Raw genomic sequence first — 72,089 nt, forward strand, 5'->3', positions numbered from 1 at the left:
GTTGATGAGATTTTTCTAACCATACTTCCAAGACCTTTGGAATACTAGGACAATTGATAAGGAAGTGGTCACCCTTACAAAGCTTGCAAGGGTATTTGGGTTTACGATGCATGTCGGAGTTTTCCTCAACACAACTAACACTTACAGTCGTGGTTGGTTGGTTGACTTCTTTCTTATCTTGCTTCTTCTTCTTCTTCTTCTTCCCTTTCTTCTTCTTCTTAGCCACCTCGTTACTAGCATCAAGGCTTTTACCAAGCGAAGAGGAAGAAATGGAGGAAGAAAAATTAGGCGAAGAAGGTAAAGGGTCAACAAAAGTTTGGTGATGTTGAGATGGTGAACTCTGTTGAGGTGGAACATTCGGTTGAGGTGGAACAATTGGAGTATTTGGGGCCAACGAAGTTGAAAATAACCATATCGGTAAACCTATTGTAAATCCAGGTAATGAAAAAGTAGCCATATAAGGAGGACCAACATTTCCAAAGAAAGGAAAAGTACTAGGATCCTCGTTAAGAGGGGTTCCTTGGTCGGTAAATTCCAGAACAGTTGCCATTATATTCAACTTTAGTGAATTTAAAACTAAAATTAACAATTCATAATTCACACCTAACAATTAAAATTCACAATTCACACCTATGGTCTCTAAAAGTAAAAACAAACAAATTAACACGCGCTATCAAATCTAGGAGTCAAACCACACACAAACAGTAGCTTTCCGTACTGAAAACACTAGTTGGTGATGAAATCCAACATCGCAAAATTCAATACAGAAATGGCAGTTGGAACAGTTACCCCGACAACCTGCTTAATGAATAGACCGGCACAAGTTTCTCCACTAAACCATCTCGAGTGAAGAGAACCCCCCAGAAAATCCAAGTGAGTCTAGCCGACGTCTGCTCCAGGTACAGTGGGATCTTCCCACCACTGTCACCTTAGGAAGAATCCTATAGAATATGGTCACTAAGGTTACCAATGGAAACAAATATACCTGGGGGAATAGTCTACGATCCGATACGCATGCAAGGGCAGAGTAACAAGCTCAATCCCCTTGAAGGTTCCTTGAAATAATCCAAGGTTTACCAACAAGTGACCCCAGGCTCCTCGACAATGGTTAATCCGAGGTTTACCGTTTTTAATACATGAATATCTGCTATCATTCCCAATGAGGAAGGATTGATTACCCCACTGGTTCAGATATGATCTCGTGCTTCTCCTTTAAGAGGAGCTTTCCAGAGCATAGATGTAACAATTGGAATTTCTCCCTACCGCAAGATCGACTACTTGTTTGTTTTACTATCTTGGAGAGTTAACTAAAACCTATTCCAAGACACTAGCCTAAGCTAGATTGGTGGAAAGAGCCCTAAAAATGTAAAAATTACTAGATGAATTTTAATTAAGCACTGTGTTATTTAGGCTGTTATTACTCAAAGGGGTAAATGTATATGGAACCAATGGTTTTATGACCCGACTCAAAACTGAATGCAATCGAATATGATAATGTAATCCTTTCAATTCGATGAATCCTAACTAAAGTAAGGAGAGAGTTTCCATTCACTTCCAACAATGCAAAAAATTGATCACTAAGAGAAAATATAACAAATTCTCTAATGCACTAATTTCATCAAGAAAAACTAATGCAAGTCAATTCCAAAACAATTTTTATTTTTATTTTTATTTTTGTATGTTAAAAACAAGAATAAAAATATGTAAATTCAAATCAAAGAAAGCTGATCTAAATCTACGATTGATTTTCCAGAATGTAAACTATGCAATTGTAATCTATGCACAATTCACTTGAAAAGTATGCAAATGTAATCTATGCACATTTTTCATTCATATTCTGAAAATGAGAATTCTAATTATACAAATGTGATCTATGCAAGAGAATTCTCAAACACAAGATGATTCTAATGTAATCTAAGAACCAATCAAGTGCAAGTCTCGTAGATAGAAGATAGAGGCAAACTGATGGTTTGCTGTCCCTATTCTTGTGAATGTGCTTGAGGTAGGCCCTATGATTGGGCATCTTGCTGTCTTCTTTGTAATTCTGTGCTAGCTACCCTGTTTTTTATCTTCTTACTGATACTCGTTGAACTGCTCTGATACTCTCTACCTGTTTGATCTCTGTCTATCCTCTTTTACCATCATTCACTATAGTAAATAATGAAAATTTACTTTTTTACCAAGGATAAATTACAAAATGTCTAGCATTTCATTCCACCATTTTTCTTGTGGTATTCTAGTCCTTTGAAGTTTCCTAATGATTTCATCAGTCTCGGTGTACTTGAAAAAGGTAGGCTGAACTAGAAACAAATGCTTTAACTCATGTTCAACATAGAAAAGGTTCTCTATATTGTTGTCACACGGAATAAGTCGATCTTGCGGACAAGATAGACCTTCCTAGAATGTAAAGAAGACCTAATGACAAGCAAACCAACCAGACACTATCTTTCTCTAAATATGCTTTAATAAAAAAAGGCAAACAAGTGTTTTTAGGGCCTACCTTAGGTCCAACGCAAGTTTGTGGATGCCCTCGCTCCTTCGATCCAAATAAGCTCCTTTGTCGCGAATCTGCAAACACAAACAAGCAAACAAATTAAATAGCACCTGAAAAGCCAATATCATAAAACATATTTAACATGAAAGTCAAGGAGTTCATGAAACAAATAACATGAGATACTTGTTGAGAAAAACGAGTTTGATTTTATTAATTCAAAAGAAGAATAACTTTACAACCTGTGCCTTGACGCTGTACAAGCTCCTCCCAGGGTCCAGCAAGAAGTCTCCTCTACTTTGACAAGTTTCACTCACTCCCCAATGAAGCCAAAAAGGTATGTGATCTCTCCTCTTAACCTCAACTAGGAAGTATTAATTTCACCGGCATTTACCCTCAAAAATGTTCAGCTTCTAACCTCCTTAGCAACCAGCCCAATGCCTGAATTTATAGTGCAATGAAGGGAGGTTACTAGGTCCTCCTTCAAAGGGATAAAGCCCTCCTTCAAAGGGATAGCTCCTCTCATCAAGGGATTAGCTCCTTCTCTTTTGGGATGCATGAACCACCTAAGAGCGGCAAATCCACGTCAAAATTCCTTCTAGAATCATCTAGAATTAACCCAAAGTGAGTTTTTTAGAATAAACTTGCGCCTTTTTGACTTTCACAGGGGTCCGCACCCACACCTTTAGGGACAGAGCGGGCAGGTCCACAGTTTTTGTAAATAGAAGGTGCGGGCCCGCAGGTAACAGTGACAGAAAGTGCGGAACCAGAGTTTCATTGATTTTTAATGTCTTTCTCTTATTTTCAAAGCTTGACTTGAAGAGCTGAGGTCTGAGACTTGCTTAGGAGGATAGTACAAGTGATGATAGACCCATACTGACTGAAAATAATCATGGTGACGATATTTTTGTGTAACAATTGTCATAGAGAACTTTGCCCGTAGGCAGTGCCTTTGGTGCTAATGTGCTGGTTGATGAACTTGCTTGGTTATCTGCATATTGATCCAATTTTTCAACATAATCTATGTGCCTCATTAATTTATCATTTATAATTAAAGGACAAGGGAGTCCTTTGCTTTGCAAAATATCAAATTTCTGCATGAAAACATTAATTTCCTCCTGCATGTTTTGGCATCTTCTTTCCAAATTCTGCATCAGAGACCTTTTAGTCAATACCTTTTTTACTTCTAGAATAGTCCATGTTCTGTCTTCAATGCCAATTTCTTCAAGCTGGTACTTATTTTTTCTATTCAAAAAATTTATAAGCCTGGTGGCTTCCTTAGGCATCCTTCCTAATTCTTCCTTTGTCCTTTGAATTTCTTCTAGTGCTACTTTTACTAAATCAATCTGTTCAAATATTATTTGTATTGATAGCCAAACATCATTTATTAACTGAGTGATGTTGGTCCAAAGAATTTTCCTAATATCTGCTAAGGGTTTATCAAATGTGAGGTCTTTTTCTAATGGTTTCACCTTTTGTTGTAACACTTTGTTCTCCCTCACCTTTTCTGCAAAATTTACCTTTGAAAGATCATATTTTTGTTCTAAGGTAACAAATTGTTCTTTTACCTTTTGTAACTCTGAAACTTGAAGCTTCAACTCCTCCATTGATTTTATCAATTCTTCTATGCTTAGACCTGAAGTACTTGCTTGTGTTGTTCCTGTTGTTGTTGTTCCTGATATTGCTTCTGTTGTGACCACTGGAACGTTTGGTGCTAGAGCTATTCCAAGTGTTGAGGGTACTGCAGTGGAAACTACTGGAATCACATTGGGAGGCTGAGAGGTCGACTCTCCCTGCTTGTTCTTCAATGATGTTTCTAGTTCTTGTTCAGTCTCCTTGAGTTATTCATTAAGCTTGAGGACTAAGTCCATAAGCTCTTCTTTAGACCTTTGTTGCATGATCTCAGCAGTTTGTGGATGCCTTGAAGGAGGTAACTTTAGTTTCTTTCTCAAGGCAGCTATGTCTTCATCTTTCTTTTTAATTAAGGCTTCTGCAACCTTCACATCCTTTGGTTCATGACCCAATCCAATGATCAATTCTTCTAAAGGTTTAATTCTATTGTCTTGAGCCTGTGAGGAGGCTTTCTCTAGCTGTAATTGGGTAGTTGTATTATTCAAAGAATTTTCTAGTCTTTGGGCCACCATGGCCTTACCAGTCAATGTAGAATAGACCATCTCCCCTGTCTATTTGTGTAACTCAATCTAGTCCAAGGGATGAATGCCCTTGGCCATGGCCTCAAAATTGGTCTTGAGGTAATCTGTAGTTGATTGAGGCTATTGCACTTTGGGTTTGAAAAAACTCATTAGCATTTTACCTTCTTTGATGTCATAGGCTGACATCAACCTATTCTGATTAGTGGGAGCCATTTTCAAATACTAATTGTAGACTTGGATCCTCAATGGCTCATTTCTCGCTTTTATTTCTTTAAACTTCTTTTTGATATCTAGATTGTCTTTTCATGGGAGCCTGGAAGATGATACTTCTGCACTTTGTTGTCTCTCCAACTCCTATCTCTGTGAGTTATAAGGTGTCCCACCTACTGGGAAAGTTTGATGACTATCTACACCTTTTCTTTGACTATCAGTAGTCTCTTCAAAAAATTCCTCTTCTGATAGAGGATTTAGCCTATGCCTTTTAGCACCAGGTTGTTCTGAGGGTCCACTGGCAGGGGTAGCTACTTCCCTGTCTCTCTTTTTTTTCTTTTCCTCATTCAGAGGAGTCTGCAAGATTGGGGGTTCTCCCACATTGACTTGAGTTGGAGGAGTGTGTATATGGGCCTACTCCTTAGAAGTTTCGGGCTGTTTAGACATTATTGATTGTTCTGTATCCTGAGTGCTTATCTCTGTTTCTTTACCTTTGGAAGTCCTTGTAAGTGGTGTATCGGTCTGTTGTGAGTGCCTTTCAGAGGTCCCAGCTACTGAGGCACTTATCCCTGATGCTGACTTCTGAGAAGTCTCAAAATGTACCTTTTTTGGGGGATGAGCAATGAAACGCAGGTACTGGGTGTGGCTGGAGGATTCTGGGTGGCGTCGGCTGCAAGGTTTGGAGAAAGTTAGCGACTAAAAGCTTGAACTAGTTGACCTCGACGTTCTTTTGCATGGACGCACAAGTTTTCCGAATAAAACAACGAAAGTGATTTGTTTTTGTTTTACTTGCAAAGTCAAAGATTGGCGGGGTTTTGTATTTTATACGGGTGATGTCAATGGCAAAAGACATGATGTTTTGTCGTTTGTGGGAAGGTGGTAAGTGGTTTCATATCGCACCACTTATGGGGAAAGGCGGTATATAGCGTTGGGCTAGCAATTCCATAGATCGGTTGACTCGTGGCGGAGGCACTGTGCAAAAGCCGCTTTGTGATCGCGCGCTAATGCACAGTCACAAAGGGTCACGCGATACGTATAATGGCCGTCAGATCTTGAGGACCTGATCGGACGGCTGTCAGGGGATATCAAGTGACAGGGTTATAATGGAGGCGGGCCCGATACATTTAAGGGTTAATTAATTATATCGAGGTTGACGAGATTGGACGGGGAGGCTGTTAATTAACCGTGAGGGTTAATTAAGGGTTAATTAATCCTTATTAATGCGGGGGGGTGATTAAGGGTTGTTAATTAGTTACTGATTAACTAATTAATCTTGTTTATGGATGTATTACATCTATAATTAACCAAGGGGCGGGATATATAGAAATTCGGTGTTTTATATAGTTACAATAATACGGGAGAGGATAAACTTTACAAGGATTTATCAATTCATATAAGTTAATAGTTAATATGTCATAATGAATGAAAAGCACTAAGTATAAAAACATTTGATGTGTGTATTTAAACTTAGGCCTAAAGTGAAAAAGGGTTTTTATGAGAAATTTTGTAATTTTCCTAAGTAAAATAGAATTTTACTTAGGAAAAGACTTATGAAGGCGAATGAATGATTTATGAATGGTTTTAAGTACTTAGGCTTCTTAAATTATTGGGCCAAGGGTCCGGTCCCTCCAGAAATTAGAGAAATGCTCTGAGCCCCTCTAATTTAGCAAATACCTTAGTACTTAGGGGAAATTAGTGAAAATTTAGGGAAAATGAGAAGGGGAGTTAATTATTCTGACTTTGCTTTGCTTGATATGTTTTCAATATAATACATGCCTTGGCCTTGTGATGAAAGTAAAATATTAACACATTTAGAGTCATCATTCATCACATATAATTTTGCAACCATCATCTACCTACCCTACCTACTTTAACCTAGCATTTTTACTTCTTTATTTGGGTGCACTTAGACTGGCAAACCCTTATCAAACTTTTCTTTTATTTTACATGGCAATGCCTATCTAAGTCTACACTTATTACATCCAAGGGCTCAGATTAAATTTTTGAGCTCCTTTTTTCACTCTACTTATCTACTTATTTGCCAAGATTACATTGTTTGGTCAGATCTTTATTCTCTATATCTAAAACATGAAATTGAAATATGAACTAGCCAAGCTTAAACTATTTGACTATTCATGAATTGTGGCATAGGTGACAAACTGCACACAATTGTTTATTATACAAAAGTAAAAAGCAGTGGCATTTAGACTTGCACACTTTCCTTGGTATTTTCTTTTCGTTGGGGTTCACTTTCTTTGATTTTTTGACCATATTTTATTCTTTTTACCCTTTGATTTTTCTTCTAGGGTATACCCTCTTTACATTTTTTAAATTTTTTGATTTTTTTGAAAATATGGAAAACCTTTGCAACAAGGAAAGGTATGAACATATTACATAGCTCATCAAGTCAATCATGATATATGACACCTATTGGTATAGGGGCATAACAAGTAGCATCCACTTCCTCACCTGAAGTGGCATCCTCCTTCCTCTAGTTGGTTGCTAGAGGTGTTTCATTGGGTTTGCAACTCTCCATGTATAATCTTTGTAGTATCTCATTTACATACTTTCCTTGAGAAACAAATAGTTCCCATCACCTTTCCATACTTCCAACCTGAGGAAGTAGTGCATGCGACCCATGTCCTTCATTTCAAATTCCCTTGCAAGGTCCTCCTTGCAAGACCTTGCAAGGTCCTCCTTCCAAGACCTTGCAAGATTTGATTAGTTTCTCATCACCAGTTAAAATCAAATCATCAACATATAAGTCAATAATAAGAAATTTACCTTATACCAAGATATGATTAGAGGTTTGCATCTACTTCACTTTTGGTGAAGCCTAAACCAGTGAGATAACCATCGATCCTCGTGTACCAAGCACAGGGTTCTTGTTTGAGATCGTACAATGCTCAGTTGATTCGGCACACAGGCGATTCTTGATCAAATGTCTCAAAACCTTCTAGTTGCTCGTTGTATACCTCCTCCTTAATAACTCCATTGAGAAATGTTGTTTTTACATCCATGTGGTGGATCTTCCAACCCATCTACACAGCCAGAGCAAGAATTGATCTAATGGATGAGTACCTTGCTACAAGAGTAAAGGTCTCCTCATAGTTAGTTCCCTCAACTTGATAGTACCCCTTGGCCACAAATCTGGCCTTATACTTCTCTATGCTTCCATTTGCTACCTACTTTACCTTGAAGATCCATCTCAAACCCACAACTAATTTATATGTTGGTCTTGGGGCCACTTCCCAAACATTATTCTTTACAATGGATATGTATTGCTCCACCATTGCATCAACTCATACATGTTTCTCTACTTCTTCCTCGAAAGAGGATGGCTTAGTCTCTACAAGATCAGTCATTAGTGCCATGTAGCCAATGTATCGTTTAGGTGACCTTCTCTTCCTACGTTAATTTGAAGGAGTTCCCATATTCTCCCTCACATCCTACACAAGTCTATCAACTTCCCTGGTCCTTTTCCTACCTTCTCTAGATAGTTCTTCTTGAGTGGATGTCTCCACTATTTGCTCCTCTACTTGTGGCTACTCCACAACTTCCTGATGCTCCTCGTTTAGAGATAAAAGATCCTCTTCTGGTGGGATATGAAGCTCCCTTTCAAGAGAGAACCACATCTGTTATAGCACCATTGACCACTCTTGGTAGATCTGATGCTCTCTTTATGGCCTAGGGTAACCCTTCCTTCCTGACTTGGTCCAAAATCTAAAAAACAGTGTTTTATTCCCTAGACACTACTTTTCCCTGTGATAAAGCGTGTACACGCAATTCAACAAATACTCAACCCGCGTACATATGTTAAAACACTTTAAAAAATTTAAATTTCCTTAATTTTGGTGGAGTTCACGGGTTTTACCTGTTACACACCTTCTATTGCCCGTGGCCCAACTGTTTCCCAACTGAAAAAACTAATTTGGATAGGTATAAATAAACCTCCATGGAAGGCCTTAAGGGAGAAGATATGAGATATTGATACTATAGTGAGATTATCCCTGATCGAGTCTAACAAATCCCTAAGCCTCCTGCACTCCCCAAAGCTTCAGGAAACCCTTGTTTCCTTGTTATAGATATCTTCATCTTGCTAGAGATATCCTTGTAATGGTGATGGAGGAAGATTACTGAAGGCTGGGAAAGGACAGATCTAGAGGACGGTTTCGCTTGGAGATGGAGAAGGACTCGGGTCATATTTCTCCACTTTACTTATAGCTAACTTCAATAAAAGGAATGTTGTTATGTTTCTGATATTAAATGTGTTTATGCGTCAAGTTATGTTGTAATTCGTTTATGAATCTTATATTGATGTATAATTGGTCATTCATTTATATGATTTAAGGTTAATATCATGAACATGATTTATGTTTCTACTGTTGTATATGTTCCTTTTGAATAATTTTTAGGTTTTAAGAACATCAAGAGAAGCTGAGGGTTTGCACCTTGCGGGATCTACCCAAACGTAGGACATTCGAGTAAGGACACTCTTGCATAGTTCAGTAGAAGAAACATTTAGATTGATTGCCTGAGAATTTCTTGTTGTGGTTTTCCCTTTGCTCTATTGGGGTTCTCAACCCAAAGCACTAGGGTGGTCTCACTCGCAACAACATCACTTTCTCCTCATCAAACTTTACATCCCTTCACACAACTGTCATTTTGAGGGATGGAAAGTACACACAATAGTTGTGGGGAGTTTTTCTATAATCCAAAAATACCCTCAATTATGTTGTTAGCTCAAGCTTCTTCCTTGATTTTTTAGAGAATGGCAGTAAAGAGAGGCTCCAAAAATCCTGAAGAGTGACACATCCGAATTCCCCTCAGAGAAAGCCTCGTCTAGTGTAATCATACCAAGAATTTGATGAGGACTTCGATTTTGCAAATAATGTTATGTTGCATGCTTCAACCCACAAATTCAGAGGTAGGCCTTGTCCGTGCAACATCACCCTTGATGCTCCCACAGTGCTACGTTATTTCTCTTAGCCACCCCATTCTGCTATGGATTTTAGGGTGATATCAACTCTTTTCGAATGCTTTTGTTGGGTCCCTATAATACTAGTGATTACCCCATTACTATTGTAGTTGTATCCCCTATTAATATTGTTGTGCCCCTATTGTCCCCATATTGTTATTACTGTGCCCCATAGAATCCCTCTATTGTTATTTTTGTGGCTTTATATTATTATTGTTAGGTCGGTTGGGTTATATTGTGACTCCTTAGACTCCTATATATAGAAAGGAGGTTTTGTCATTTGAATCATCCAAGAATTGTTCATTTGTGTAATGTAAAGGAGGTTGCCCCCTCAAAGAGGCTGAATTCTAAGGCGTTGATCTCTCTTTTCTATCTTTTTGTGAGCTGGTTTCATAACATTTGGTATCAGAGCTTTGGATTCTAGGGTTTTGCTACTCCAAACAGGTCATCGTGGCATTTTCGCTATAACTTTTTTTCTGCGACGTTTCAGAAGCTGAAAAAAACCCATTTGAGAAGAAATCACGCTGATTCTCAGATCTAAATTTTAGAGCTTTTCATGCTATATTTGTAGAGATATGATCTGAGGAAGTTGGTCTTTTTGCAGACTCCTGAAATTACATTCCAAACAGGTGACCTGGGGAAAATCATCATAACTTTCTCTCTGAGCATCAGATTGAAATTTCATAAGAAGGTACAGAAAGAGGACGGACTGTAGTTTCTTTTCTATATTTTTCAGAGCCAAAGGTCGAAACACTAACTCATGGCACGTCGTACAAGTTTTCTCTACTGAACTACTCTATAATTAGGTCATCTTGGGAGATTGTGCATAACTCTTCCTTAGAGAATCCAATTTGGATCAAACTAGTGGCATTGGAAAGAGGACATAGAGGGCTCCTACAGATCACAATTTTAGAACTGGATGATCCAAAATTGCAGAGATACATCAGATTCAATATCAAGATTTTACAAAGTGAAAAAAATGTGTGTGGTTTTTTTTAAATTTTTGCATAAGCTTGGTTTGAAAAATTAGTTTGAATCGGTAATTGATGCCCCGAGGAAAGAAAATGCAAACACCTAGTAAGCAACCTAAAAGCTCTAGCATGAATCATGAAGAAGAGGAAGAAATGCAACATGATATATCAAAATTACGAGACCAAGTGCAACAAGTGTCACTTGCACAAAAAGAAACAGAATCTAAGATGGATGGTTTAAGGAAAGATGTAGAAGCTAAGATGGATGGTTTAAAGAAAGGTGTAGAAGCTAAGATGGATTTTTTAAAGAAAGGCGTAGAAGCTAAGATGGATGGCATGGAAGCTAAGATGAATGGCATGGATGCTAAAATTGATGGCATGGATGATAAGATGGAAGAATTGAAGATAAATATGAATAAGTTGCTACAAGAAATGGTCACTAATGGTGAAAGGGTAGTAAAGGAAACTCATGATGAGAACAAAAAAAATGTTAATCATGATTCCATAGACTCTAATGTTGGATCGAAGACCCACCATTTTCCAAAAATCGATATGAGGAAGTTTGATGGCAAGGATCCCGCAACATGGATATTACAGATGGAGCAATTTTTCAATCTCAATAATGTTCAAAACACACAAAAGGTACATATTGCAACTTTATATTTGGAACCAAATCAGTTTGTATGGTATCAATGGCTTTGCTCTCGTAAACAAATTATCACTTGGGCAATTTTTAAGGAAGAATTGACAACACATTATGAGAATACAAAAAGCAACACTTTTTTTAGCCAATTGATAAGTCTCAAACAAAAGGGTTCAATAATGGAGCACATTGAGGAGTTCCAAAAATTGAACATAAGGGTAAAAAATATTGCAGAGGAGCATAGGATTGATGTGTTCATAAGGAATTTAAAGGATAATATCCAACATGATGTTCGCCTTTGGGAACCTGATTCATTAGAGAAGGCATTCAGGTTAGCAAGAAAAATGGAAAGCAAAATAATGGCAACCAGGAAGCATACCACTCACAACTATAAAGATGGAAGTGTTATTGCCCCTAGTCTACCACAACCTATAAGGTTGACACCACAACAATTGGAAGAAAAAAGAGCAAAAGGGCTTTGTTACAGTTGTGATAGCAAATACACTAAAGGTCATAAGTGTGCTGAGAAGAAATTATTCTACATATATTGTGAAGAGGAAAAAGAAAATGAGCAAGAAAGGTCAAAAGAAGAGGATATACTCCAGGAACCAAGCCTAGATAAAGAAAAAATGAATCCGACCATATCTTGTAATTCAATGGCGGGAATTGCCACTCCTCAAACCATCAATATAGAAGGGCAAATCAAGAAGAAAAAGGTAATAGTGTTTATTGATTCAAGAAGTACCCACAATTTTTTTCATTGTAAGGTAGCAAAAGAATTGAATTGTTTCTTATATCCAGCACTAGCGTGTCAAGTGATGGTTGCAAATGGAGGAACAATAAATTGCTCTGGAAAGTGCCATAATATCAATCTATCCATGGGAGAATATGTATTGACTAGCCCAATGCTTTCCATTCCAATGGGAGGTGCTGATGTTGTACTAGGAGTCCAATGGCTACAATCCTTGGGTACAATAGCTTTCAATTTTCAAGAACTTTTCATGAAATTTTCTATGGAAGGAAAGGAATTTGAATTAAGGCGTATTGCAGGGAAACCGGGAAAGATAATTAGCTCTAACGGTATGAAAAAGCTCCTAAAAAAGGAACAAAGAGGTGTAATCGCACAATTATGTTCGCTAGATGTTTCCATGTTGGAATCATCTATTTCTCCAGATCTCCAAAAAGTCTTGGACAATCATTCCAAGGTATTTGAGACTCCCAAAGGTCTCCCACCTATTCGTGATCATGATCATGATATTCATCTGATTCCAGGAAGTGTTCCTCCAAACATCAGGCCATACAGATATCCCTATGCCCAAAAGAGTGAAATTGAACGTATGGTTGCAGAAATGTTAGAGGCTAGTATAATTCAACCTAGTCAAAGTTCTTTCTCTGCTCCAGTAGTATTGGTGCCCAAGAAGGATGGATCATGGCGCATGTGTCCGAACTATAGGGAGCTCAACAAGCTCACTATTAAAGATAAGTTTCCCATTCTTGTCAATGATGAATTACTGGATGAATTGCATGGATCAATTTACTTCACCAAGTTGGATCTTCGTTCAGGATATCATCAAATCATAATGAAGACTGAAGACATTCCAAAAAAAAACATTTAGAACTCATGAGGGTCATTATGAATTTTTGGTCATGCCTTTTGGCCTTACCAATGCACCTTCAACATTTCAAGGTTTGATAAATTCCATTTTCAAACCATTCCTTAAAAATTTGTGTTAGTATTTTTTGATGATATATTAATCTACAACAAGTCTTGGAAGGATCATGTTGAACATGTTGACAGGGTGCTACAACTATTGGAGGAGAAACAATTATATGCAAAAAGATCCAAATGTTTCTTTGGAGTACAAGAGGTGGAATATCTGGGTCATATTGTATCTCATGAAGGAGTTAAGGTAGACCCTAGCAAAATTAAAGCCATTAAGGAATGGAAAATCCCCACATCCATAAAGCATCTACGAGGATTTCTTGGGTTGACAGTGTATTATCGCAAGTTTGTTAAGAATTATGGGAGAATAGCAGCACCTATAACAACATTATTGAAGAAAGATGCATTTTCATGGACTCCAGAAGCAACAAAGGCCTTCGATCATCTTAAAGAGGCAATGTGCCAAGCACCAATCTTAGCTACACCAGACTTCACAAAAACCTTTATTGTGGAATGTGATGCTTCAGGAAATGGAATTGGTGTTGTTTTAATGCAAGATGAAGGACCCATTGCTTTTTAAAGTCGTCCAATCAAGGGAAAGTTTTTACACAAAGATATTTATGAGAAGGAAATGTTGGCAATACTCCATGCACTTAAGAAATGGCGACCCTACCTAATGGGAAGACACTTCAAGGTAAAAACGGATCATGATAGCCTTAAATACTTCTTAGAACAAAGATTATCCTTTGAAGAGTCACAAAAGTGGGTCACAAAGATGTTGGGTTATGACTTTGAAATCATCTACAAAAAAGGGAAGCAAAATGTGGTGGCAGATGCACTCTCAATAAAGGATGAGGATGTGGAAGCATTGTTGTGCGCCATTTCTATTATCCAACCAGATTGGATAAACGAAGTAAGGGAGGAATGGAAGAATGATGAAGAAGTGTGGGCACTTATTCGAAAGTTACAACAAGACTCCAGTACGTATGATACATTTAGCTGGCAAAATGATTCGTTATGGTACAAAGATCTCTTATAAGAATTCCCAGCTAAAACAAAAGATTCTTATGGAATTGCACACTTCTCCCTTAGGAGGGCACTCAAGATTTTTAAAAACTTACCACAGGGTTAAGAAGGAATTTTTTTGGGAGGGCCTTAAATCAGATGTTCAAAAGTTTGTGGCGGAATGTTTGGTTTTCCAACAAAATAAAGTTGAAACAATTAAGACACCGGGTCTATTACAACCTTTATCCATTCCAAGCCTTTGTTGGGAGGAGGTTTCAAAGGATTTTATCATAGGTTTACCCAAGTCTGAGGGAAAGAGTGTCATCATGGTGGTAGTTGATAGACTTACCAAGTATGCACACTTTTGTGCATTATCACATCCATTTAAAGCCAGTACAGTTTCTACTGCATTTATGGAAACAATTCAAAAGCTACATGGAAACCCAAAGATTATTGTAAGTGACAGAGATCCCATTTTCACTGGAAATTTTTAGACAGAATTATTTTCTTGTCTTGGTGCTCAATTAGCTCATAGCTCATCTTATCATCCTCAATCTGATGGGAAAACTGAGATAGTAAACAAATGTTTGGAAGGATATCTTCGTTGCTTTGTATCTGATAAATGGACACAATGGGTCAAATGGTTGCCTCTGGCTAAGTGGTGGTATAACACTTCCTTCCATACAACAACAAAATTGACCCCATTTATGGCACTTTATGGATATCAGCCACCATCCATCATATCATATTTAAGAGAAAATTCTAAGGTTCAAGCAGTGGAACATCACATCGAACATCAACAACAAGTCCTCCAACTCTTAAAGGATAACCTCGTGTTGGCACAGAATAGAATGAAACAACAGGCAGATCAACATCATAGCGAAAGAAGTTTTGATGTAGGTGATTGGGTATTCCTACGGCTACAACCATATAAGCAAATGTCCCTCAAGCAAGCTAAGAAGGATAATAAATTATCACCAAAGTATTATGGTTCGTACAAGGTGTTGCAAAATATTGGTACTATGGCATACAAATTGGAGCTTCCTGCAGCTTCTCGATTGCACCCAGTTTTCCATGTTTTATGTTTAAAGAAGGTTATAGGCAACAAGCTCCCAATTCAAACAATATTTCCAGAACTTGACAAGGAAGGAAAAATTATATTGGAACCAGAAGCAGTCACAGAAACAAGAACTTGACAGTTACGAAATCGATCAATTTTGGAGTATCTTATCAAGTGGAAGAACTTATCCGCTGAAGATTCCACATGGGAGGATGAGAATTTTATACAGAAGCATCCAAAACTACTCAAGCATTGAGGACAACACTTTTTTGAAGGAGAGGGGCATGTTGGGTCCCTATAATACTAGTGATTATCCCATTACTATTGTAGTTGTATCCTTTATTAATATTGTTGTGCCCCTATTGTCCCCATATTGTTATTACTGTGCCCCATATAATCCCTCTATTGTTATTTTTGTGGCTTTATATTATTATTGTTAGGTCGGCTGGGTTATATTGTGACTCCTTAGACTCCTATATATAGAAAGGAGGTTTTGTCATTTGAATCATCCAATAATTGTTCATTTGTGTAATGTAAAGGAGTTTGCCCTCTCAAAGAGGTTGAATTCTAAGGCGTTGATCTCTCTTTTCTATCTTTTTGTGAGCTGGTTTCATAACAACTTTCTTTCGTACATAAAATTTTGAAGTCATTCGAAACATACTCACCTCCATTATCGCTCTTAAGAGCCTTCACCTTCTTGTCGATTTCTTTCTCAACTAGTGCTTTGAATTCTACGAACTTGGAGAATGCCTCATATTTCTTCCATATGAAGAATATCCACCACTTCTATGAGAAATCATCAATAAAATTGACAAAATATTTGTGTCTTGTAGTGGAGGTTGTCAAGATAGGTCCATAGACATCATAGTGGATACTTTCCAAGACTGTATGTGCTTTGTCGTCACGATCATGGAATGTGGATTTTGCGTAGTTCCCCAAGGTGCATCCTTTGCATACATCTTGCTACTAAAGTGCTCCTTTGGGGTGGGCAGTGGTTTTTTGCTGCATAATCTTCAAGGCACCATGATGCAAATGGCAAAGTGTTATGTGCCAAAGTTTACTATCATCTCAGCCCTGCACTTTCTTCATATTAGTGCTTGATTCAGCACAATCTTCCACATCTAGCTTATATAGGTTCTTCACACAAGCCCTGATCTGCTTCACTTGTCCCGTAGCTATGTGTCTTAGGAATGGTTTTCCTTTGCTGAAGATCACATCATAGCCATGGTCTTCCAAAATTGCAATAGGGATGATATTTTTCTTTAGGCCCAGAACAAACATGACATCCTTGAGCCTAAGAGGGGATCTTGACACCCTCTAAAAGGTGACTGTACCAACCCTGGTTGCATTGTACCTTTTTTCATCCCCTAGATCAATGTGCATTTGGAGATCTTTCTCCTCTAGGTCATTGAAAAACTTTATACACCCTATCATGGGGAACAATGCACCTGAGTCCAAGTACCACACACTCCCCATCACTGTTTTGGCCATGCATGCAATAAGGATAAATTCAAGATCGAACAATGAATCCAAATATTCCCCTACTCCTCCTCCTAAGGTCTTCTTTCTTTCCTTTTTGTATGGACACTTCGTGGCATAGTGCTCAAATTCATGACAATGGAAGCAACTAATTTTGGACAAATATTTCTTCTTACCTCCTTCGTTCGATTCTGGTTTGGTTTGAGATTTCTTCCATTTTACCTTCTTTCCCTTTCCAACCAGTGCAATTTTTTCTTCATCCTCACCCTTGGATGAAGTTCCATCTCTGGTATTCCGCCTTATTTCCTCATGTACCAATTCAGACCATAAGCATTTCCAATTCGGTAATTTCTCCCTCTCGTTCTTGAATACTGGTAGCTATGCTAACTCTTGGGAAGGCCTAGAAGGGATAGGCTTACCTAGTCATCATATGAAATAGTGACACCAACTCCTACAAGCTCATTATGAACTGTGTGAACCTACTCATATACCGGTGAATAGTGTCATTCTTCTACATCTTTATATTTCAAAGTTTATCCTTAAGCGCCAGTTTCTTATGGTTGCTACTATTTTGGAACAGATCTGTCAGTGCCTTCCACAATACATAAGGAGTTTATTTCCCGTGGATTTTGGTGACAATGTGATCCCGTACTCCCTCCAATATTATTCTCCTCACCTTGGCTACATATTTCTTCCATTGAGAAAGGTTTTAAACATCATATTCCACTGGTTTTGCAACATATCTCTTAATGTATTCTATCAATCCATTGTCATTCAATACTGCCTCCATGTGATCCTTCCATGCAGTGAAATTAGAGCTGAATTCCAAGGCATACTCTAGCCTCAGCCTGTTGAAGGTCAGCTTTTCATCTCTTAAGAGACCCTGCTACATTGAATTGTAAATTGAAACCTCCTAAGAAATAACTTCAAAATTCTTGCTCTAATGTGAATCATTAGGGGAATTTTGAGATCTAAAATGAGCTTCCTAAGGAAATTGTAAAATAATAGTGGAAATAATAAAATAAAATTAGATTACATCATCAAATTGTAAAGTGAAAAAAGAAAAAACTATTTTTTCAACTTGTATTTTCAACTTATTGCCCTATGGGTTTACTCAATTTTCAAGCAGAAACACTTGTTGGATGGAAAATTTCATTCCTCATCCATGAAGTACTCATGTTGCATACTTTCAATGGACCCTACTACATGAAACATAAGAAATACATGAAAATTGTGATTGCAATCACGCTTTTCATGTATTTCTCATTTTTCGTGTAGCAGGGTCCATCGAAAGTATGCAACATGGGTACTCTTTGGACGAGGAATTAAATTTTTCATCCAACGAGTACTCCCACTCAAAATTTGAGTAAAAACTTAGGGAGATAAGTTTAAAATACGAGTTGAAAGAGTAGTTTTATTATTTTATTATTTTTTAATCTTTTTACTTTTTTACTCCAAAAATGATGAATCATCCCCCATGGTTGAAATCATCATATTGAATCGTATTGGTTCTTATAAAGTTTACTTTGGTTGTACATTTTTCTTAGGAGGCCCATTTTAGACCTCAAAATCTAATGCCTACTCTGATACCATGTAGAAATTATGGTGTAAATTTGCAACTTCTCATGAAGTTTTGTTAAAAATCACATGACACAAACCTACTCTAATTCTCTCTGGAATTCAATTCACAATTTAGAACAATAATATTAGACATGTAATAAGAAATAAAACACATGCACACATTATTTTTTCTTGGGGATTAAAATATGCTAAAAACCCTAATGCCTACTTACATTAATCTGATCAATAGAGATGTATTACAATTTATTTGCTCAACAGAGCACAACTTGCAAATGAATAACCTGTCTCTCTACTCACTGAGAATCTTTGACCCAAACTTAGTCAATTTATGCCTCTTCTTGCACCCCTATTTCCTTGCGCAATTCCTTTAGAAATTACACACCTATCATTTAGGAATTTCTCCAACATGGATTGCACAATTACGAAGGTTGATCATCATATTGCATGCAATACCTGTAAACTCAAGACTAGTTTACAATTGATGTTACACTGCCTTATAATGTCCAACACAGTTGGGGAACTCAAACTATCTTCATGCACTAGATATTTTGGGTTGATCGATCAGTTTTATGGATGACCACTGAGTTTGACTAAAGTCCCACTGCACAATTGACCTTCCACTAGTTCCTCCAACAGTTGGAACTAGTCTAACTGAAAACAACTTAAGATAACTGACCTTGATTGCTACAAATTAGCAATCACACATTCTTAACTGAAATCTAACTCCTCCAACTCAAATTTACTAAGTAGACTAGGTGACACAAGCCATGTCACACATGTTAACTGCATCCAAGTTGCCTTCTGATATGGAAATTCAAATTTTCTTAATTTAATCAATGAAAAATCAAATTGAGAATTTCTTGCTGAATTTTTCAACACCTTGTAAGATCCTCTCTCAATCCTCCTTGCCATGCATATATAACATCCAAGAGTGAAGGTGGTAAATATTCAAAACAAGTTTCGAATGGGGACTTATGAGAAGAAGGGTGAGCTAATCTATTATAAGAGTTTTATATATGGACCATATTTTCATCCTAGGTCTCCAAATGCTTATGCTTGTAAGCCCTGAAAAGATGCACCAAAGTATTTTTTGACTACTTTTGTTTGTCCATCTATTTGTGGATGGAATATGGTTGACCTCTTGAACTTCGTGCCCATATCTCCCAAAATGTAGTCCAAAATACACCAAGAAATCTAGTTTCCATGTCTTAAATGATTCTCCTTGGTATCCCAAGGTGAAGCCATACATGTTAGAAAAACAATTTTGATTCTTCTTTCCCTATGATCATTATTTTGTAGGGCATGAGAACACATATCTTGCTGAACTTTTCAAATACGATGAATAAGTAGTCATGTAACTTCCTAGTTGTTGATAAACCTTCCATAAATTCCATGGATTTTCTCTCCCAATAATGAGTGGGTACATAGAAGGGATGGTATAGACATTGTTTCTTGTTACTATGCTTGTTATTACAACAAAGAGTAAATCTTGTAATGAACCTCAATACATCTTCTTACATTATGAGCCAATACATATCACTTTGTAAGTTGTAAACTATCTTCCCTACACCAAAATAACCTACAAGCTTGGAGGTGTGATATTCTTTGATTATTCATAGTTTCTCACCTTTAGGAATGCAAAGCTTATCCATCCTCTAAAGTAACCCATTTTGGAGATGATAGTCAATTCTGTTTTCACCATCATCTACATGACTCTGGCTCCATTTTGCTAAAAATTCTCCTTCAAATTACCATCCTATATATATATATATATATATATATATATATATATATATATATGCTTCTCTATATGTATCATGGGTGAAATGCCTATGTGCATTAAAGTTCCCAAAGCTATAATTTTGGATGTGGGTGGCCTTGAAATCATGTCAGCGAACTTATTTGTGTTTTTTTTATTATACTTGATGTCTAAATGAAATTGTTGCAAGAAGCCAATTCATTTGTAGTGTCTAGTTCATTGTAGCTTAATCTAGGCCCTTAGGTATGGTAGTAGTTGGTAATCTATGTGGATGACAATCTCAATTCCCATTAGATAATGTTTTCACTTTTTGAAATCTTGTACAAAGGCATAGAGCTCCTTCTTGTAGGTGGGGTATTTTAGGATTTCCCCATGAAATACTTTAGAATGACAACATCTATCTCCACTTTGTAGGGATGATGTAATTTTTGTAACACAAGAATTGGTGTTTAGTTGATTTTATTTTTCAACTCTTTAAAGGCCTTATAGTAACCTTTCCCTCACTAGAAGCTATTGCTACTCACTATTATAGTGTAGGGTAGTGTAGTTACTACTAAAAATAAAGCTATGAATTTCCTCAGGTACTGCTACTATGATGAAACCCATAACCTCAAAGACATTTGTAAGAACTGAGCATTTCATGATGGCCTCCATCTTTGCAATATCTATATTAAACTCCCCTCCATAAATCATATTAGCCTAGATAAAATAATGAATATTGTGAAAACTCACATTTCTTGAGTTTTTCTAGTAGTTGGTGCTTCTTCGAAATCTCTAGCATCTAAATCAAGTGTGATATGTGCTCCTCCCTAGTAGAATTATGATACAGATTTAAATAGGAACACAAAAAATTATAGATATAACCATAAATACAAAGATGCAGCAAAAAAGAAAAAAAAGAAAAAAACCTTCATTTCATTAATATCAAATACTAAAATATGCTTACAAACAAAATATAAATAAGGCTAGCTCAGGTGATGGTAGCTTATCCCTGAGAAGATATGTGGTGGCTACATGCCTCTAAAATTTGTTACAATGATGTTATAAAATTATATATTACAGAGCAATGGAACACGTAAAACATTGCAAAAATATAAACACAAAAAACACATAAAACAAGAGAGACACAGATATACGTGGTTCACCCAATTTGGGCTACATCCATGGAGAAATAGCCAGTCCTTCCTTTTATATTATCCAAAAAAATGAAGAGATACAACCTACAACATATTCGATGTAATTCCCTCTTTGCTCTCAATCTCCTCTCTCTTCCTCACTCAGAATACAAATCTACATAGACGTAATACAATTCCCTCATATATATCGAGGGGTTGCCTTCTAGGGCCAAAAACCCTATATTAAACATAACTTATACCGTAAGATCTTCGCCTAATGAACGTCCCAGATTGACTATGAAATTACAACATTTTACAATGCAATTTTACATCTATTTTTAGCTTTAGGGGTGCTACCCCCGATCCCCCGCCAGGGGGGAGGCTCTAAATAATCATCGTCGCCCACCCCTTGGCAGCGCACATTTACGGGCAGCATTTTTGCCACATTACGAACTGGGTTCCAATGCGATGATACCTCTGAATAAAGAAGATAATCAAGCTCCACACCCAACAATCTCCCACTTGGAGACTGATTATAGCAACTCCATCATTGCTTCATTTGTTGGAAAATGAATCCACTTTGGTCCTGGTGGTTTCTCATCTTCTTCATCATACTTGAAGACTAATTGAAACTGACCAGAATATCAGTTTCTCCTTGGTTACAACTTTTGTTAACATATCTGTAGGATTCTGGCTAGTGTGTATCTTTTCCAGCTTCAACTATCCATCTTCCAACACTCACTGTATGAAATGGTACTTGAGTTGTATATGTTTAATCTTGGAATGAAATGTAGAGTTCTTTACAAGATGTATGGCACTCTAGTATCACTGTATAACCTGCCCAACTCTTGCTTCTTACCCAATTCATTTAGAAACCTTTGTAACCAAATATTTTCTTTACTAGCCTCTATAGCAACAACATACTTTACTTCTGTCGTTGAGAGTTAAACAACACTTTGCAGTTTTGAAACCCAATTGACAATTGTTCCACCTACAGTAAACACATACCCTGTGGTGCTCTTCCTCTTATATCTATCACCCGCCATATCTGCATCAACATATCCTTGTAGAGAAATGTTTGAACCACCAAAGCATAATGTTTGATTTGTGGTCCCTCTCAAATACCTGAGAATCCACTTCACCACCATCCAATGTTCTTTTCCTGGATTGTTCATGTACCTGCTTACAACTCCCACTTCATGTGCAATATCAGGCCTTGTGCAGACCATTGCATACATTAATCTTCCAATTGCTGATGCATATGGAACTTTAGACATATAAGCCATTTCTTCCTGAGTCTTGGGACACACCTCCTTACTTAGTTTGAAATGGCCAACCAAAGGTATACTAACTGGTTTTTCATTCTGCATATTAAATCTTTTCAACACCTTTTCTATGTACTCACTCTGAGACAATGTTAATTTTCGATTCTTCCTGTCTCTAGTTATTCTCATACCAAGGATTTGTTTTGCAGCACCCAAATCCTTCATTGCAAATGAGTTCGGCTTTTCTTTTGAGCACATTTATTTCCTACATGTTAGAACCTGCAACAAGCATGTCATCTACATATAATAACAATATAATATAGCTTCCATCATTTTGCCTTTTGAGATAAACACAATGATCAGAGTGACATCTAGTATAACCTTATTCAGACATAAACTTGTCAAATTTTAGATACCACTGCCTTGGAGCATGTTTTATGCCACACAAGCTCTTTTTCAACCTACACACTATTTTCTCCTTCCCTTTGACCTCATATCCTTGTGGTTGCTACATATATATCTCTTCCTCCAAATCCCCATCGAAAAAGGTTGTCTTTACATCTAACTGCTCAAGATGCAAATCTTCACCTACTACCAGACTTAAAATAGTTATGATTGAAGTCATTTTAACAACATGAGAAAATATCTCATCAAATTTTATACCATTTTTCTATGCAAACCCCTTCACCGCAAGTCTAGCTTTATACCTTTTCCTACCTCCATCTTCTTCCTTCAAACTATAAACCCATTTATTCTGCAATGTTGTTTTACCCGCAGGTAACCTGACTAATTCCCAAGTCTGGTTATGTGCTAAGGAGTCCATCTCTTCTTTCATGGCTTTCTCCCACTTCGTCCTGGTTTCTACCTGCATTGCTTCTTCATAACATTTTGGTTCACTAGAATAAGTCAATAATACATAATATAATGAAGGAGAGTATCGTTCAAGGGGTCTACTTATCCTGGTATATATTCTAACACCACTTTCAGGTGTTTGAGGTGCTTTTTGCTATTGTGGTTGCTGTTGTTGTTCTAGCTGTTGATCATTATGATTTTTAGGCACCTTCACTTTTTCTGTGATCTCATCAATCACTATGTATTCTATGTTTTATTTTTCCTTTTTTTTTTCCTACATCTGATCCTTATCCAAAACCTTTTCATTGAATATGACATCTCTGCTCCTAATTATTTTGTGTTTTTCATAATCATAAAAGCGATAACCAAAATCATTACCACCATATAAAGGTACATTTCTTTGATTTTTCCTCAAGCTTTTTTCTATTTTCTTTATTAATGTGGACAAAGGCTTCACAACCAAAAGTATTTAAAAATGAGTATCTTACCTTTTTACCTGTCCATGCCTCCTCTGGAATACCACCATCCAAGGAACTTGAAGGCCCTTTGTTTATTAGATAAACAAAAGTATCTACAAAATCTACCCAAAATTGTAAAGGCAATCTTGCATGCAATCTCATGCACCTTGCACGCTCCATGATTGTCTTGTTAATCCTTTTTGACACACCATTTTCTTATGGTGTTCCTGGAACTGTCTTCCATCTGGGAATTCCAATCTCTAAACAGTACCTATCAAACTCTTTGCTGCAATATTCACCTCCATTTTCTGATCTGAGACACTTCAACCTTTTTCCTATCTCATTTTCAACCAAAGCTTTCCATTTCTTGAAAGTATCAAATGCATCAAATTTATTTTGAATACAATAAATCAAGGTTTTTCTAGTTTCATCATCAATAAAAGTAACATAATAACGAGAGCCACCGAGAGATGATACTTGATAAGTTCCCCATACATCTGTATGCAAAAGCTCTAATTTTTCACTCTTCTTTTCTTTCCCAACTCTGAGAAATCTGACTCTCTTCCGTTTTCCATAAGCACAATTTTCACAGAATTCCAAATCAACATGCTTCAAAAACAAATTTCTTGAGTGAAGAATTTGCATCCCCTTCTCACTCATGTGCCCGAGCCTATTATGCCATAATGTTGTATCTTCTCTTATAGAGGTTAAAGAATTAACAGAATTAGAAATGCCATTGCATAAATACAATGTACCAACCTTTTCTCATTTTGCTATTACTAGGGCTCCTTTAGTGACCTTCCAGGTTTTATCTATAAAAGTTGTTAAACAACCTTCACCTCCCAACTTCCCTGTTGAAATTAGATTTTTCTTCTGATCTGGAACATGCCTTACCTCCTTCAACAACAATTGATTTCCATTCAACTATTTTATGAAAACTGTACCCATTCCAATGATTTTACAAGGTTTATCATCACCCAATCGAACCTATCCAAAATATCCTTGAACATAATCATGAAAATGTTTCCTATTAGGTGTGGCATGGAATGAGGCCCCTGAATCTACCGTGTAGGCATCAATAATATTTTCTAATGAAAGAATCAAAGCATCTTGCAACACATCACATGTCACATTCACTTCATGATTGTTTTCTTGTTGCGCATCTCCTTCTTTTCCCTTCGGAGACTTGCAATCTTTCTTCAGCTGTCATTTCTTCCCGCATTTCTAGCACACGATCCCTAATATGGACTTGGATATGCCTTTCCTTGACTTACTGCAATATCCTGGCCTCTTTCCTCTTTCCATTTTTCTTCCCCTACTCTTTGCATTCAAAGCAGTACTTGATGTCTCATCGGAGCTTTTCCGTCGCATTTCCTCGCTAAGGATTTCACCGACAACATCATCAAAATTTAAAGTACTAGATTGAGAGACAGAGTTACTAATGACCATAGCTAAACCATTCCAACTTTCTGGCAATGAACAAAGAAATAATAGGGCCCTAACTTCATCATTAAAAGTTACCCCTACAAAACTAAACTGAATAGTAACTATATTAAATTCATTTAAATGATCAGCAACAGATCCACCTTCTGACATTTTCATATTAAATAAACACTTCATAATACATACCTTATTTGATGCTGAGGGTTTTTCATATAATTAGTCCAATGCCGACATTAGACCCTTTGTTGTCATTTCCTTTGAAATATTAAACTCTACCAATGACGCTAGGCATAATCGTATTGTTCCAAGTGCCTTTCTATCGAGAATATCCCACTCTGTGTCTATCATACTCGTCGGCTTCTTCGCCTTCCTGCTCAATGGTAGGTACATATATTTCTGGTGCAAGTAATCTTCCATCTACATCTTCCAAAGCTGGTAGTTTTGGCCATTAAATTTTTTGACCCTAAACCTACCATCTTCCACCATTGCTCCCACTCGAACCAGGAACCCTTCTCTCGTGCGAGTTTATCAGCCAAATAGACCTTCGGCTCTGATACCAGTTGTTAGAAAATTATATATTACAGAGCACTAGAACACATAAAATATTGCAGAAATATAAACATAGAAAACACATAAAACAAGAGAGACACAGATATATGTGGTTCACCCAATTTGGGCTACATCCACGGAGAAACAACCGATCCTTCCTTTTATATTATCCAACAAAAAGAAGAAATACAACCTACAACAGATCCACTGTAATTCCATCTTCGCTATCAATCTCCTCTCTCTTCCTCACTCAGAATACAAATATACATAGATGCAATACAATTCCCTCATATATAGCAAGGGGTTTCCTTCTAGGGCAAAAAACCCTAACTTAAACATAACTTCTACTGTCAGATCTCCAGCCTAATTAAGAACCCAGATTGACAATGAAATTACAACATTTTATAAGGCAATTTTACATCTATTTTTAGCTTCAGGGGCATTGCCCACGATCCCTCACCGGGGGGGCTCCAAATAATTGTCCTCAGCCCCCCCTGGACCCCCCTCACGACACACATTTACAGGCGGTGTTGCCGCCACATTATGAACTAGGGTCCAATGTGACGATACCTCTGAATAAAGAAGATAACCAGGCTCCACACCCAAAAAATGAGGCTCAAAGGCCTATTTATTACTGAGAAACAATAGAAAACCATAAATATCCAAAAACCTAACCCTAGGAGATGAAGCACCAAATTATGGTCCCCGTTTGGGTAAATTGGTACATCAACTTCCCAAGGCCGTAACTTTGGCATACAATCTCCATTTGACACGTACAATACCTCGTTAGAAAGATCTATCTGAGGAATACAACTTTTGAGTGGCCAACATTGGTCTATGACCCAGGTCAACCCCCATTTTCCCAAAATAACATCTTTTAGGGCCTTGAAACAGCTTTGGAAGTTCAGGACCCGAAAAATGACCAAAAATAGTAAATTTTGCTACAAATAAGGAGATTGAAAAAATGAAAGAAACAATGGTGGCAGTCTAATTGGAATAGGCGGGTGGCCACAAATATCCACCTAGATCATTCCTCCCCATTTAGGAAGCAATGGTCCCCATTGCGTTCAGTTCTCCCATGAGATGAGGAAACTTCTGTTGAACTTGGTCCCTGGTGAAGGAGTTGGCTTGCTTTGACAATTGGATATAGTTGGATCCTTCACTGTCAAGTGTTCTTGATCTGTGTTTCCATGATCTGATCAGTTGTGTCTTGTTCCATGGAGTCTGGATTAAACTCTGTAAGTGTGATTTGTTTTGCAATGCCTGATGTGTCCAACAATGGTGGGAAGTATGGTCGAAGGCGGTCCACATAGAACACTGGGTGCAGGCCAAGGAATGAGGGAATGATGAGCTCAAATGAATTATCTCCCACAACCTTGGTAATGTTGTAAGGACCATATCAAGGTGGTCTGAGTTTTCGATAGGCTCCAGTAAGGCATTCCTTTTGCAAATGCAACTAGACTTTGTCGCCCACCTGAAACTTGTGTGGCACCCGATGTTGATCGTGTTGCTGCTTGTACTTAGCATTTGCTCTGTCCAATATGTCATGGAGCTGTTGGCAGATGTGCTAAATGTGCTCAATGAAGTTGTTTGCCTTGTCAACTTTAGAGTAGACATGAGACAAATCTGCCTAAGTAGCTGCAAATGGTATGGCTACATCAATAAGACATAATGGCTGGAATCCCAATCCCAGCTGAAAAGGGTTGTGGCCAATCGAGCTATGGAGAGCTTGGTTATAGATGTGTTGGACATAGGGGAAGCTATTATCCCATGTGTGTGGATGGTTTGAGTTGTACATGTGCAGAATGTGTATGATCATCTTATTTATGACCTTTGTCTAGCTATCAGTTTGGGGATGGAAAGTTGTGGACTTAGTGAGCTTGGTGTCTAGCATTGACCAGAGACTGGACCAAAATGTAATGACAAACCTGTTGTCTTAATCTGAGATGATAAACTGTGAGATCCAAAATTGTACCCACACTCGTTCAAAGAAGAGTTTAGCGGTGGCTTTGTTATGATATTATTCTTATAGGCCACCATAATGACCATCTTCGAGAATCTGTCGACGACCACAAAAACACAGTCATTTCCATGCTTAGTAGAAGGAAGGCCTAACACGTAATCCATGGAGATGTATTCCCAAGGTTGACTAAGGGTAGGCAGTAGAGTATATAAGCCTTGCTTCTTGATTGTCAATTTATCAATGGCACAGGTAGTGCGGGATCTGATGTACTTCTCGAAATCTTGTTGAAGATTCAGCCAATAGAAATACTTCTGTAGTACTGCCACAATTTTCTCGACCCTAAAATTCCTAGCGACTCAACTACAGTGCTCTTCCGAAACCATCTTAGCATGCTCGCTTGAATGAACACAAAGGTGTCCGAGGTGGCATAACAATGCATCCTAGAGGTGAAAATCTGGAACTTGCTGACCTTCCAAGGGCATCTGGTATGTGTGGCCAAATTCTGGGTCACTTTTGTCAAGAAGTGGCCAATTAGAAGTCTCATGCCCACAAGAGTTAATCACAATAGTTAACGCCATGATCGGTGGTCAGATGAGGTAGTTTGCAACAATATTGGCGATGCCCTTCTTGTACTTGATATTCAACTGGAACTGTTGCAGGTATGTGGACCACTTCTAGTGGTGATCATTGCACAACTTGCCTTGCATCTGTATCAATTGTATGGGTCGATGGCCTGTGTGGATGACTGTTTCCTTCCCTAAAATGTAATGCTTCCATTGTCGGCAGGCCTACATAATGGAATACATCTCTTTGTCATAAGTGGGATACTTCTGGACTGTGTCTGAAATTGTATCACTGTGATATACCACTGGATGCCCCTATTAAGGACTACCCCAATAGCATATTCAGAGGCATCTGTTTTGATCTCAAATGGTTGTTGCAAGTTTGGTAATGTGAGCACTGGTGCAGAGCATAGGTGATGTTTCAACTCTGCGAACACCTTTTGTTGAGTTTCATACCAAAAGAAATTTTCTTTCGCTCCTCCCTTGGTGACTTGACTCAAGGGGCAAGTGATATGAGAGAACCCCAACACGAACCTGTAGTAGAAATTGGAAAGACCTAGAAAGATGCAGAGCTCTGTCAAAGTGGAAGGGGCTGGCCAATCCTGAATGATTTGGATCTTGGTTGGATCCACATGCACCCCCCATTCATCAATAAAGTATCCCAGATACTGAACCTGGGTCATGCCAAAAGTTCATTTCTCCAAATTGGCACACAACTTGTGTTGCCGCAATGTTTGGAGAGCATGTCGGATGTGGTGGAGGTGCTCTTCCTAACTCTGGCATTATGTCAGGATGTCATCCAAGTATACCACTAAAAATTAGTTGGTTAATGGCTGCAATATGTCATCCATTAGCCTCATGAAGGTTGTAGGAGCATTCGTTAACTTGAAAGGCATAACCAGCCATTCGAAAAGGCCCTCCTTGGATTTGAAGGTAGTCTTCCACATATCAGAGGGTTTGATTGGTACACGGTGATATCTAGACTTCGAGTCGATATTGCTAAAATATTCCCCCCCTTGAGTTGGTCCAGAAGGTCATCAATCCGTGGGATCGGGTACCTATTCCAGAAAATGATCTTGTTCAATGCTTGATAGTTAATACAGAGTCTCCAAGTCCCATCCTTCTTCTGTACCAACATGATCGGGGCTCCCACAGGGTGATGAATGTGGCTGGATGTGACCTTTCTGCAACAACTCCTGAATTTGCATCTTGATTTCGTCATTTTCTAGAACAGAGCGCCGATATATTGGTCCATTGGGAAACAATGCACATAGGGTCATATCGATGGAGTGTTTGACTTGACAGTACAGAGGCACCCCTGTAGGGGAGGTGAAGATGTCCTTGTACTCCTCCACGACCTTGTCCATTTGTTGTTTACGTGCAAAGGGGCCTTGTCTAGAGGTCATGGCCACCGTCTTCTTCTTTCCCTAAGGGCGTATCATCAGGAAAACAAATTTCTTGGTTTTGGAAATGAGCTTATTGCATTGTTTTGCGATAACCAAAGAGATGGCGGCAGGCGGTGCTACCTTTGTTATCGTGTACAACTTGTTTCGCAAGGTAACAATAATAGCGCGAGGCCTTGACTCATACACAACATATTGCTTCCACAAGTATGGTTGGCCTAATAATACATCACAAACATCAAGAGGAGAAACATCACATAATACCTCATCCGTGAAGGGCTTGATGCTGTATGGAAGGCGACACTACTGACTGGTGCAAAGACCCCGTCCTTGGTGAAGCCACCCGATGGTGTACGGTTGTGGGTGTGCTATGGTCAGTAATCCCAACCGCTTCACTACCTTTGCTAAAATGAGCTTCTTTTGGCTCCTACTGTCGATAATGAACTATAGCGGGGAACCCTTTATCCACATCTGGGAGTGGAAGAGGCACTCCTCCTCTTGATATTTGGGTTCCTCCTTCTGGATCTTCATAGTGGAAACAATGGCGTTGGGCTCTGCATTGATAATATGCTTCCCTTTTTCATTCCCATTATTGGGTTCTAACTCAGAGTCAAAACATGCATCTTATTCAGAAGTCTTCAACTCGACCACTAGTGACTACTTGGCCCGACACTCACTTTTGTTGTGAGTGGAGCTCTTATGGAACTCACACCACTTTCCCTTATCCTTCTTCGACTTCGCAGTGTTGTTCTTTGCTTGCAGCTTTGGTAGGTTGTCCTGGGCCACCCCACCTTGGTTTTGTCCTTTGTTCTGTGTTTTGGGGGCACCTTTCCCTTGCTTCGGATTTGTAGATCCAAAGTCTTGCTTTTTCTGTTTAAGATTCTGCTCGATCTTTACAATGTATCGGTATGCCGTGCCGAGCGAGGAGATGTCTAGAAACTCCATCTCATCCTAGATGTACCTATGTAGGAATCTGCGGTACTTGAGTACCAAATGTTTCTCAGAATTCTTAATACCCAACTTCGTGCGAAGGGTATGAAAAACATTGGTAAAATCCAGCACATCTTGGTCCCTTCCCTGCTGCAGCATGGTCCACTTTATGTATTTATTCTCATAGCTCCTGGCAGTGTAGTATTTCTCCTTGATGGCATCCCAAAACGAATTCTAAGTGGGTGTGGCTAAAAACACTAAGGGAATAATTTCATCCTTCTTCTCATAGTAGGTTTCCCACCAATCCTTGACATGGGGGGCAACTTTGAGAAGAGAAAAAGTAATCTTTTACCTGTTGCAAAAATCATGAACATAAAAATATCCTTCTAGCAGATTTAACCATTTATCTACGACGTCTGCATCGATTTGTCCCTCAAATATCAAAATGTCAAAGTTTACTTGTACCTTAAAAGGAGTGGCACCTCCAGAGTGGCTGTTGGATGTGGATGCGCTGGCGGTGGGAAACCGTTGAAGGATCTAGGTAATGTTATCCATCATTGTGTTCCTTTGTTTATAAAGGGCCTCTCGAGCAATATTTTGATAGGATCTCCTACTCCCTCGTCTTTATTTTCTTCCCCCATTGATGGTCGTCGGGGTTTGCGAGGCTAATTTTGCAAAGGTTCAACCAGATCGAGCCCTAACTCCTTATATCCTGACCTCATTAGGGACATGAAAAGAAAAATAGAGAAAGAGCAGACCGCTATGATACCACTGATCCAGATTTAAACATGAGCACAACAAATTACACATATAACCATAAATACATAGAACAATGTAAACTTTGAAACGGGAACTATAAACTCAAAACGGGAACTCTGGCCAAAAAACCCCAAAAAAACATCAAAAACAGTGCTAAAAAAGAAAAGTGTGTATACTGGAACGATGTTTTTTTTTTTTAGGTGTCAATTTTGAACGTGTTTTAAAAATTGCAGTGACTACGAAATTTACTACGAAATTTTCGTGCAAAATATAGCTTCAAAACGAAAGTGATGATACTGGAATAATGATTTTTTTTTTAGGGTCAATTTTCAAACTTTTTAAAAATGTTTTATTTGTTTACTCTCTCCCTACTCTGTCCCGCCTGCCCGACCGCCCGCCTGACCGACCCGGGCGCCCTCACCAACCCCTCTGGGCGCCCTCCCTACCTCTCCCCCAACCTGCCCGCCCCGCACCCCCTCACTCGCCCGCTCCAACCCTCCCGGCGCCCCACCCCTTCGGGCGCCCTCGTCCACCCGCCTACCCCACCCCTTCGGGCGCCCTCGCCCGCCCCACCCATTCGGGCGCCCTCACCCGCCCCCCCCCCCCGCACGGCGCCCTCACCCACCCGCCCGCCTCACCCGAACCCCCCTCCGCCCGGGCTCCCTACCTCTCCCCCAACCCGCCCACCCCGCACCCCCTCACCCGCCTGCTCCAACCCTCCTGGCGACCTCACCCCTACGGGCGCCCTCGCCCGCCCACCCGCCCGGCGCCCTCACCCACCCGCTCGCCTCACCCGAACCCCCCTCCACCCGGGCTCCCTACCTCTCCCCCAACCCGCTCACCCCGCACCCCCTCACCCGCCCCCCTGCCCAGCGCCCTCACCCGCCCGGTGCCCTCACCCACCCGCCCGCCTCACCCGAACCCCCCTCCGCCCGGGCGCCCTCGTGCAGGCGCCACCCGGGCCGCCCGCGCCTTCGCCCGACAGGCAGGGCGATTCCCGGAATCTGTTTTAAGATAATTTTGTCTTTTAAATTTAAAATTGTCTTAAAATATTTTTGCCTTAAACTATTTTTGTCTTAAATAAAAACTTTTGTCTTAAAATATTTTTGTTTCAAAATATTTTTGTCTTAAATCTTATATTTAAAACAATTTAATTGATATTAAATTTTAATATAAAATAATTAAAATTAAAAATGCCCTTTTAAAACAAAATATCTATTTTACCCAAAAATAAATAAATAAATAAATAAATATCTTAACAATACCCTTACTGTAATAATACCTTAAATACTAAATTTTACAAATTCAACCATCATTATTTTTTTCAAATAAAAAAAAATCATTCGGCTAAATAAAAATCCAAAAAGTCCCTTCGTAAAAATACTAGTTAACTTATCAATCCCCACACTCTGTACAGAGTGCTTTATTGGCCCCACTTTATTTGTCGCTCCTGCCCACAACCGAACATCGCAGAGCACTGTAAGTTGTTAAACATTGTTTTGCCAGAGTACTTTTAGTTCAAGGTATCGAAAAGGCGGTTAAAGCGTTCTCCAAGTACATAAAGCTAAGCCACGTTAATGGTATTTTCCACGCGCTAAATGGTTGTTGAGTCGAACACTTACGCGTGGCCGCAACAAATAACTGGCCTGTTAATGGGCAGTAAATAAGCCTGGCTGTATAGGCTCATTATTGGATAACTGTCCCCTGGTCTTAGGGGCCATATACAGTCCCGCGCATTTACTGCTAATGAGTAAGCCAATTATTTTCAGTCCACCCGTGAACACTATTAGTTGGAATGCAGTTTCCTCTATGTTATTTGTATTGCAAAAGAATTTTACATTTCTACGTGGATGTGTTTACAAATGCAGTAGAATTTTTTATGATTTGTGAAAATTACAAGTTAAAATTGTAACATCCAGTTATTTGAATGAGTATAAACCTAGAAATCCATTTCACCACAAAATTCAGCCAACCAAAACGCCTGTGTAGACTGCTCTCTCGATGAAACGAGATATAATCATGAAGTAGTTGCTTCATAAGACAATGTTAACAGAGACATGAAATTATCGGAGAGAGCAGATCTGTGTCCGGAGTCATATGGAGTTTATTTCAGAAAACAATGCCTAACTCCTAACTTGTAAAATATTAATTGGATTTATTGATATAGTTTAATTTGCCGTTGTTTTTTTATTTTTTTATTTCTCCAAATTTTGAATCTGAAATGCATCCTCATAAATTTTCAAAATGCTAAATCTGTTTCTACATTAAAAAATATATAAAAAATAAAAAACGTGTAACTGAATTCCGGAGACGCTAAAGAGTTGCCTGGTTCGACGGAACCTGATCTACTCTCCACCAATGTCACGAATATTTAGTTTGTAAAATTATGTGCACACAGAGCGTCCAACTAATATGCAATCTCATGGCATTAAAGAATGGAGACCCTTAATTTTATGAGTTATCTGGAGTACAAATCACCAAACATAAAACATTCAGATGAGCTTATTATTCCCATACAAGGAAATATTTGCACGCCTAACAAAGTGAATAACCTTATGGAACGATCACACTTACATATAACCTGTAAAATAACGCACATAATACGGACCGGAACTGGAAATTATGACACACAAAAAGCTGAAATGCTCATCTAGTAGTTCTATATGGACAGTAAAGTCCAAATAAGCATATGAATTATATTACCACGAGTAGATGTCCAAATAAGGATATAAATTACAATCGTGCTATAGAAGACTAGATTAGCTTATTGTAGTCGCTATTAAAATTATTTATCGCGAACTTTGTTCCAGCAAATTCAGATTTCCAGCTATGCTATTGGTGCAGTTCTGCTTGCGGGTTGAGAAAGTTCGAGCTAGTTTGCTTGCTCTTCATCGTTCTCGCCGGAGAGCTCCTCTAGGGATTTGCCTTTTGTTTCAGGGACAAGGAAAGTGAAAAGGAAACCCAGGGCGTCTGATACTCCTACGAGAATCAGAGAATTTCTCATGCCAATACCCGGCTGGTAGCCTTTGTCCACTAGGGCAGCTTGAGTGCTCTGAGAAGCGTAGATAAAACCGAAGACTCCGATGATGGCTCCAGATTTACCCACTGCCGCCGAAATGCCGTGGCATGTGGAACGAAGCCTCGCAGGGAAGATTTCCGCGGGCACAATGAAGGTGGTGGAGTTTGGACCGAAGTTTGCAAAGAAGAAGGTGAGGGCATAAAGTATCACGAATGCTACGTGATTTCCGCCGCAGAAGCCGCTCTCACATGGGGTGCCCCTCCAATGGTTGTATGGAATAGCAATCGCGAACATGAGGACCGTCGTCAGGAAAAATCCCAACAGCTGAATTTTAAACCTACCCAGGCGGTCAATGAATGCGACTGTGAACCAGTAACCTGGAACTGTCGAACCCAGAGCAATAATGGACTGCGCTCTTGCTATTCTATAAACTTCTTCTATGGCGTTCATTGAATTGGGTGGGCGGCCCCTCGTGCAGGCGCCACCCGGGCCGCCCGCGCCCTCGCCCGGCAGGAAGGGCGAGTCCCGGAATCGCCCTGCCTGCTGAGCGAGGGTGAGGGCGGCCCGGGTGGCGCCTGCACGAGGGCGCCCCCCCCCTCGTGCAGGTGCCACCCGGGCCGCCCGCGCCCTCGCCCGTCAGGCAGGGCGATTACGGGAATCGCCCTGCCTGCCGGGTGAGGGCGCGGGCGGCCCGGGTGGCGCCTGCACGAGGGCACCCCCTCGTGCAGGCGCCACCCGGGCCGCCCGCACGAGGGCACCCCCTCGTGCAGGTGCCACCCGGGCCGCCCGCGCCCTCGAACGGCAGGCAGGGCGATTCCGGGAATCGCCCTGCCTGCCGGGCGAGGGCGTGGGCGGCCCGGGTGGCGCCTGCACGAGGGCGCTCCCCCTCGTGCAGGCGCCACCCGGGCCACCCGCGCCCTCACCCGGCAGGCAGGGCGATTCCGGGAATCGCCCTGCCTGCAGGGCGAGGGCGCAGGCGGCCCGGGTGGCGCCTGCACGAGGGCGCCCCCCCTCTTGCAGGCGCGGCGGCCCGGGTGGCGCCTGCACGAGGGGACGCCCTCGTGCAGGCACCACCCGGGCCGCCCGCGCCCTCGCCCGACAGGCAGGCCGATTCCGGCGCCCTCGTGCAGGCGCCACCCGGGCTGCTCGCACCCTCGCCCGGCAGGCAGGGAAATTCCGGCGCCCTCGTGCAGGCGCCACCGGGGCCGCCCGCACCCTCGCCCGGCAGGCAGGGCGATTCCCGAAATCGCCCTGCCTGCCGGGCGAGAGCGCGGGCGGCCCGGGTGGTGCCTGCACGAGGGGGCGCCCTTGTGCAGGCGCGCCGCCCGTGCCCTTGCCGGTGCCCTCGTGTAGGCGCCACCCGGGCCGCCCGCGCCCTCGCCCGGCAGGCAGGGCGATTCCCAGAATCGGCCTGCCTGCTGGGCGAGGGCGCGGGCGGCCCGGGTGGTGCCTGCACGAGGGGGGGTGTAAGGCCTTCGCGACTCGGGCAGGCGAGCGACGGGCGGGCGCTCCTTGCACGACGAGCGGGCGCTCTGTGCACGACGAGCGGGCGGACAGTGCGATGGGCGGGCGCTCTTATGCGACGGTCATCCGAACCTCATGCGACAATAATATGCGACGTTTGGAGCTAAGTGAGATGATATTTATGAAAGAACGACACTTAGTGCGAAAATGAATTGGAGCGAAAGGTTTATACCAGGATTGGAGAGGCTTGCACGATGGAGCAAAGTCGACATATACTTTAGTATTGTGTGGGCATTATGACAGAGTTTAGGGGGTCGGCCTTAAGGTTGGACACCCCTTACACTTGAGCAGGCTAGCGTATATATTAGTGAACGCAGAGCCTCATTTGAACACAAGCAACTCGCATATCTCTTCTACACTTGGAGCAGGGGTAAAAGGGCGCAGTTAAGTGCGCATAACTCATGTGCTCAAGAAGGAGTGCGCAGATTTACCGGGAGCTGGTCGTAGGTTGAAAGAGTGCGGTTTTGAGGTGATTGTGTGCAGAACTTAAAGGAGGAGTTCTTGGTGTCTCGGGTGAGCACCCTCCTACCGTATGAGGTTGGCACATGTATTGTAAAGGCTGTCTATGCCTTGATTGTAAATTATTCTAAGTATAGACTTGGAGCTTTGCCAAGTATACTTGATGATGTATTATTGAAGAACTGTTATAATATATTATTGTTGGGCAGACTGTTCGGGAGTTGCCCCTCCCTTTATACTTGTTTGCAATTGTTGATGTTCTTGGTTAATTGCATTTGGATAATGAATGAGTATGGGCTTCATTAAATATAAAGGATAAATGCATTTTACTTGGTTGCGAAACACAAACTAAGTAAGGACAAGTGAATTAGGCGTAGTCCATGTGCACGATTATTGTTAAAAAGAAAGTGTTCGGTGGTGCCGCACCTCGCCGGCACGGTTGAAAGACTACCGTAGGCTTGGGGGTGTGACAGTTGGTATTAGAGTAGGTTCACAGGGTGTTGAAGCTGCTACACAACTTCACCGAAGTGAAGTTGGTATCAGAGCAGGTTCACAGGGTGTTGAAGCTGCTACACAACTTCACCGAAGTAAAGTTGGTATCAGAGCAAGGTTTGCTCGTAAAGGTTTGAAGCTGATACACAACTTGACAGTTGGTATCAGAGCAGCTGATCCGGATATTGAAGCTGCTACACAACTTCACCGAAGTGAAGTTGGTATCAGAGCTCGGTCTAGAGCTGGTGAGTAGGGTTGCTCGTGACAAGGTGCTTGCAGGTGAAGGAAACCGTTTCACACGAAGTGGAACAAGGGTTGGTTCTATTTGCAGGTGGCTTGGTGAATATGGAGAAGGCTGAAAAGGCAGTAATGGTGGATGAGGGTGAATCCAGCCATAATGCGGTTAAGGCTCTCCGGTACGAAGTATTGGAACACATGAGTCGATGGAGTTCTAATTGGGTTGCGATGCAAGCTGAGAACATGAAGATTCGAGAGAGCTGTTCGAAACTCAGGAGAGAACTTGAAGAACTCAGGAGCCAATGCGGGAGTACGACAGATGTTGAACTCAATGAACTTGATGGGGAGATCCAACGAAGTGGACTTGGTCTTCAAGAGCTCTTTGATGAAAGAGCCCGATTGAGGAAGGAAAGTGCCAAGGAAATCAAGCAGATTGAGGAAGAGATAAAGAAGAAGCTTCTTGGTAAGAAGGTTGTTGTGATTGAGCAGGAAGAGCTCGACTACATTGACAGGTTGGGAACTCACTACCGAGAGCATCCAGAGGACATTCGGAAGTTTAGTTCCATGAACTTGGTCGATGGACACTTGGTTGGTGGACTTGAGCAGAACACGGTAGAGGGAAAGCTTGAAGTAAGTCAAGCTAGGCCAAGGCCGAGTTCCCTAGAAGAACCAAACAAGGAAGTAAGGTACCTTAAGAGGAATGTCAAGAAGGAGCATAAGCCTATTGACACTTCTGAGGCCGAATTCTTGAAGAAGGTTGCTGAGATAAGGCACAAAACAAAACCGATAAAGGAAGATGGTTCCTTGAAGCTAAGTTTTGTGTAGGTAACCGTGAAGGGCAAGAGATTTGCAGCTTTGGTAGATACGGGGGCTACTCATAGCTTCGTGAGCAGGAAGGCAGCAAAGTCTTTTGGGAAGAAAGCAAAGATGGAGAGGGAATGTAGTGCTTTCAAAGCAGTTAACTCTTCCATTAGAGCTATTGATGGTGTGTTGAAGGACACTCAGGTGAAAGTAGGATCATGGTTCGGGAAGTTGGACTTGAGAGTTGTGGACATGGATGATCATTCTATGGTGTTGGGGCTGGACTTTATGGAGCTTGCACAAGCCATACCAATGGTGAGCCGGGACATTCTCTTGATCACAGCTGGAGGGAAGAACATGATGGTACCGATGAATAGAAGGAGTTGCTTGGGGTATAGACCAAGGATGGCTTCTATGACTTTGTATCCCAAAGATCCGAATGTGAAGCATGAGGATGTGGAGCAAAGAGGACTTGGGAGTGTGGTTCAAATAATGAAGGAAAGGAAGCTTGTTGACTTCGTTGCAAGAGCTGGGAGAAAGAATGAAGGAAGTGAGGAGAGAACCTCACAAACATGGAAACACTTGGTAGGAGTATCTTCTACTGATGATCTTCACAATGGAGTTGCAAGTGAAGGGAGCCCAAGTGCTACTTCAGAGGCAGTGGTTGATGAGGGTTATGAGGGTAGAGATCCTGCTGGGATAGTGGACTTTTGCAGGTATGCTATGGGCATATATGACTTTCAATTGACAAAGAACAAGTTAGGTGAGCTTGGATGTACATGTGAAGAGATTGAGGCTGTGCATAGATACTTGAGGACACAACATCAATCTAACACATGGGTAGATGAGAGTCAGGGAGGAAACTTCTTGGCCCTCCTTTCTCTATAGATAACCTTGGAGGAAGGTTGGTGTGGAGGCCTTGGTAGGGAGGAACCACATCAACTTTACAAGGGGCCTTGAAGGAGGCTTCTTTATGACAGGTGAGAAATTGGGTGCAAATGACCAAAGGTTGAGATGGAGTCTACATGAGTTGGACATCATGGACAACTAGAGTCATGGACATCAGGTTGGCTATATGGAGCATGTTGCAGATGAGATGAGGACTACTTCATGGACCTAAGCATGGGTTTACTTACATGGATGGATTCTTGATCGAGTTCAGGATGTGGCAGTTTGTTTTGAGAACCGACTAATGGTGACATGAGGATGTGCATTCTCATAGTTTGAGCGTGACAGTTGGACTGATCACCCGACTATTTCAAACATGGGGACTAGTAGTGTACAAAGATATGTTGGCATTGTGTTGGGGTATCATGGTAGCAGTTCACATGGGGACGACACATGATGATTGATCATCATGGATTGAGATGACTACTGATATATTGTTGAGATGAGATGTTGACACATGGTTGAGGTGTGTTAGCACTTGTTGACATAGCATGGGCAGTTTTGCACATGGTGATGATGATATGATGGAGTTGACACATTGTTGCGGTGGACATGTAGCTTGAGTTGGAGGGATCAACCTTCCATGGTGGAGAGCAGCATGGGGAAATTGTGGCAAGGTGGTCATGGACATCTGATATATGACATACATTAGTATGGAGTATCTTGGTGACAGTTGGTTGCTAAGATGGAGCATGATGAAGATGGGATTCTACATATGTTGCAGGGATGATTGCCTTATGTGGAGGAGTTGACATCATGGTTGATGATGATCTTGGGGGAGAGCTACCGAGATGGTATGTTGTCGAGGACGACAACGATTTCAGGTGGAGGAGTGTAAGGCCTTCGCAACTCGGGCAGGCGAGCGATGGGCGCGCGGCACGACGGGCACACACAGATGCCACGAGCGGGCGGTTAACGCGACGGGCGGGCGCTCCTTGCACGACGAGCGGGCGCTCCGTGCACGACGAGCGGGCGGACAGTGCGACGGGTGGGCGTTCTTATGCGACGATCATCCGAACCTTATGCGACGTTTGGAGCTAAGTGCGACGATACTTATGAAGAGAGCACGAAACTTAGTGCTAAAATGAATTGGAGCGAAAGGTTTATACCACGATTGGAGAGGCTTGCATGATGGAGCAAAGCCGACATATACTTTAGTATTGTGTGGGTGTCATGACAGAGTTTAGGGGGTCGGTCTTAAGGCTGGACACCCCTTACACTTGAGTAGGCTAGCGTATATATTAGTGAACGCAGAGCCTCATTTGAACACAAGCAACGCGCATATCTCTTCTACACTTGGAGCAGGGGTAAAAGGGCGCAGTTAAGTGCGCATAACTCATGCGCTCAAGAAGGAGTGCGCAGATTTACCAGGAGCTGGTCGTAGGTTGAAAGAGTGTGGTTTTGAGGTGATTGTGTGCAGAACTTAAAGGAGGAGTTCTTGGTGTCTCGGGTGAGCACCCTCCTACCGTATGAGGTTGGCACATGTGTTGTAAAGGCTGTCTATGCCTTGGTTGTAAATATTTATAAGTATAGACTTGGAGTTTTGCCATGTATACTTGATGATGTATTATTGAAGAACTGTTATAATATATTATTGTCGGGCAGACTTGTTCGGGAGTTGCCCCTCCCTTTATACTTGTGTGCAATTGTTATTGTTCTTGGTTAATTGCATTTGGATAATGAATGAGTATGGGCTTCATTAAGTATAAAGGATAAATGCATTTTACTTGGTTGCGAAACACAAACTAAGTAAGGACAAGTGAATTAGGCGTAGTCCATGTGCACGAGTATTGTTAAAAAGAAAGTGTTCGGTGGTGCCGCACCTCGCCGACACGGTTGAAAGACTACCATAGGCTTGGGGGCGTGACAGTTGGTATCAGAGCAAGGTTGCTCGTGTTGATGATAAGGTGCTGATCCCATTGCACTATCGTGACAGGTGGTATCAGAGCAGCTGATCCAGATATTGAAGGTTGTGGCTGCTACACACCTTCACCGAAGTGAAGGTGATATCAGAGCAAGGTTTGCTCGTGACAAGGTACTGCAGGTGAAGGAAACCGTTTCACACGAAGTGGAACAAGGGTTGGTTCTAATTGCAGGTGACTTGGTGAAAATGGCTATCTTGCAGAGATTGGGTTATGCTACCTTTGAATAATTTGAAGAAGACCTACTTGAAGAGTCAAGGGAAGTAAAACAAGGATTTGCAGATTGTAGCAAAAGATTGTTTGAAACAAGGATTGCTCTTCGTGCCTTGGCTAAAGAAGGGGTTTCTGATCAGAATGAGGAAGAAGCCTCTCGACTTGCAAAGGAGGTGGTCTTGCTTGAAGAAGAATTCAAGGAACTAGAGATAAGACATGAATTGAATCAGAAAAATTGGGATTACCTAGCTCTTGAGGTAAGGCATCTCAAAGCCTTAAAGAGAAAGGTTGAATCCGATGGAAAGAATGAAGAAAGTGAGGAGAGGGCCTCACGAACAGGGAGACACTTAGTGGAAGACTCTTCTACTAATCTTCACAATGGAGCTACAAGTGAAGGGAGCCCGAGTGCTACTTCAGAGGCAGTGGTTGATGAGGATTATGAGACAAGAGATCCTGAAAGAAACAGATTGGAGTATGTTCAGATGAAGGTTGGAGGTGCTGATGTACTCACTATGGTGGATAGTGGGGCTTCTCACAACTTCATGAGTGAAGATACTGTGAGAAGAATTGGACTGAAGTTTGTACTGGTGAAGGCACAAATCAAGACAGTGAATTCTCCTCCTATGGGGATTCTTGGTATAGCTAAGAAGGTGGACACAACACTTGGTGAATGGACCGGGAAGGTGGACTTCACTATAGTGCGGATTGATGACTATGAAGCTGTATTGGGGATGGAATTCATGAAACAATTTGAGGCTATGGTTGTACCACATTTGAGGAAACTCTACATTTATGATGGAAGGGAAGATGTACCCATTGGTGTTCCAACCATTGGTGTGACAAAACCTGATCATAAATTAGGAGGAATGCAAATGGAGGATAAGGAGAAGGTGAACAAGCGGTTGTCCACTATTGAGGCAAAGCTTGTGGAGCAGTCATTGGTCATTAGATCACTTTCGGATAGCATCTTGGATTTGTCAAGAAGGCTAGAGCTGGTGGAGGACGATGATGATGTTGATGAGGTGTATGTGAGACCGGATGTCCAGAAGGAAGACCGGGAGGCATATCTACAAAGGATGGAGATTGAGGATCCTGATAGATGGATTGAGTTGATTAGTGAGGGAGAGCCTTCAGGCTCTACTCCCTCTACATCTTCTTAGATGAAAAAAGAAGATGGGGCTCATTGTTAGCTACTCATGGCAGTGAGTCCTTAAACATGTTTGAGTAGGTGTGATTGATGGTGCAGAGATGGCTTGGCATCAAGCATCATGACATGTTTCAGATGGATGGAGTTTCCATGGACCTGAGCATGGATTGTAGAGATGGATTCTTGATGAGTCGAGGATGTGGCAGATGTTTGAGGAACAGTTGATGAGGACATGAGGATGTTCACTCTCATGGATTGAGCGTGATGGTTGGATTAGCTACCCAACTAGTTCAGACATGGGGTCGCGAAGTGTACAGAGATGTGTTGGCATTATGCTGGAGTATCATGACAAAGGTTCACATGATGATGACATATGGATCAAGAAGACTACTGATATATTGTTGAGATGAGATGTTGACACATGATTGAGGTGTGTTAGCACTTGTTGACATAGCATGGGCAGTTTTTGCACATGGTGATGATGATATGATGGAGTTGACACATTGTTGCGGTGGACATGTAGCTTGAGTTGGAGGGATCAACCTTCCATGGTGGAGAGCAGCATGAGGAGATTGTGACAAGGTGATCATGAACATCTGATATATGACATACATTAGTATGGAGAATCTTGGTGATAGTTGGTTGCTAAGGTGGAAGTATGATGGAGATGGGATTCTACATATGTTGCAGAGATGGTTGCCTTATGTGGAGGAGTCGACATCATGGTTGATGATGATCTTGGTGGAGAGCTACCGAGATGGTATGTTGTCGAGGATGACAATGATTTCAGGTGGAGGAGGATGTAAGGCCTTCGCGACTCGGGCAGGCGAACAACGGGCGCGCGGCACGGCGGGCGCACACGGGTGCGACGAGCGGGCGGTTAACGCGACGGGCGGGCGCTCCTTGCACGACGAGCGGGCGGACAGTGCGACGGGCGGGCGCTCTTATGCGACGATCATCCGAACCTTATGCGACGTTTGGAGCTAAGTGCGACGATACTTATGAAGAGAGCACGACACTTAGTGCGAAAATGAATTGGAGCGAAAGGTTTATACCACGATTGGAGAGGCTTGCACGATGGAGCAAAGCCGACATATACTTTAGTATTGTGTGGGCGTTATGACAGAGTTTAGGGGGTCGGCCTTAAGGCTGGACACCCCTTACACTTGAGCAGGCTAGCGTATATATTAGTGAACGCAGAGCCTCATTTGAACACAAGCAACTCGCATATCTCTTCTACACTTGGAGCAGGGGTAAAAGGGTGCAGTTAAGTGCGCATAACTCATGCGCTCAAGAAGGAGTGCACAGATTTACCAGGAGCTGGTCGTAGGTTGAAAGAGTGCAGTTTTGAGGTGATTGTGTGTAGAACTTAAAGGAGGAGTTCTTGGTGTCTCGGGTGAGCACCCTCCTACCGTATGAGGTTGGCACATGTGTTGTAAAGGTTGTCTATGCCTTGGTTGTAAATATTTCTAAGTATAGACTTGGAGTTTTTCCAAGTATACTTGATGATGTATTATTGAAGAATTGTTATAATATATTATTGTCGGGCAGACTTGTTCGGGAGTTGCCCCTCCCTTTATACTTGTGTGTAATAGTTATTGTTCTTGGTTAATTGCATTTGGATAACGAATGAGTATGGGCTTCATTAAGTATAAAGGATAAATGCATTTTACTTGGTTGTGAAACACAAACTAAGTAAGGACAAGTGAATTAGGCGTAGTCCATGTGCACGAGTATTGTTAAAAAGAAAGTGTTTGGTGGTGCCGCACCTCGCCGGCACGGTTGAAAGACTACCGTAGGCTTGGGGGCATGACAAGGAGGATGTAAGGCCTTCGTGACTCAGGCAGGCGAGCGACGGGCGGGCGCTCCTTGCACGACGAGAGGGCGCTTCGTGCACGACGAGCGGGCGGACAGTGCGACGGGCGGGCGCTCTTATGCGACGGTCATCCGAAGCTCATGCGACAATAATATGCGACGTTTGGAGCTAAGTGCGACGATATTTATGAAAGAACGACACTTAGTGCAAAAATGAATTGGAGCGAAAGGTTTATACCATGATTGGAGAGGCTTGCACGATGGAGCAAAGCCGACATATACTTTAGTATTGTGTGGGTGTTATGACAGAGTTTAGGGGGTCGGCCTTAAGGCTGGACACCCCTTACACTTGAGTAGGCTAGCGTATATATTAGTGAAGGCAGAGCCTCATTTGAACACAAGCAACTCGCATATCTCTTCTACACTTGGAGCAGGGGTAAAAGGGCGCAGTTAAGTGCGCATAACTCATGCGCTCAAGAAGGAGTGCGCAGATTTACTGGGAGCTGGTCGTAGGTTGAAAGAGTGCGGTTTTGAGGTGATTGTGTGCAGAACTTAAAGGAGGAGTTCTTGGTGTCTCGGGTGAGCACCCTCCTACCGTATGAGGTTGGCACATGTATTGTAAAGGCTGTCTATGCCTTGGTTGTAAATTATTCTAAGTATAGACTTGGAGTTTTGCCAAGTATACTTGATGATGTATTATTGAAGAACTATTATAATATATTATTGTTGGGCAGACTGTTCGGGAGTTGCCCCTCCCTTTATACTTGTTTGCAATTGTTGATGTTCTTGGTTAATTGCATATGGATAATGAATGAGTATGGGCTTCATTAAGTATAAAGGATAAATGCATTTTACTTGGTTGTAAAACACAAACTAAGTAAGGACAAGTGAATTAGGCGTAGTCCATGTGCACGAGTATTGTTAAAAAGAAAGTGTTCGGTGGTGCCGCACCTCGCCGGCACGGTTGAAAGACTACCGTAGGCTTGGGGGCATGACAGGGGGCGCCCTCGTGCACCCGCCACCCGGGCCACCCGCGCCCTCGCCCGGCAGGCAGGGCGATTCCCGGAATCGCCCTGCCTGCCGGGCGAGGGCGCCTGGGGGCCCGGGTGGTGCCTGCCGGGGGGGCGCGTGTCACGCCCCCAAGCCTACGGTAGTCTTTCAACCGTGCCGGCGAGGTGCGGCACCACCGAACACTTTCTTTTTAACAATACTCGTGCACATGGACTACGCCTAATTCACTTGTCCTTACTTAGTTTGTGTTTCGCAACCAAGTAAAATGCATTTATCCTTTATACTTAATGAAGCCCATACTCATTCATTATCCATATGCAATTAACCAAGAACATCAACAATTGCAAACAAGTATAAAGGGAGGGGCAACTCCCGAACAGTCTGCCCAACAATAATATATTATAACAGTTCTTCAATAATACATCATCGAGTATACTTGGCAAAGCTCCAAGTCTATACTTAGAATAATTTACAACCAAGGCATAGACAGCCTTTACAATACATGTGCCAACCTCATATGGTAGGAGGGTGCTCACCCGAGACACCAAAAACTCCTCCTTTAAGTTCTGCACACAATCACCTCAAAACCGCACTCTTTCAACCTACGACCAGCTCCGGTAAATCTGCGCACTTCCTTCTTGAGCGCATGAGTTATGCGCACTTAACTGCGCCCTTTTACCCCTGCTCCAAGTGTAGAAGAGATATGCGAGTTGCTTGTGTTCAAATGAGGCTCTGCGTTCACTAATATATACGCTAGCCTGCTCAAGTGTAAGGGATGTCCAGCCTTAAGGCCGACCCCCTAAACTCTGTCATAACGCCCACACAATACTAAAGTATATGTTGGCTTTGCTCCGTCGTGCAAGCCTCTCCAATCGTGGTATAAACCTTTCGCTCCAATTCATTTTCGCACTAAGTGTCGTTCTTTCATAAGTATCGTCGCACTTAGCTCCAAATGTCGCATATTATTGTCGCATAAGGTTCGGATGACCGTCGCATAAGAGCACCCGCCCGTCGCACTGTCCGCCCGCTCGTCGTGCACGGAGCGCCCGCTCGTCGTGCAAGGAGCGCCCGCCCATCGCTCGCCTGCCCGAGTCGCGAAGGCCTTACATCCTCCTCCACTTGAAATCGTTGTCATCCTCAACAACATACCATCTCGGTAGCTCTCCACCAAGATCATCATCAACCATGATGTCAACTCCTCCACATAAGGCAATCATCCCTGCAACATATGTAGAATCCCATCTCCATCATGCTCCTTCTTAGCAACCAAATGTCACCAAGATACTCCATACTAATGTATGTCATATATCAGATGTCCATGACCACCTTGCCAAAATTTCCCCATGCTGCTCTCCACCATGGAAGGTTGATCCCTCCAACTCAAGCTACATGTCCACCGAAACAATGTGTCAACTCCATCATATCATCATCACCATGTGCAAAAACTGCCCAGGCTATGTCAACAAGTGCTAACACACCTCAACCATGTGTTAACATCTCATCTCAACAATATATCAGTAGTCATCTCAATCCATGATGATCAATCATCATGTGTCGTCCCCATGTGAATTGCTGCCATGATACCCCAACACAATGCCAACATATCTCTGTACACTACCAGTCCCCATGTTTGAACTAGTCGGGTGATCAGTCCAACTGTCATGCTCAAACTATGAGAATGCACATCCTCATGTCACCATTAGTCGGTTCTCAAAACAAACTGCCACATCCTGAACTCGATCAAGAATCCATCCATGTAAGTAAACCCATGCTCAGGTCCATGAAGTAGTCCTCATCTCATCTGCAACATGCTCCATATAGCCAACCTGATGTCCATGACTCTAGTTGTCCATGATGTCCAACTCATGTAGACTCCATCTTAACCTTTGGTAATTTGCACCCAAGTTCTCACCTGTCATAAAGAAGCCTCCTTCAAGGCCCCTTGTAAAGTTGATGTGGTTCCTCCCTACCAAGGCCTCCACACCAACCTTCCTCCAAGGTTATCTATAGAGAAAGGAGGGCCAGGAAGTTTCCTCCCTGACTCTCATCCACCCATGTGTCAGATTGATGTTGTGTCCTCAAGTATCTATGCACAGCCTCAATCTCTTCACATGTACATCCAAGCTCTCCTAGCTTGTTCTTTGTCAACTGAAAATCATATATGCCCATAGCATACCTGCAAAAGTCCACTATCCTAGCAGGATCTCTACCCTCATAACCTTCATCAACCACTGCCTCTGAAGTAGCACTTGGGCTCCCTTCACTTGCAACTCCATTGTGAAGATCATCAGTAGAAGATGCTCCCACTAAGTGTCTCCATGTTCGTAAGGATCCCTTCTCACTTCCTTCATTCTTTCTCCCAGCTCTTGCAACGAAATCAACAAGCTTCCTTTCCTTCGTTGTTTGAACCACATTCCCAAGTCCTCTTTGCTCCACATCCTCATGCTTCACATTTGGATCTTTGGGATACAAAGTCATAGAAGCCATCCTTGGTCTATACCCCAAGCAACTTCTTCTATTCATCGGTACCATCATGTTCTTCCCTCCAGCTGTGATCAAGAGAATATCCCGGCTCACCATTGGTATGGCTTGTGCAAGCTCCATAAAGTCCAGCCCCAACACCATAGAATGATCATCCATGTCCACAACTCTCAAGTCCAACTTCCCGTACCATGATCCTACTTTCACCTGAGTGTCCTTCAACACACCATCAACAGCTCTAATGGAAGAGTTAATTGCTTTGAAAGCACTACATTCCCCCTCCATCTTTGCTTTCTTCCCAAAAGACTTTGCCGCCTTCCTGCTCACGAAGCCATGAGTATCTCCCGTATCAATCAAAGCTACAAATCTCTTGCCCTTCACAGTCACCTACACAAAACTTGGCTTCAAGGAACCATCTTCCTTTATCGGTTTTGTCTTGCGCCTTATCTCAGCAACCTTCTTCAAGAATTCGGCCTCAGAAGTGTCAATAGGCTTATGCTCCTTCTTGACATTCCTCTTAAGATACCTTACTTCCTTGCTTGGCTCTTCTAGGGAACTCGGCCCCGGTCTGGCTTGACTTACTTCAAGCTTTCCTTCCACCGTGTTCTACTCAAGTGCACCAACCAAGTGTCCATCGACCAAGTTCATGGAACTAAACTTCCGAATGTCCTATGGATGCTCTCGGTAGTGAGTTCCCAACCTGTCAATGTAGTCGAGCTCCTCTTGCTCAATCACAACAACCTTCTTACCAAGAAGCTTCTTCTTTATCTCTTCCTCAATTTGCTTGATTTCGGCTTCCACCCTGGCACTTTCCTTCCTCAACCAGGCTCTTTCATCAAAGAGCTCTTGAAGACCAAGTCCACTTCGTTGGATCTCCCCATCAAGTTCATTGAGTTCAACATCTGTCGTACTCCCGCATTGGCTCCTGAGTTCTTCAAGTTCCCTTCTTAGTTCCGAACAGCTCTCTCGAATCTTCATGTTCTCAGCTTGCATTGCAACCCAATTAGAACTCCATCGACTCATGTGTTCCAATACTTCGTACCAGAGAGCCTTAACCGCATTATGGCTGGATTTACCATCATCCACCATCACTGCCTTTTCAGCCTTCTCCATATTCACCAAGTCACCTGCAATTAGAACCAACCCTTGTTCCACTTCGTGTGAAACGATTTCCTTCACCTGCAAGCACCTTGTCATGAGCAATCCTGCTCACCAGCTCTAGACCGAGCTCTGATACCAACTTCACTTCGGTGAAGTTGTGTAGAAGCTTCGATATCCGGATCAGCTGCTCTGATACCAACTGTCAAGGTTGGTATCAGCTTCTCGTTAAGCTTCTTCAACCCTGAATCAGCTCTGATACCAACTGTCATGCCCCCAAGCCTACGGTAGTCTTTCAACCATGCCGGCGAGGTGCGCACCACCGAAAACTTTCTTTTTAACAATACTCGTGCACATGGACTACGCCTAATTCACTTGTCCTTACTTAGTTTGTGTTTCGCAACCAAGTAAAATGCATTTATCCTTTATACTTAATGAAGCCCATACTCATTCATTATCCATATGCAATTAACCAAGAACATCAACAATTGCAAACAAGTATAAAGGGAGGGGCAACTCCCGAACAGTCTGCCCAACAATAATATATTATAACAGTTCTTCAATAATACATCATCAAGTATACTTGGCAAAGCTCCAAGTCTATACTTAGAATAATTTACAACCAAGGCATAGACAGCCTTTACAATACATGTGCCAACCTCATACAGTAGGAGGGTGCTCACCCGAGACACCAAGAACTCCTCCTTTAAGTTCTGCACACAATCACCTCAAAACTTCACTCTTTCAACCTACGACCAGCTCCCGGTAAATCTGCGCACTCCTTCTTGAGCACATGAGTTATGCGCACTTAACTGCGCCCTTTTACCCCTGCTCCAAGTGTAGAAGAGATATGCGAGTTGCTTGTGTTCAAATGAGGCTCAGCGTTCACTAATATATACGCTAGCCTGCTCAAGTGTAAGGGGTGTCTAGCCTTAAGGCTAACCCCCTAAACTCTGTCATAATGCCCACACAATACTAAAGTATATGTCAGCTTTGCTCCATCGTGCAAGCCTCTCCAATCGTGGTATAAACCTTTCACTCCAATTCATTTTCGCACTAAGTGTCGTTCTTTCATAAGTATCATCGCACTTAGCTCCAAACATCGCATATTATTGTCGCATGAGGTTCGGATGACCGTCGCATAAGAGCGCCCGCCCGTCGCACTGTCCGCCCGCTCATCGTGCACGGAGCGCCCGCTCGTCGTGCAAGGAGCGCCCGCCCGTCGCTCACCTGCCCGAGTCGCGAAGGCCTTACAGGGCGCCCTCGTGCAGGCGCCACCCGGGCCGCCCGCGGCCTCGCCCGGACAGCAGGGCGATTCCCGGAATCGCCCTGCTTGCCGGGCAAGGGCACGGGCGGCCCGGGTGGCGCCTGCACGAAGGTGCCCCCCCTCGTGCAGGTGCCACCCGGGCCGCCCGCGCCCTTGCCCGGCAGGCAGGGCGAGTCTGGGAATCTCCCTGCCTGTCGGGCGAGGGCGCGGGTGGCCCGGGTGGCGCCTGCACGAGGGGGGGCACCTGCCCGCGCCCTCGCCCGGCAGGCAGGGCGACACTGCCTACCGGGCGAGGGCGTGGGCGGCCCGGGTGGCACCTGCACGAGGCGGGGGTGCCCTCGTTCAGGCGCCACCCGGGCCGCCCGCGCCCTCACCTGGCAGGCAGTGTAACGCCCTGAGGTTCTGCCCGGGCGCGCGCTCCCTCTCCTCACAAAAATGACTAAGTGTTAGTCATGCCCATCGCATGAGGTGCGCGGAATAATACAAGTTATGGCGTGCGAAGTGTATATATATGGGATGGAAGGTTAAACGATGGACTTAACCAAGCCGACGTATGAAACATGGCAAGGGGGCGTTCATCGTTATACATTGTAGCGTCGGCCAGGAGAGATACGCACAGTTGAGAGGCGTATAAACTTAGGCGACCTGCGGTTCATTTGAGAGGCAACTCACATCGCTCTCACATCGCACTGAGGAGTAGTGCGCACTTGGAGAAAGGCGCAGCTAACCGCAGTTCGGTGGATGAGCCCGCCGAGCCAGGCGAAGGACGAGTCGAGGTCGAGTTGAGGTTTTTCGGTGGTGCGCACGGGCGCCCACGCTTGTCTCGCATTAAGACCGGGTTGTGGCTGGGCAAGGGTCGTGCATGGTGAGCCCGCCCGCCTAACGCCGAGTTGGTGTGGTTCGGTTATTGTCTTGTTGTGTGTTGGCGGTGGGTTCGTGCATGGGCACGCCCACCCGCCCAACGACACGAAGGGCATTTGTATTATATATTGTAACTTGTATTCGGTGGAGTTTTGGCAAGACCGTCGTGCGGTCGTGCACGGGCGGGCGCCCTCCCGATTTTGTAACATTACAAATATAATAAAAGAGATTATTATTATATTGTCGTGTTGGTTTTATTATTGTATATTGTTAATGGATTCCGCACATTAATAATATGAATTCATGATGGTTATGAATTGTTGAGGCGTAGTTCGTAAAGTTTATTAACGATGGAACATCTTAATAACTTAGGCGGTGCCGCACCCGCTCAATTAAACAAAAAAAGAATTGGGGGCATGACAGTTGGTATCAGAGCAAAGGTTGCTCGTGACGAAGGTGAAATGGCGAAGCCTGATAGAGCAGGGTTGCTCATGACAGGTGAAGCTGATAAGGTTATGGAGAAATCATGGATGAACAATCTGGGTTTCGTGGACTTGATGGTTCATGGAAAGACCATTCAAGCTCTGGTGGACACGGGTGCCACACATAACTTTATGATGACACGGTTGGCAAAAGAGGCTAGGCTGACGATCACCCCATCGAATATGGAGGTCAAGGCAGTGAACTCTAGAGCTAAGGTGGCAGGTTTGGTACACGATGTACTTGTGCAGATAAAAGACTGGAAGGGTCAGTTGGACTTCACGGTGATGGAGATGAACGACTTTGATATGATACTCGGACAGGATTTCTTGAAGGGAAACAAGGCTATTGTTGTCCCCTTCTATGATGAGGTGGTGCTGGTTGGACAGTCACAAACTTGGACTTTGCCCACTCATAGGCAAAGGAGGGAAGTCAAGGTGCAGCATGTTTCGGCACTGAGTTTGGAGAAGGCTATGAAGGACTCAAATATGGAGACATATGCGGTGATGTTCAAGGATGTTGAAGGTGATGGAGTGGGGACGCCTGTTCCAACTGAGATATCTGATGTGCTTACCAAGTATGTGGATTTGATGCCTGATGAACTTCCAAAGAAACTTCCACCAAGGCGTGCAGTGGACCTTAGCATTGAGCTTGAGCCAGGAAAGCAACCCCCGGCTAAAGCACCTTATCGGTTGTCAGGGCCTGAGTTGGAGGAATTGAAATGCCAGTTAAAGGAGTTAACTGAGGCAAGTTTCATTAGACCTTCAAGGTCCCCTTATGGAGCTCTGGTATTGTTCCAGCGAAAGAAGGATTCGAATGAGCTACGGATGTGCTGTGATTACCGTGCATTGAACAAGCAGACGGTAAGGAAAAAGTATCCTTTGCCATTGGCTGCTGATTGCTTTGACAAGCTTGTGAAAGTCGAGTGTTTTCCAAGCTGGACTTGAGGCATGGGTATTATCAGGTGCGAATAGCTGAAGGAGATGAGAAGAAGACCGCGATAGTAACAAGGTATGGTAGCTTTGAGTTCCTTGTTATGCCTTTCGGTTTGTGCAATGCTCTTGCTACGTTTTGCACTTTGATGAACGATGTTCTACGACCATACTTGGATTCGTTCGTAGTAGTATACTTGGACGATATAGTGGTGTTCAGTGACAACATGGAGGATCATAAGAAGAACTTGGTGATGGTATTCGAGGCACTGAGGACAAATCAGTTGTTCTTGAAAAAGTCTAAGTGTGTGTTCGCTCAGACCGAGATTCCGTTCCTTGGGCATATTGTTGGTCAAGGGTACATACGGATAGAGCCGAGCAGAGTGAAGGTGATTGAGGACTGGGTCGAACCGAAGAATGTCCATGAGATGAGGGTGTTTTTGGGCATGACCAACTACCAACGGAAGTTTGTAGAGGGGTACTCCAAGGTGACATCGGCACTGACAGACTTATTGAAGAAAGACAAGAGGTGGAGTTGGACGAGCAAATGTCAAGAGGCATTTGATGACTTGAAGAAGAGGATGGTTACAGCACCGATACTGAAGTTGCTTGACTTCGAGAGACCGTTTGAGGTACACACTGATGCTTCAGATTTTGCCATAGGTGGAGTTCTTATGTAGGATGGGCATCCGGTGGCGTATGAGAGTCGGAAGTTGCAGGATAGAGAACGGAGGTATCCGGTCCATGAGAAGGAGATGACTGCCATCATCCATTGTCTTCATGTGTGGAGGCATTACCTGATTGGGAAGCCGTTTGTTGTCAAGACTGACAACGTTGCAGCAAGTTATTTTGCATCACAACCGAAGCTTTCTGCGAAGCAAGCTCGTTGGCAGGACTTCTTGGCAGAATTCGACATGACTATCGAGTATAGACCGGGTAGACACAATGCGGTAGCAGATGCCCTTAGCAGGAAGGGACAACTTGCAGCATTGGAGGAGGAAGAAGACCGGGCAGCAAGGAGTAGGAGTCGAGTTCAGATGTCAGAAGAGATGCAGAATAAGATCAAGGGAAGTGTTGAAACCGATACTTTGGCGTAGAATATAGTGAAGCAGATAAAGGAGGGGAAGACACGAAAGTTCTTTCTACGAGACGGGTTCTTGTTCTTTGGAAACCGACTCTATGTTCCAAAGTCATCTGGACTCAGGAGGCACCTTTTGAAGGAGTGCCATGATTCTCCGTGGGCTGGCCACCCAGGGCAGCATCGTTCTTTGGCATTGTTGGAGAGAGGATTCTTTTGGGAGAAGATGAGAGAGGATGTGGAGGAGTATGTACATACGTGCATCATTTGTCAGCAGGACAAATCGGATACTCAGAGGCAAGGAGGACTGTTGCAGCCTTTACCGATTCCAGAGAGGCCATGGATGAGTGTCTCGATGGACTTCATCACTCAGTTACCACAGGTTCAGGGGTATAATGGGATAATGGTCGTGGTTGATCGTTTTTCCAAGTATGCTGTCTTTGTTCCTACAAAGATACCTTGTGGAGCCGAGCGGACTGCGGAGTTGTTCTTTAAGAACATAGTGAAGTATTGGGGGATGCCGTTGAGTATTGTGTCGGATAGAGATCCGCATTTTACAGGGAGATTTTGGACCACATTGTTCAAGTTGGTCGAGACAGAGTTGTTGATGAGTTCGAGTTACCATCCACAGACAGATGGGCAAACCGAGAGGATCAACGCATTGCTGGAGGACTACTTGCGACATTATGTGACGGCTGATCAGAAGAATTGGCCCGAACTCTTGGATATTGCTCAATTTAGCTACAATATTCAAAAGAGTTCTGCGACGGGGTATAGTCCATTTGAGTTGGTAAATGGGCAGATGCCGGTTGCACCGCATACCGTAGTGACGGGAGGCTTCTTGAGAAGTCCTCATGTGAGGAAGTTCATGAAGGCTTGGGAGGAGACCTTGGAGTTAGCACGGTTACGCTTGCACGATGCTGCAAGGAGGATCAAAAAGTATGCTGATCGTGGAAGACGGGAGGCACACTTCAGTGTGGGAGATATGGTGTTTCTCAGGATTACCAGGGAGCAGTTTCAGCCAGCCAAGGGGACGACGAGCAAACTGACACAGAAATATGAGGGACCATTCCGAGTGAAGAAGAGAGTGGGGGAAGTTGCTTACGAGCTGGAGCTTCCACGCCATATGAACATGAAACACCCAGTTTTTCATGTGAGTCAGTTGAAGAGATGTAGACTTGATTCAGACCATCCAGAGAGGGTTGAACCGACGAGAGGACCAGCCGGGATTGTGGACAGACCAGGACTAGAGTTGGAGAAGATTTTGAGTCTCAGAAGTACAGGAGTTGGTTGCCACATGCGACGGGAATTTCTTTGTAGATGGAAGGATGCACCGGAGGAGGACAGCTGGGAGACGGAGGATTCACTTTGGAGATGGAAGGACAAGATCGCGAAGTATGACAGGAAGTTGAAGAGAAGAGCAGGAATTATCGGGACGATAATGACTTCTGGTGGGGGAGGATGTAACGCCCTGAGGTTCTGCCCGGGCGCGCGCTCCCTCTCCTCACAAAAATGACTAAGTGTTAGTCATGCCCATCGCATGAGGCGCGCGGAATAATACAAGTTATGGCATGCGAAGTGTATATATATGCGATGGAAGGTTAAACGATGGACTTAACCAAGCCGACGTATGAAACATGGCAAGGGGGCATTCATCGTTATACATTGTAGCATTGGCCAGGAGAGATACGCACAGTTGAGAGGCGTATAAACTTAGGTGACCTGCAGTTCATTTGAGAGGCAACTCACATCGCTTTCACATCGCACTAAGGAGTAGTGCGCATTTGGAGAAAGGCGCAGCTAACCGCAATTCGGTGGATGAGCCCGCCGAGCCGGGCGAAGGACGAGTCGAGGTCGAGTTGAGGTTTTTCAGTGGTGCGCACGGGCGCCCACGCTTGTCTCGCATTAAGACCGGGTTGTGGCCAGGCAAGGGTCGTGCACGGTGAGCCCGCCCGCCTAACGCCGAGTTGGTGTGGTTCGGTTATTGTCTTGTTGTGTGTTGGCGGTGGGTTCGTGCACGGGCACGCCCGCCCGCCCAACGACACGAAGGGCATTTGTATTATATATTGTAACTTGTATTCGGTGGAGTTTTGGCAAGACCGTCGTGCGGTCGTGCACGGGCGGGCGCCCTCCGATTTTGTAACATTACAAATATAATAAAAGAGATTATTATTATATTGTAGTGTTGGTTTTATTATTGTATATTGTTAATGGATTCCGCACATTAATAATATGAATTCATGATGGTTATGAATTATTGAGGCGTAGTTCGTAAAGTTTATTAACGATGGAACATCTTAATAACTTAGGCGGTGCCGCACCCGCTCAATTAAACGAAAAAAGAATTAGGGGCGTGACAGGCAGGGTCGCCCTGCCTGCCGGGCGAGGGCGCGGGCGGCCCGGGTGGCGCCTGCACGAGGGGGCGCCCCCTCGTGCAGGCGCCACCCGGGCCGCCCGCGCCCTCGCCCGGCGGGCAGGCGATTCCTGGAATCACCCAGCCTGACGGGCGAGGGCGCGGACGGCCCGGGTGGCACCCGCACGAGGGGGGGCGCCCTCGTGAAGGCGCCACCCGGGCCGCCCGCGCCCTCGCCCGGCAGGCAGGCGGCAAGGGCGCGGGCGGCCCGGGTGGCGCCTGCATGAGGGGGCACGCCCAGGTGGTGCCTGCGAGCGGGGGCGGGCGGCCCGGGTGGCGCCTGCACGAGAGGGTGCGGGCGGCCTGGGTGGCGCCTGCATGAGGGGGTAATATGTGATTTTTGCATTGATTTTTAAGTTAATCATTATTTTTTGAAAAAAAAAGTGATTTTTATTATTTTTTTGACATGAAATTCATAGAAAAAGCTATTATTTAACCATTTTTAGTTAAAATTATCATATAAAAATTGTGATTTTGACATGTCAATTCTAACAAAAAATTATCAAAACGTGTAGTTTTTTAGTTATATTTATGTTAAAAATTGTTATTTTTATGTCCATTGTTAAAAAATATTGTTTTTTAGAAACAATTATTTCATGTCGATTGAAAAATTAATTAAGGATGTATAAATATGTAGAATATCGAAAAGTCTAAATATCGACCTTCTAATTTAAAAATGCAAAACAGTAAAAACCTCACGAAATAAAAATTTAAAATTATAATAAAAAACAAGAAAATGTGGAGAAAACGACCACTTCAAAAATTATCAAATTTACTAAATAATTATTTACATTTTATACATTAAAAAATTTAAAGCCAAAAAACAGGGCTTTTAAAAAAGGAGTGTGATGCAGAATGCTCACTTTTTTAAATCAGCATGAAAATCACTACCATTCTAAAACGTGATGTAGATAAAAAAAACTAAAGTGCCAAAAACTATGCTCTAAAAAAAACATGTGTGTTCTGCATCACCCCTTTTCCAAATCAGGTCACTTTTTTGCTATCTCTACGAAACGGGTAACAGTATCAGTTCCCGCTTCAAAGTTTACATTGTTATAGATGCAATAGAAATAACACTTCATTTCATTAATATGAAATACTGAAATATGTTTACAAATAGAATGGAAATAAGACTAGCTCAAGCATTGGTAGCTTATCTCTGAGAAGATATGTGGCAGATACATGCCTCTGAACTATGTTACAATGAGGCTCAAAGGCCTATTTATTATTGAGAAGCAATGGAAAACCCTAAACATCCAAAAACCTAACCCTAGGAGATGAAGCGTCAAACTATGGGCCCCGTTTGGGTAAATTGGTACATCAACTTCCTGGGGTCGTAACTTTGGCATACGATCTTCTTTTTGACGCGTACAATACCTCGTTAGAAAGATATATTTGAGGACTACAACTTTCGAGTGGCCAACATCGATCAATGACACATGTTGAATCCAATGTTTCCAAAAACATCATTTAGGGCCTCAAAACGGCTACAAAAGTTCAAGACCCGAAAAAATGTCAAAAAACGTAAATTGTGCTACGAATAAGGAAACTGAAAAACTAAAAGAAAAAATGGTGGGGGTCCAAGTGGAATAGGCAGGTGGCCACAAATATCCACCTGGTTCACATTGTAAACTAGTATATCATGCAAATAAATAATGGCAAATGAATTTTAGTACATCATCCATTAAATCTCATGAGCATAATTAGCGAATTACTTAGACCAAATGGAATGACTAACCACTCATACAAACCTTGTCTAGTTTTGAAGGTGGTATTATAGTTCTGTTATTTGACTCAAACCTAATGATACCTTGATTTTAAATCTAACTTGGTGAAATATTTCTCTTGTTGCAACTGTTCAAGAAGATCATCAATCCTAGGCAGGGGGTACTTTTTTTAAGTGTAATCTTGTTTAATGATCTATAATCAATTCACATCTTCCAAGTCCCATTGTTCTTTGGCCAATTATGATGGGTGGCCCACAAGGTGATGTGCTTTGTTGAATCACACCCTGCTCCAAAAGCTTTTGCAATTGCTTTGTCACAATGCTTGCTTCTAGGATGGATTGTCTATACAACCCAATATTTAGCAATGTAGAGTTCTATACAAATTGGATTTTGTGTTTCATTTCCCTCTTGGGTATTATCCTTTTAGGCTCCTGGAAAAATCCCCTATATTTCTAAAAAAAATCTTCTAATTTTTTTCTCTTCTTTATTGCACCCCTCCAAGGATTCCTTTTTCCTTATTGACTCCTCATTATGTTGATTTTCTCATAAAAACAATAAAACATTTTTCTTGCTAGAATTGATCAATACCTTGTCTTAGTGTCATTGATGATAAACTGTTTTCCATACTCAATGAAGTATTACTAGTTCAATATCTATATTACATCCCATATATACATGTATGAACTCCTAAACATGAATCCACATACATCAAGTGAAACTACATCCAAATCTACTTTAGTAATAAAATCAACACTTATAACAAATTTATTCTACATCACTTTGTTACCTTGATTTCCACATCCTTATTACCCATCCCAATGTATATGGGTGAGGATGATTATGAACCTCCAATACTAGTTTGTTGACTAGATATACTACTATGAGATCGACATATGAACTTGAGTCAAACAAGGCATTGATCTTGTTCATATTGACTTGTATCTTAATATGAAAGACCTTGGTCATCTCCTTCTCTTTGTGATGATGAAAGGTACTCAAATTCACCACCTTCTATACTAAGATGTATAAAATATTCTCGTCCACATCAAATACTCTTTTCACTTGAATGGTATAATATATGGTGATAATATTCTTTTTATTCCCATCCTTCTTTCAATTCTTTAGGGTCAACTCTAGATGTAATTTCTAACATTTCTCCCTAGTGTCACAATTAATTTTGTAGTGGTTGCAATCACTACTAGGATCCTTTCACTTGATGTGAAATGGTTATTTTATTCATATCATTCCCCCTTTCCACTTCTTCTCCCCTTCCTTTGAAGATTCTTGGTTCTCTTTCTATTTTGAACTAATTGACTACCCTTTCTTTGACCTATGTTTTCTAGGTACTATGTATATACACAAGCCTCCTCCACTATTTTTGCCTTGAACAACATCACCTACTTTCATAGATGATTGTTTATACCCCATAAATACTCGAGGAGTAAATATGGGCTCTTGGGAGACATACAAAACATGATGTCCATATTCCTAAATTTAGTGGTGTATTCTCATACACTTAGACCTTGCCTTTGCCTAAAGCAGTGCCATTTGGATCCATTGGTTCTACATTCCTCATAAGATAGAACTGGGAATTTATAACGGTTTTAAAATAATATCACTTAGTTACTAGGGGATGACCCTCCATCCTAAGTGTATTTGTATGTATTTTCAACCAAGTTATGACATGACTCGATAACTTCAATATAGAAAATGATATCTTTTTATTGTCATCTATGTGGTGAATGTTAAAATATACTTCTGACTATTACAACCAATGATTAAATGTTACGGAATCAATCTTACCTTTGTACAACTTTAGGTTGGCCTTAAATTCCATTTTGAACAATTATTACGAATGGTCAACACTCAAACACTCTTTCTTAGGTTCTTTCCTTGACTACTATTCTCGGTCTTCATGATACCCTATTTTTCCCTTTGATCCAACCTTTGAGTTGGAACATCCATTTTCTCTAATTTTAAGATTTTTTGTTAGATACACCATAAGGAGTTCCATATCACAACTGATCCACAACTTTCAATCCAGCCTCAAGAATATTTCCTTTGCCAAACTTGGGTTATTATGATCACACTCATCAACCATGGTTAGGTTTCTACAACTTTCTACTTAAACTACTTTGTATATCCCTTGCAACTTCCCACGAAATTCCATATGAAAACCTGATCTAATACCAATATGATTTATAAATTTGAAATATATTCCACTGGAAAGTTTGTCACAAAAAATTTTATAAACTTAAATTCCTTTAGTTTCCATATTTGTTAATTATTGATTTTTTGAATATGCATGAAATAGATAAAACGTGGAAAATATAGAACAAAAAATGCAATCACATACCAACCAAAATGAACACAAAAATATGCTCTCGGAAACCATTATGGGATAAAATTAAACTACGAGGTGAGGATGCTCTACTCTCTTTTATCTAGAATGGAAAAAATGCAAGTACAAAGGAGAAGACACTCCCTATGGACTCACATGAGACTCATGGCATGATAGTCTAATAATGAATGCTAACACCCTATGTTATGCTCACTCACTCATACTCCCAGTTTCTTTGCTCTACCATGGAACAAATTATAATCTAATAGAATGCAACCCTTCTCCTCCTAGTAGCCCAATTTTAACACGTCCTAATAGCCAACTAGGGGATAGGCTTGACTCCTTGAACTATCAAATAGATTTAGAATTTTGACCTTTTAGAGTCTCATTCATAGTCCTCAGGTGGCTATCCCTTTTTCCATGAGCAATGGGGAATGACATAGCATACATTGATGCCATGGTGATTAAACATAATAGGTCCACTTCTAGGAGGCATGCCTTTTTAGTACAAATTTCAGTTGACATGATTCTCATAGTGTTACAAGGTCTCTTACTGTAGAATGGTGTCATGAGGCTTGAAACTTAAGTAGGAAATTGTTACCCTAAAAACAATATTATTTAAGGCCTTAAAATGACTCTGGAATGTTTTAGACCTCAAGTTTCCAAATAGGCTCTTGCTAATAAAACCACTCATGCAAGTTGATTCCTCCAATTTTTCCATTCTAAAAGCATAGAGATATATGAAAAATTATATAATGATCCAATTTATATTAGGTGTAAGGACTTCAAACAAATCACCCTACTCTTCCATGAGATGAATCACTTCTATAATTAAATTCAAAAAGATATTTCTCTTCACATTTCTAATTCTCATCCAACCACCCACCCCTTGCTTCCACCACCCCACATAGGGAAAAATTGTTTGTTGGTTAAACACCCTTAATATGTAAACCCATAGTATATTTAAAAATCCAACCCTTTAATACCATTTAATATATTGAATTGCATTTTAACTATTTTGAAGTCCCTAATATAGACACATGATGAAATTGGTTTGCTAGTGAATCCTCAACATAAAATATGTAGTTTACTAAGGGGGGTAATATGAGATACCTAGGGAGGTACCAAAAGCGGATAATAAAAGTTAGGTGCTTATGCATTGCTACTATGGAGGTCACTTCTAATAAATAAAACCTACATAGTAGGGAAAACAATAAATGTAAGAAAGCTTACAAAAAGGTTCCACCTACTAGGAATATCCTTATCTAGAATGTTCCTAGGAGGTAGATATTATTATATATAAAGAAGCACCATAAATGTAATTAGATATGGTAAACTATATTGTAATTGTCAAAAAAAACATTTCTTGAAGAGTTCTTCCTTCCATAAGGAATATTATATATTATTACCCTAGCTCAAAGTTTTTCCTCTAATTATTGTGATCGATATTTTGGTTATCTATTATGTGGGTATGTTATTCTTCAATTAATTTACATCCTATGTTATTAGATCCATTTGGACACATAAAATTTGGTAATATAGCTCTTTCTTGAACCCAAGAAATGAAGATTATTTTTTGCTCAATCAGATTTTGGGAGGTCAAAAAAATGCTAATTTAGGACTAGTGATTTCAATATTTTTGTGATGGTCACATAGACCAAGCTAATATAGCTTGATATATTTTGCATATTTCCATTAGACTAGCACCACTAGATAGAGGATTTTTGGAGGTTTGATTTTGTATATTATATATTGTACATGTACCCAATATATTCTATGTTACAACCATTTAAAATGTATGTTCCTAAAACCTAATGGATTTGAAAAATGGCAATATGCTAATGTTGATAAAAGAAACCTTTTAGGATTACTCTATATGTTGTTAGAACAATGAAAAGTATAACCAAAATAGATATTTCTAGTGTGATTTAGAGGTTGATTGTGAAGATTGCTATATAAACACTTGTAATTTTGGGGATGATAGCTATTTTCATCTTATATTTGATGGTTTTACTCTACCTTTTGAATAGAACATCACAGAGGAAAATGAAGGTCTAGTTTTAAACACTAGTATTAAACATTCTTATTCTCCAATAATAGTGTGTTATGTGGATGATTTCTTAGATATGGATGGATTCACATATGACCAGGGAAACCAATTGGAGCACCATATTCAATTGGCTATTGATTTTAAATACATTCAAAAGGGAGTCAACATGTGCACTTGGACATAGACCAAGGTTTAGATTGATGTTAATTGGACTACTTGAGTGTGGTGGCTAGTACTTGTACTTTGGCATACTTCAACATTTATCCATTGAATGGTGGTTGTACTTGCTCAAAACATGTGACAATGCCTTTTTAGGGTGGATGGAATGTAATGTATGTAGGGGGTAATATGGGGTACGTAGGGAGGTCAAGCAATAATAGATGCTTATGTATATGTAATGAAGATCATCATGAGCAAATAAGGACTATGTAATTATATGGACATAAATATTATAAAAAAAGCTTAATAATATGTTCCACCTACTATAGGGTTCCTTCTCTAGAATGTCCAAGTATATTATAAATAAAATTATAAGAAATGTAATGGGTATAGTGGAATATCATTGGAATTTAAGCTTAGTTCATTATGACATTATTTCCATAAAAACATCACTTCTAATATGTTTTCTTACTTTTAAGTTTTTGATATTAATAAATTGTGGAGAATCTCTATCTTATTATTAAATATTTTTATTTTGTATAATTTTGTATTCAAATATGAATTGTTTAACACAAATAATTATAAGAGAATAAGAAACACTTTCAAACATTATATATACCGATCCTCAATAGATTTTTTATTTAAAGGAGTATTTGTCAAAATCTCACTTGGAATGTTAGAAATTTACAATTTGTAAAACTTAAATGCCCTAAGATTTTTGAACCAAATAAATTCATTTATAGATATAAACAACAAAAAATTATAATGTTATCAAATTTTTTATTACTAATTTCCATAACATAGTTACCAATCAAACGAGAACTATTACCTCAAAATGAGAACTCTAGCAAAAAATCCCCTCAAAAAACATGGAAAAACATGTTGAAAATGAAAAGTTTTGATGCTGGAATAACAATTTATTTTTTTGGGGTACATTTTCAACATTTTTTAAAAATGGCAGTAAAAACCAATTTTTTTGTGCAAAAAACACCTTGAAAATGAAAATTGTTGATGTTGGAATAACGTCTCTTTTTTTTCGAGGTAAAATTTCAACATTTTTAATAATGACGTTAAAAATAAAATATCATGACTTCGAAAAAATTTAAATTTCCAACTATTTTCAAGCATGAGATTAAAGATAAAATATCACGTCTTTGAAAAATCTTAAAATTTCAACAATTTTTAGGCAGGACATTAAATTTAAAATATCACATCTTTGAAACCTTAAAATCCCGACAATTTTCAAACATAGTGCTAAAAAAAATACTTATAATTGTTTTCAACTATAGCATTAGAGATAAAATGTTGTGACTTATAAAAACATTAAAATCTTGTCAATTTTTCAACCATGGAATCAAAACAAAAGATTATAACTACAAAAAAAATCTTGATGCTGGAATAATGTCTCTTCTTTTTCGGGGTAAATTTTCAAAAAAATTTAATATTGACGTTAACAATAAAATATTATGACTTCGAAAAACTTTAAATTTCCAACTATTTTCAAGCATGAGATTAAAGATAAAATATTATGTCTTCGAAAAGCATTAAAATTCCAATGATTTTTAAGCACGACATTAAATTTAAAATATCACATTTTTGAAACCTTAAAACTCCAACAATTTTCAGATATGGTGCTAAAAAAATACTTATAACTATTTTCAACCATAGCATTAAAGATAAAATATCATGACTTAGAAAAACATTAAAATCTTGACTATTTTTCAACCATTCAATCAAAACCAAAGATTATGACTACAAAAAATTCTTAAGTTTTCAAAATATTTCAAGCATAACATTATGGAAAAAATTTATGACTAAAAAAACTTGAAAACTGAACACTTGAATGAAAGTGTTATTATACAATGAAAGAGTTATTATACAAAGAGTAATTTATTTTTAAATGTTAAATGTATAACGATTTTAAAATCTTAGCCTAAGACAACTTGATACATTGCAACAAAAATTTAAAAATCAACCATCAAATTGACACATAGTGGAGATGAACTCGATCCATTGTAATAAAAACTTAAAGACCAACCATGAAATTGACACATTGTGGGGACAAAGTCGATTCATTATAACGAAAATTTTAAATCAACTATCAAATTGCACATAAAGGGATTGGGTTGTTAGATGAGCATCGACACAGACTCCGCAAAAAAAATATAAAAATAAATAAATAGAAATCAAAATAATAAATAAACATATAAATAAATAAAAATGAAAAAGACAAAAGGAAAAAAAATTCAAATATTTAATAAAAATAAAAATAAAAAAATAATACAAAAGAAAACGAAAATTCAGATATTGAAAAAAAAACAAAATTTAAAAAAATAATAATAACAAGTAATAAAACATAATAAAACATAAAAAAAAAACACAAATATATAAAATATATAAAAAAAATGAAGAAAAAAATATAAAATGTAAAAAAAATCAAAATTAAGTTTAAAATTTAAAAATTTAAACAAACAAAAAATATGGGAAAAACATTACAAAAATACATATAACTTAAGAAAAAAATTTAAAAATTAACCAAAAAAATCAAAAACATTTTTTTTAAGTTAAAAAAATAAAAAAAAAAATCCAAATAAAAAAAAATTAAAAAATTAAAAATTAAAAACAAAAATTGAAAGAAAGAAAAAATTTAAAAGTCCCTCCCCGCCTACTTCGCACCCTAACTTGCACGGTGTGGGTGGAGATGGTGTTTCTCCCCATCCAGCCCACGACCCAACCTGTATGGACTTGCGGTTTGGGTCACCTTCACCGTGCGAAAGATGGGCGAGGAGCTTGTGTGAAATACAAAATGAACTAGCCAAGGGTGAGTTTATACGATGTTGGGCGAGTTGAGAGGGCGGTCCCATGAGTTGGGCGAGTCGACCCTCCACTCGGGCGAAGGCAACATGTTGAACGAGTCGGCTTGGGCATTGGGCGTGGGTTGGCTGGGTGACATAACCCGCCACCCGCCCGTATATATTGAAGGGCATTTGGAGGCAAATGATCATCATTCGAACAACACGAGTTCAAACAAGGAGTTCTACGATGCATGGATGAGCCTGCACGACGGGCGAAACTCGAGTGGAAAACTCGTTCAGACAAATTAGGTGAAAAATTCGGGAAACTGAGAAACTCGCGCAGAAAACTCGGGCGAAAAACTCGCGAAGGAAACTCGTGTAGAAACTCGGGCGAGGTCGTCGGGCAAAACTCGGGCGAGGTCATTCAAGCAAGACTTGGGCGAGGTCATTCAGGTAGAACTCAGGCGGGGTCGTTCAGGCAAAACTCAGGCGAGGTCGTCGGGCAGGAAACTCAGGCGAGGTCGTCGGGCAGGAAACTCAGGCGAGGTCATTCGGGCGAACCAGGCGAGGTCATTCGGGCAAGCCGGGTGAAGTCGTGTGGCGACCTGGGTGAGGTCGTTTGGGCGAATCGGGTGAAGTCGTGTGGTGACCCAGGTGAAGTCGTGTGACGACTCGGATGAAGTTGTTTGGGTGAACAAGTTTGGGTGAACGGGTGGACGTGCGGATGGGCGGCCGAGTGAGGACGCGTCGTGCACGATGAAACGGGGGAAACGGTGAAGTGTTGAGGTTGTGAACGAAGGTGTGACTCGTACGGAGGTGCCCGTGTGTGGCGATTTGGTTACGATGAGACGCACCCAAGTTGGGCAAACAACACGATCGTGCGACGAGGTGAACGAAGGGTTGGTGAGTCGTGTAGCGACCATGTGGAGGCGCTGACAAGCTGGGCAACCGAGTTTGCCGAAGTTGGAAATTTGGCTAAGTTTAAATTTGGGGTTTCCCAAGATTTAACTTGTACTTATAAAAGAATATTATATATATTGATTCGGGCATACTCATATTGTAGGGAGTTGCCCCTCCCTTTATACTGTTGTGCATTTCTCTTGTATAATGTCGTTTATGTGAATGTTATGGGCTTTCATTGTATAAAGGATAAAAATAATACTTGGTAACGAAAAATAAACTAAGTATGGAATGTTAGGCGTAGTCTACAATCGTAAGTATTGGTGAAAAGAAAACGATTGGTAGTGTCGCACCTTGCTATAGTGCGGTTGGAAGAGTACTGCCAGTGTAGGGGCGTGACAGGTGGTATTAGAGCTGAGTGTCGAGGAGCTGGTGCTTGTGTTGAAGCGTTGAAGATGATACACACCTGCACTTCGTGACAGGTGCTATCGGTGCTGATGATTAGGTCCCTAATCAGGTTGACGATGAAGTGTTGATCCCACTGCACTATCGTGACAGGTGGTATCAAAGCTGGTGAACTAAATCAAGGAGCTGATTCTACAAGACCGAAGACTTGGTAGGGAGTTCAAGCTTTGCAGGTGACAGGTGGAATATTAGGGTGATTTAGGTGAATGGTGAAACAGATTTAGCAGAGGAAAAGCTTTGTGCTTGGGCCAAGCTGAACGACAAGGCATGGCAGGTTTGGAAGAATGCGAAGGGAAGCTCTTGCTTACCTTATACAAGTTGAAGCGGTTGAAAGAAGAGAATCCCCGGATTCAAAAGGAACTTGAAGTCTTGGAAAAGAATGTTGAAGGTGAACTTCTTCAACTTGGTTGGACAATGGAGCAGGATGAAGTTGCAGATTGTGCTAACAAGGAAGAGGAAGCCATGATGATTGAAGATGTTGCATATGTGATAACGATGGAGGATGAACTTGAGGATGATCAAGTTGGACCAGGATCGTGAAGTTTGCAGACATGGATGGATGAGGATACTCACATGGAGGAACCTCATGATGATGATGTAAGTACTGTTGATACTTGTGTTTCATTTGAGCATTTGGTGGATGAACCATATGCAGGGAAGGGCAAAATCAGTTTTTCGATGCTAGGGAGGATCTTACCATGGATGTCTACGATGAGACCTTGTATGGAGAAGCAAGGATTTTGACTATTGTAAGACTTGTTGGGGTTGTTTGGGACCTTATGATAGAAGGTACAAAGGCCCATGACAAGGGAGGAACATGATGATCATTGTGGATGAATGGGTCATGCTTCAGCCACATGGAGAATTAACTAAGTGCCCAGCATGACTCATGAATAGATTGGAGGAGGGCACACACTTGGGATATGATGATACTTGGGTGGACTTCTCATGGCCAAGACCAAGAGAGCAAGTCTTAGTGGGACCTTTAGTGGGGGAGCCATGGTGAAGAGACTCATGTGATGATGATATGGTTGGGTGACCGAGTTCACTAGACCGAATATGCAGACTTGGATGGGATGGCCAATTGTTTTGATGGGCTTACTTGGTTGGACTACATGGGCAACTTAGTCACGGACATCAGGTTGGAGACATGGAGCATGGCAATCTTATGCAGGGACATGATGTAGGAGCGCTTGTAGCAGTGTCACTTATGGGCATCCAATGAGGAGTGCCAAGGCAAGGATGTTGTGCAAGTGAATTTGCTGGTGTGACATGAAGACTTATTACTTATGAGCCGATGGAGAGGTTGTGAACTTATGTAGAATAAGGCCATGGACTTGGATGGAGTTGTGAGCAAACTATGGAGCATTCCTACTACATGGAGAGCTGAGGCATCTTGCAGACACCTTTTGGCCGAGACTTGTATGCTTGCTGAGATGTTGGTTGGAGATGACTCATAGAGCTCATGATGACATGAGGTTGTGACTTTGGGTGATGGAGTTACAATGATGATGATGCCTTGGTGGCAACACTTGGGCATGGGTTGAGCCGAGACTCAACCACTTTTGACACATGGGAGCTGATTGATTTATGATCATGGGCAGCACATGGAGAGATGAGACAGGTGTATACTTGTTTCTATGACAGAATTGAGGGATGGCACATTGTAGAGATGATGGAGGATACTTCATGGACCTGGATGTGGCACATCGAGAGTCGGAGTTTGATGAGACGATCTCTTCACCTTGAGGAGATGGATGTTTTATAGATGGATGATGATTTTGGATAAAAAACATCATGGACAGCATGTTGCAGATGAGATGAGGGCTACTTTATGGACCTGAGCATGGCTTATACTTGTATGGAGATGGATTCTTGATCGAGTTGAGGATGTGACAGGATGTTCTAAGAAACGACTGATGATGGCATGAGGATGTGCATTCTCATGGTTTGAGCGTGATAGTTGGACTGATCACCTGACTAGTTCAAACATGGGGGTCGAAAGTGTGCAGAGATATGTTAGCATTATGTTGGAGTATCATGGAAGTAGTTCACACGAGGATGACACATGATGAGATCGACACGAGATGTTGCAGGAAACATGTAGCTTGAGATGGAGGGGCAAACCTTCCACGATGGGGAGCAACATGTGGAGATTGTGACAAAGTGGTTGATGATCATGGATTGAGATGATTTCCGATGTATGACATACTGATGGGGTGTATGCCTTGGTATGGATATCTTGGTGACAGATGGTTGCTGGGATGAGATATTGTTGAGGACGACAATGACTTCAAGTGGGGGAGGATGTATGGACTTGCGGTCCCGATCACCTTCATGGTGCGAAGGATGGGCGAGGAGCTCATGCAAAATGCAAAATGAACGAGCCAAGGGTGAGTTTATACGATGTTGGGCGAGTTGAGAGGGCGGTCCCATGAGTTGGGCGGGCCGACCCTCCACTCGGGCGAAGGCAACATGTTGAACAAGTCGGCTTGGGCATTGGGCATGGGTCGGCCGGGTGACATAACCCGCCACCCACCCATATATATTGAAGGGCATTTGGAGGCAAACGATCATCATTCGATCAACACGAGTTCGAACAAGGAGTTCTGCAATGCATGGATGAGCCCGCACGACGGGCAGAACTCAGGTGGAAAAATTGTTCAGAAAAGTCAGGTGAAAAACTCGGGTGAGAAACTCAAGCAAGAAACTCGTGTAAAAAACTTGGGTGAAAAACTTTTGCAGGAAACTCGTGAAAAAACTCGGGCGAGGTCATCGGGCAGAACTCGGGCGAGGTCGTTCAGGCAGGACTCGGGCAAGGTCGTTCAAGCAGAACTCAGGCAAGGTCATTCCGGCAGAACTCGGGCGAGGTCGTCGAGTAGGAAACTCGGGTGAGGTCGTTCGGGCGAACCGGGTGAGGTCGTTCGGGCGAGCCGGGTGAAGTCGTGTCGCGATCCGGGTGAGGTCGTTCGGGCGAACCGGGTGAAGTTGTGTGGCGACTCGGGTGAAGTCGTGTGGCGACTTGGGTGAATGAGTTTGGGTGAACAGGTGGACGTGCGGACGAGCGACCAGGTGAGGGTGCCTCGTGCATGATGAAACGGTGGAAATAGTGAAGTGTTGAGGTTGTGAACAAAGGTGTGACTTGTGTGGAGGTGCCCGTGTGTGGCGACTTGGTTACGACGAGGTGCACCCAAGTTGGGCAAAGAACACGATTGTGCGATGAGGTGAACGAAGGGTTGGTGAGTTGTGTGGCAACCGTGCAGAGGCGCCGACACGCTGGGCAACCGAGTTTGCCGAAGTTGGAAATTTGGCTAAGTGTAAATTTGGGGTTTCCCAAGATTTAACTTGTACTTATAAAAGAAGATTATATATATTGATTCTAGCAGACTCATATTGCAGTGAGTTTCCCCTCCCTTTATACTGTTGTCCATTTCTCTTGTATAATGTTGTTTATGTGAATGTTATGGGCTTTCACTGTAATGAAAAATAAACTAAGTATGGAATGTTAGGCGTAGTCTACAATCATAAGTATTGATGAAAAGAAAACGATTGGTAGTGCCGCACCTCGCTATAATGCGGTTGGAAGAGTACCGCCAGTGTAGGGGCGTGACACAACCCGTCTGGGGTGGTAGGGGCCGACCCTGCTGCCAGGGGGTTGGGCTGCGAGAATATTTTTTTATCGTTTTTTTAACTTTAACTTTTTTTTATTTTAAATTTTTTTTAACATTTTTTTTATTTTACTATTTTTATAATTTTTTTTTTTAACTTAAAAAAATTGTTTTAGAGTTTTTTTGTTTGTTAATTTTATTAATTTTCCCTTAAATTATATATATATAGATATATATATTATATTTTCGTTATTGATTTATTTTTTATTTTTTTTGTTTTTAATTTTTTAATTTTTTATTTTTACAAATTAATTTTGTTTTTGTTTTTTTTTTTTTTTTAATGGTTTTTTTAATATTTGATTTTTTGGTCATGTTTATTTATAATTTTTTATGTTTTATTACCAACATGAAAATCAACAACATCTAAAAAGAATATCCACACTTAATACATTAGAAAATTTAAAGTGTAAAAAATAAGCTTTCTAAACAAAAAATGTTTATGTTGCATCAACACTTTTCAAAATCAAAGTGAAAATCACTAACAAAAAATAATTGTTCATATTTGATACATAAAAAAATTTAAAATGTCAAAAAAAAAGCCTCTAAAAAAATGTGTTGATGTTGCATCAACACTTTTCAAAATCAACATTAAAATCACTAACATTTTAAAAAATGTTCATACTTGACAGTTTGAAATTTATCGTTGCCTCTCTGATATAAATTATCATTGCATCTTTGATATAAATTAATGATCTGTTGATCTAGCTCCCCATCCTTGTCCTAATGATGAACCTCGATAGAGGTTCGAAATGCATTGACCCTAAGGTTTCTATGTGATTTCTCTGGAAGATCTTGGCTCAAATCATGAATCACAAAAGCGTCCAATCTAAAAATAAATAAAGTGCCAAAAATATGCTAAAAAAAATGTATTCTGAATAACCACTTTTCAAAATAGAGTGATTTTTTGCTACCTCAAAAAAATGGGTACTAGGTAATTTTCTCATTTGATCAGTAACTATGTTCCATCAAAAAAATCTTAAAAATCATTTAATAATATGGCAGTAGTCTAACCATACTGTTTTTTCCCTCTAAAAACCATGATAAAATCCGACATGGATTTTTTTTAAATCAGGTTACCGCTGTCAAACTTCAAGATTTTGTGTGCCCTAGAAATTTTTGATGGTGTTGAATCCATTTCCACCAGCAAAAACATGATTCAAACACTATTACTACAAAATTTCTTGAAATATTTTTACCCAGATTCCAATCACTTTTAAGCATCCTAACAAATCCTTTGCCTCCGTAAATGACACCATTAATGTTACTATAACATTTACAATTAATAAAGTTCACGATATGTTTCACGATTCGAAGTGTGTATTTCACATAGCATGAACTTTTAAAGATTGAAGGATGGTGTCTCACGATTCAAAGTGTATATTTCGCTTAGTATGAACTTTTAAAGATCGAAGGATCAATTTCATGCAACTAATTGAGTTTTTTTAAGTTTTAAGTTAGAAATCGCATTAGCTTATAATTTATCAAAATGTTATGTTATTATATTGGTCGGAGACATGTTATAACATATTCAATGTTGTGATAGAGTGGGTATTAGGTTGTTTTTTACTAAAAAGTTATGACGCTTATGTATGGTTTAACATTAACATGTTATAGCATATTCAATTTTGTGATTGACTCGATATTAGTTTTGTTTTTTACCAAAAATTTATGACGCTTATGTATAGTTTAACATTAATAATTCGATTTTTGTTATTTTTATTATTATTTAAATTTATTTATTTGTAAAGTGATTGGTTGAAGTATTATTATGGTTGTTTAATAACTTCCATTTCTATTAATTACTAATTTTTTGTTTTTAGTTTTATTTCTTTTTTATTTAGCTTTTTGATTTTTTTTTTTCATTTTTCTATTATTTCTATTTTCATAAATTATAATTTTTTTCACAATATTTTTCATTTAAAATGACTTATTCTTAGATTAAAAAAAATATTTTAAGAAATTTAGTTATAAACAATTATATATATATATATATATATATAATAGTTAATATATATTTAGTTATAAACAATTATATATTTAGTTATATATTAGTTAATCGTATTTCTTAATATTTGGTGATGACATTCAACTATATAATATTTTATTAGTTGTTTTATTTTTGTGATGAAATTTTTGTCTTTATTATTTTTTTGTTTAATTAAGCTATATTTAAGCTAAGCAGCAGGTACTAGCTACTATAGTGAGATGTGCAAGTTTTATATCTCTTTTTAAAAATGAAAACTATATATATATATATTTCTATGAAAAATAAATAATTTACTCTCACTGTAATATTTCACTCACTCTCACCCATAAATAAAATATTTCAATTTCCATATAAATAACATAATTTTATAAGTTAACCCTCAGTTGGTCGAGTTCCCTAAGTTCAAGCACTAGATCACGGGTCAATTCTCTCAATACTCTAAGTGTTAAAAAAAACATAATTTTCTATCAAACTTTAAAGAGGTAAAGTAATGAAATTAGTATTCA

General features: G+C 41.0%; 1 protein-coding gene across 1 annotated transcript; it reads right to left on the bottom strand.

Annotated features, from left to right (window-relative positions):
* Positions 1 to 34,165: 34,165 nt before the first annotated feature.
* LOC149150085 (inorganic phosphate transporter 1-1-like) lies at positions 34,166 to 34,762 on the bottom strand. Its single transcript, XM_089442693.1, has one exon. The coding sequence runs from the start codon at positions 34,760 to 34,762 to the stop codon at positions 34,166 to 34,168; it is 597 nt and encodes a 198-aa protein (XP_089298819.1).
* Between the last annotated feature and the right edge of the window lie 37,327 nt (positions 34,763 to 72,089).

Source organism: Pinus tabuliformis, chromosome 9 (assembly GCF_031772625.1).
Source record: "Pinus tabuliformis cultivar Carrire ecotype Pingquan chromosome 9, CPIR1, whole genome shotgun sequence".
Classification (NCBI taxonomy): domain Eukaryota; kingdom Viridiplantae; phylum Streptophyta; class Pinopsida; order Pinales; family Pinaceae; genus Pinus; species Pinus tabuliformis.

What these genes read in the sequence shown, in the direction of transcription:
- LOC149150085 (XM_089442693.1), bottom strand. Translation starts at nt 34,762, where the DNA reads ATGAACGCCATAGAAGAAGTTTATAGAATAGCAAGAGCGCAGTCCATT.